Source organism: Carya illinoinensis, chromosome 12 (genome assembly GCF_018687715.1).
Source record: "Carya illinoinensis cultivar Pawnee chromosome 12, C.illinoinensisPawnee_v1, whole genome shotgun sequence".
NCBI classification, from domain to species: Eukaryota; Viridiplantae; Streptophyta; class Magnoliopsida; order Fagales; family Juglandaceae; genus Carya; species Carya illinoinensis.
In genome coordinates, this window is record NC_056763.1 from 26,597,603 (window position 1) to 26,656,217 (window position 58,615).

At 37.2% G+C, this 58,615-nt stretch overlaps 6 protein-coding genes across 13 annotated transcripts; 3 read left to right on the top strand and 3 right to left on the bottom strand.

The window, feature by feature from the left end:
- The first annotated feature begins 414 nt into the window (after positions 1-414).
- LOC122289895 (tubulin beta chain-like) lies at positions 415-2,817 on the top strand. The gene is made up of 3 exons (XM_043097281.1): positions 415-1,259; positions 1,562-1,831; positions 1,932-2,817. The coding sequence occupies exons 1-3, from the start codon at positions 866-868 to the stop codon at positions 2,594-2,596; spliced, it is 1,329 nt and encodes a 442-aa protein (XP_042953215.1). The 5' UTR covers positions 415-865; the 3' UTR covers positions 2,597-2,817.
- Positions 2,818-3,175: 358 nt separating this feature from the next.
- Positions 3,176-11,303, bottom strand: LOC122289894 (serine/threonine-protein kinase BSK7-like). Of its 6 annotated transcripts, none has more exons than XM_043097280.1 (12): positions 10,966-11,303; positions 10,702-10,862; positions 10,299-10,398; positions 9,989-10,209; positions 9,000-9,135; positions 6,929-7,062; positions 6,726-6,831; positions 5,810-5,895; positions 5,499-5,687; positions 5,003-5,155; positions 4,329-4,442; positions 3,176-3,961 (listed from the first exon to the last, which is right to left on the bottom strand). In XM_043097280.1, exons 3-12 carry the CDS (start codon positions 10,378-10,380, stop codon positions 3,716-3,718), a joined length of 1,467 nt encoding a protein of 488 aa, XP_042953214.1. In that variant the 5' UTR covers positions 10,381-10,398; positions 10,702-10,862; positions 10,966-11,303; the 3' UTR covers positions 3,176-3,715. The 6 variants fall into 6 exon arrangements, with proteins under 6 accessions (XP_042953214.1, XP_042953213.1, XP_042953210.1 ...); XM_043097279.1 differs by having other exon boundaries at positions 10,299-10,476; positions 10,966-11,302; XM_043097276.1 differs by having other exon boundaries at positions 10,299-10,494; positions 10,966-11,302.
- Positions 11,304-16,442: 5,139 nt separating this feature from the next.
- On the top strand, positions 16,443-42,174 carry LOC122289103 (lysine-specific demethylase 5C). 2 transcript variants are annotated; one of them, XM_043096045.1, is made up of 34 exons: positions 16,443-16,586; positions 16,709-18,066; positions 21,133-21,190; positions 21,622-21,744; positions 22,217-22,274; positions 22,384-22,520; positions 22,784-22,945; positions 23,046-23,132; positions 23,576-23,758; positions 24,768-24,920; positions 25,021-25,212; positions 25,296-25,361; positions 25,551-25,646; positions 25,965-26,051; positions 26,162-26,278; positions 32,665-32,872; positions 33,001-33,065; positions 33,235-33,293; positions 33,382-33,513; positions 33,610-33,769; positions 33,848-34,183; positions 34,800-34,982; positions 35,074-35,135; positions 35,810-35,888; positions 35,983-36,132; positions 36,247-36,380; positions 36,734-36,854; positions 36,930-37,003; positions 38,094-38,238; positions 38,515-38,664; positions 40,923-41,018; positions 41,110-41,205; positions 41,290-41,474; positions 41,763-42,174. In XM_043096045.1, exons 2-34 carry the CDS (start codon positions 16,736-16,738, stop codon positions 42,004-42,006), a joined length of 5,529 nt encoding a protein of 1,842 aa, XP_042951979.1. In that variant the 5' UTR covers positions 16,443-16,586; positions 16,709-16,735; the 3' UTR covers positions 42,007-42,174. The 2 variants fall into 2 exon arrangements, with proteins under 2 accessions (XP_042951979.1, XP_042951980.1); XM_043096046.1 differs by having other exon boundaries at positions 16,545-18,066; positions 22,787-22,945.
- A 3,330-nt stretch (positions 42,175-45,504) lies between these two features.
- LOC122289542 (AT-hook motif nuclear-localized protein 5-like) lies at positions 45,505-51,225 on the top strand. 2 transcript variants are annotated; one of them, XM_043096648.1, is made up of 5 exons: positions 45,505-46,678; positions 47,361-47,428; positions 48,245-48,376; positions 50,452-50,610; positions 50,703-50,845. In XM_043096648.1, exons 1-5 carry the CDS (start codon positions 46,240-46,242, stop codon positions 50,742-50,744), a joined length of 840 nt encoding a protein of 279 aa, XP_042952582.1. In that variant the 5' UTR covers positions 45,505-46,239; the 3' UTR covers positions 50,745-50,845. The 2 variants fall into 2 exon arrangements, with proteins under 2 accessions (XP_042952582.1, XP_042952579.1); XM_043096645.1 differs by having other exon boundaries at positions 45,517-46,678; positions 50,818-51,225.
- A 585-nt stretch (positions 51,226-51,810) lies between these two features.
- LOC122289543 (probable phospholipid hydroperoxide glutathione peroxidase) lies at positions 51,811-54,270 on the bottom strand. Its single transcript, XM_043096649.1, has 6 exons — positions 54,075-54,270; positions 53,327-53,403; positions 53,011-53,072; positions 52,644-52,762; positions 52,256-52,423; positions 51,811-52,118 (listed from the first exon to the last, which is right to left on the bottom strand). The coding sequence occupies exons 1-6, from the start codon at positions 54,120-54,122 to the stop codon at positions 52,083-52,085; spliced, it is 510 nt and encodes a 169-aa protein (XP_042952583.1). The 5' UTR covers positions 54,123-54,270; the 3' UTR covers positions 51,811-52,082.
- Positions 54,271-54,333: 63 nt separating this feature from the next.
- On the bottom strand, positions 54,334-56,550 carry LOC122289541 (xyloglucan-specific galacturonosyltransferase 1). Its single transcript, XM_043096644.1, is given in 1 exon segment — positions 54,334-56,550. A coding segment is annotated over 1 exon segment (1,806 nt). The 3' UTR covers positions 54,334-54,744.
- Positions 56,551-58,615: the final 2,065 nt, after the last annotated feature.

Below are 58,615 nucleotides of genomic sequence, written 5' to 3' on the forward strand. Positions count from 1 at the left end.
ACTGCCAAAGTCTAGTGTTTTTAATGTTTCTTAATGGTTTGTGAATCATTTTAAAACATCAACTGTGAACTCCTGAATGATAATTTGCCTTCATGTACATGACGCTAGAAAGAGAAGAAAATCATTTGTGTTGAGATTTCTCTCAACTATGGTAACCAGCCATCCCAATCATTTCTCGATTAAATATGACCAAATCTTGTTTCTAGGTTGTTCACCATAACTAGATAATACAGAAGTAATACATAACATTTAGAATCCTTTCAACAGCTTAAAGATGTAATGAAACTTGTTTACTGTTGTTGTTAAAGAAAACCCCACCATTCTGCAACAGGGATCAAGTAGATGCCAAAATAAATAAATTTATACTCAATGAACGGGTAAAAACTAGAGCTCTGAGTGTAGTTAAATACATTTGATTACAAATAGCATGATATCTAATCGTCGAGGAAAATCAGATTCGTAAAGAGGTTGAGAACCAAATTATGGAATCTTAATGACAGATGGGAAATCAAATGAGAGGATGGCTTGGTGATTTTCAGCTGGAATGAGGCCAGAGGGACTAGTAAGCACCCTGTGCTTACCTTCCAATATCCAGCTCAGAACTCCTGTTGGAGTTAGACATGACATCCTCCAAACAAAGCCAAATGAAATGATTAATTGAACCTTATTCTTTTTTATTTTCTTTCTGAGGGAGAGACAGAAATATCATTGTCCAGCTTCAAAGTCCTATCTCTCATTTATTTCCTCCTAACTCCCCCTCTTAAGCTCTATAAATTTCTCTCTCATTTCTTAGCGTTTATACAAAAATCTTCATAAAAGAACCCTCATTTACCCATTTCATATAAGCTCACGATCCCATCGAAAAATGAGAGAGATTCTCCACGTTCAAGCAGGCCAATGTGGCAACCAAATTGGTGCCAAATTCTGGGAGGTTATGTGTGATGAACATGGCATTGATGCCACAGGAAATTATTTTGGTAATTCTCACCTTCAGCTGGAGAGGGTGAACGTTTACTACAATGAAGCAAGTGGCGGTCGCTATGTTCCTAGAGCCGTGTTAATGGACCTTGAACCGGGTACCATGGACAGCTTGCGGACAGGTCCCTATGGGAAACTATTTAGACCTGATAACTTTGTTTTCGGTCAAAGTGGCGCTGGAAACAATTGGGCTAAAGGGCATTACACTGAGGGAGCTGAATTGATTGATTCTGTTCTTGATGTTGTTCGCAGAGAGGCTGAGAACTGTGATTGCTTACAAGGTATTCTAGCTGTCATTTCTTCATTTCCAAGCCTGATAAAATGATAAATTCTAACATTCCAAAAACTGAATTTTAAAAATTAATGCAATCACTAAAACTCCATTGTTACATGTAAGCAGGTTCTGTTAATACATAAATGTTACATGCAGAAGCAAAAAATGTACATTTACTGTTAACAGTGTCATTGGAATGTGCCGTGCAAACCATAAGCTCCAAAGTTTTTGTACCAAATTCCGGATGTGGGAAGTGAGGTAGAGTATATGGCAATGCTAATCTTCCTGGATTGTATCTGTGCCTGACAGGGTTCCAGATTTGCCATTCACTGGGAGGAGGGACAGGGTCGGGGATGGGAACACTTCTGATATCAAAGATCAGGGAAGAATATCCTGATAGGATGATGCTGACTTTCTCAGTGTTCCCGTCGCCCAAGGTCTCTGATACTGTGGTTGAGCCCTACAATGCAACCCTCTCTGTGCACCAGCTTGTTGAAAATGCTGATGAGTGTATGGTCCTTGACAATGAAGCTCTCTATGATATTTGTTTCCGAACCCTCAAGCTCACAAATCCAAGCTGTAAGTACAAACTTACTGTTATTTCTATACGCGTATTTGTTAATTACCCTAAGCAATACCATGATGTTAACTATCTATTGTGTACATATTTGTGTCCCAGTTGGTGATCTCAACCATCTGATCTCAACAACCATGAGTGGAGTAACATGTTGCCTCCGTTTCCCTGGCCAACTCAATTCTGATCTTCGCAAACTAGCCGTCAACTTGATCCCCTTCCCACGCCTCCACTTCTTCATGGTTGGTTTTGCACCCTTAACCTCCCATGGCTCCCAACAATACCGTGCACTCACTATCCCTGAACTCACTCAGCAAATGTGGGATGCCAAAAACATGATGTGTGCTGCTGATCCACGCCACGGCAGGTACCTAACAGCCTCAGCTATGTTCCGTGGCAAAATGAGCACCAAGGAAGTTGATGAGCAGATGATTAATGTACAAAACAAGAACTCCTCCTACTTTGTTGAGTGGATACCCAATAACGTTAAATCAAGTGTTTGTGACATTCCACCAACTGGGTTAACCATGTCTTCAACGTTCATGGGAAATTCCACGTCGATTCAAGAAATGTTTAGGCGTGTTTCAGAACAATTCACGGTCATGTTTAGGCGAAAGGCATTCTTGCATTGGTACACTGGGGAGGGGATGGATGAGATGGAGTTTACAGAGGCTGAAAGTAACATGAATGATTTGGTTTCAGAGTATCAACAATATCAAGAGGCAGCTGCAGAGGAGGAGTATGATGAGGAAGCGACGGTGGAAAATTAAGGGCCATGTACTCTTTTGGGTCATGACCGCATGGTCATGACTTGTGTTTTAGAATGCTGTGTTTGTGCTGTGGTTGTGAAGAAGGGTTCATTATTGATGAGATCGGCTTTTACCTGTTCATGTTTTTTAATTTATGATTGGCATAATTTATGTAACCCTGAATTGTGAAGAGACCAAAAAGAGAAAAAAATCATGTAATGAGAGTATGAGGTTTGGAAGAATGTAAATATTTTCATCCTATTTTTATTTATACGCTCACATCTGTTTCTTCAAATTATGGAAGTTTACGAGGAAAAGGAAAAGATAAAGAGAGATCAATGTGGCCAAGCCCTCTCGATCATAATGCAGAGAAGTAAAATCAGATAATGAAAACAGTTCACATCCCTGAATGATTTTTGTCCTCTTTTTTGTCTTTTTTATTAAATTTTGTAGCAATTACAAAATCTCGTTAAAATAAGAGGAATTGGAATATAGAGCTCAAGTATAACTTCTTACAAAAGATTGTTCATATTTTCTCTTGCATTGGCACTGTTCCCATAAATTCATAGATTTCAACACCGCATATAACTCAAATATTAATTAGACATCAACTCCACAATAGGGCAATAAATTTTATTGAAAAGGAAAAAAATTATAGAATACAAAAACAGGTGTTTAGACAACGTGAGCAGCCATAACCAATTGGGCTGTACATAAATTACAAGCATTATGCATCTCCTATTCACCCTTTGAATCCAAATCAATAGTTGAATCCTTTACAAGCATATGATTTGTTTCATATCATCTTAATTATTTCCCAAAGTTCGTTGTATTTTAAAAGTCAGAAACGTAAATGAGCCAAGTTGTGATTACAAAAAGCATGGAAGGCCAATAACCCCTAGCAAACTCACTAAACCAACTGATCCAATAATGTGGCAAACGAAGGTTCCAAGATGCTGGTGACGAACCAGACATGCAAACAATTGATAGGAACCATTTCTCTCCTTCCAACCTTAATGTCTGCTTCAGGTTGTTAAAATCTTCTGTCATTGTCCAGAAAGTAAAATGTTCGTGTCTGCTCTCTGGTGCTCGTCTTCAAGAAAAGTGATTCAACAGACATAAAAGAGACTTTCATTAACGTCAAGCAGTTGCATTCTTTTTAGTTTCTAGGACAGAACCCTCTTTGAGCGCTACTTGTGCTTCATTCTCCCTTTTCAGTGCAAAAAGAGCAGTAGCTTGTAAATAGGAGGCAAAATGCCAGTCGGGAGATATTACTTGGGCTTGCATTGCATCATTAAGAGCTTCCTGTGTCTTATCACTCATAAGATAGCATAGACTACGGCGTGCAAAAACAGTCGGGGAAAGCATGGCTCCAGCTTCAATGAACTGCAATTAAATGAAACAAATTGTCAAGCAAATGCTATAAATTCTCCAATCATATATGATGCACAATTGCAGAGACCTTGTTCGTTGTACATCACAAAAATCTGCCAGACATTTTAGGACACAACTTTCTGGTGGACTGCCCAGAAATACATTTGCATAGACAAGCCCCGATAAATGATGCTGGTTTTTTGTTTTTTTTTCAAAGTCAAACAGAAGAAAAGAAATTTATGTTTTACTTTGTCCATCCTGTTCATACCCTATGAAAATAGATACAAGTTTGGTCTGCAAGCAATAAGACTGCCATTTGTAGACATTCACTCAGGAAAATAAGCAATTCAAAGCAGCAGTTAATCATTTGAATTTTGACCTGAGTGTAGCATTCAATTGCAGCCCTGAGATCTTTACGCCGAAAAGCAACATCAGCCTTCTTTTTTGAGTTCAATGTTTCCTCCATCTGGTTGGTCCACATCTGGAATGAGAGCTGTCACAGAGATGGTATGAAAGTAATCAGCAGACCATATACCACGCACAACTTTCATTTATGTCCATAAATGGTTGACGGAGAAAGTGTGGGTGTATTTAAATTCAACAAACCACAAATACACATGGACTAATGCTCAATTTCTATGTTTTAACTAAGCAAGAAAGTACTTGCCATTGAAAACAATCATGAGGAGAATTATCACTGCTGATTCAGTGCAGCTAAGCAATGTGACAATTAAGTATTAAGTTTACCACCAACTCTTGACACCAAAATCACAGCTAAATGGTCAAGAGTGTGTACAGTCAAAAGTAATAAAGATACAACTTAAAACCAGAGTGGTGTATTAATATCTTAAATTGTAAAAATATTAGACAGCAGAGATGAAAATCAGACTCAACACCTAACAGAAATTGCATTTTTTTATAAGTAGAATTTCCAAAATATTGCCATGTTTCAAGAACAAAAGTTTTTTCCTGATTATGTACACAAGTATTAAAAGCCCAAATGATTTGTAAAGATCATTCAGTAATCCCTGCTGGTGTTATAAAAAAACAAACCTCAGTTGTAGCACCTTCATCGTCCTTATACCCAATCTTTTCCAAGATCTCATGTATGGCGGTCAAATCCATTCTTTGGCAAGCTTCACCAAGTGGCGATAGAGGGAAAGATTCAGCAACATGGGGTATGCCCATCAATACATGAGATGGGACCTGCAGACCAATTTCCAAAAGTTCATTAGAGCTAATGAAATAACGCCCATCACCATTCAACAAATAATAAAAATAATGAATTATAATCAGAGCTACATAGCGGGAAACATTCTGACATCCTTGGCACAGTCTTTATCAGAATATTCTCATCCAAATGGTCGCTCTGTCTTTAGTTTTTGAAGTTCAAAAGGGTTTATCCAGAAGGAAAAAAAAAAAATCTAAAAGGATTTAAGTAAAAGATGGGTTGTCAAAGGTACCATATTTGATATAATAAGATCTGTAAGTGTTCACAGTTGCAGAAAGAATAATATGTGCAAATTCCTAAAAACAAAAGACAGCCAACCTCAGAGTCCTTCTGAAGAGGAATCAAAGCAGCAACTAAGGACTTTGGATTTGGACGCTCACGGGGCTCATACTGCAAACATCTTGAAGCTAAACGTACCAATTCAGTCCTCTCATCATTTGAAAATTGGCATTCCAAACAAGAATCAGTAAGTGTTTGAAGATTCCTATCCCGTATTAGGTCAAGTGCCTGGGAAGTATGCCAGGGACAAAACTTACAACATTAGTCATTAACATTTTTATACAGGAAAAAGCTATCAGAAGGCGCAGAGTTTGTTGTATAAAAACATACTTGTCTGGGAGAAGACTTACCTGACTCGGAGGTATATGCTTTCCACTGAGAAGATCAAGCAAAAGAGTGCCAAAGCTATACGTTACACTTTCAGGTGTAACTCTTCCTACAGAAAAAGATGTGTATGAATTACTACTGGTACACATAAAGTTTTTTTTTTACAAGTAAAAAGATATATATTAAATCATAAAGAGGGCAAGGCCCGATTACACGGGGTATACAAAGAGCCTAGCTACAGTCTAAGAGCTGCGAAGGGCAGCGTGAAGTTCAGTAAAGGTAGAGCCATTCAGTACAATAGAGGATGCCATAATACTAGGGTGTGGTAGAAGAAATCCCTAAACCCTTCCGGTGAACGCTCCTTATCCTCAAAGCAACGACTATTCCTTTCGTTCCAGGTGCACCACATTAAACAAAGTGGCACCATTTTCCAAATGTCTGCAATCTGCCCCTTTCCCCGAACACCTCTCCAACATGCCAACAAATCAATCACCTTTCTTGGCATTACCCATGCCAAGCCTAGTCTTGTGAAGATGTACACATAAAGTTTAGAGGAGACAATGATCATGAAATCTATAAGAATGTGAATGGAAGTACATGAAGATGGAGAAACCAACTATTAATGTAGCTTAAAAAAAAAAAAAAAGTAGTCGCAACATAACAAAATTCCATATAAATAACAGCAATATAGTAAGAAGTCACCAAGTGCCTTCACCTTTGACCATATGATGGTTGTGTATGCATATAGGGATAAAGGTCTCTCTCCCCCCTAAGTTTATATGCATGCCCGTGTACTTCAGCTAATAACTCAAGTAGCAAGTTCAAAACGTCATAAGAGTTCATAACCAAGCCATACTGATCCATACTGATCCTATAACCCAAATGATGAATAAAAAGGATCATCATGTTTACATTCGTCTTGTTTGAGATGGTAAGTACCTGTCCGCAAATACTCGGGAGGAGTAAATGCCAGGTTTGTACTGTAACTTTTCCCATCTCTGCTGTTTTTCATCAAACCAAAGCATGAAAGTCTCGGGTTGCCATCCTGAGAAATAATACCAATTATGAGAATGATTATTTTAAACCCCAACTTAAAAAATAAAAATAAGTGGATTGAGTTCTAAGATAAAACAGATACTGACATCATCAAACACGATTCTATAAGCATTCAGATCATGATAAAGAGCACGTCCTTTGCTGGTACAATATTCTAGAGCTTGTGCAAGATGCAAAGCAACCCTTAATCGCATTGCCCATTTCATAGGTTGTGTTTCCCCTGAATCATGTAGTTAAATTTCAATATTAATTTCCAAAGAATTCACCTTCCAACTGAAAATGCAAGCAATGGAAAAAATAGCATGCTTACAAAGAAGCATAATCAGATTTTACCACACAGCTCCAAAAGAAATAAAGGACGAGACAGCATTATAATTTCTTTAATTAGAATTCCATTCCTGATTAGGTGTTTCTCTTGCAGGCATCATATGTACTAGGGCTATGCCTTTTGCATTTTGCATAAGATTTTTTATTAATACAAAAAAAATATTGAATATCTTGAATTAAAACTGGACATCTAGGGGACAAATCCAGCAAAAGTCCTTCCACCTTTCTCTTGAGCTCCTTCATACAAAACATTATTATTATATAAGCATGCTCCTTTATACAAAAGATAGTAATGATTATTTCTGTAAACCCCTAGGGGTTGGCTCAAGTGGTAAAGGCCTTGACCTAAGGGGCATGCTCCCCCAGGTCTAAGATTCAAATCTTCTTGGGTGCAAACAATTTCTAGGGGCCATTGGACTAGGAGATTTTCCCCTTCAATTAGCCGAGGTACACTTATGGGAAACGTTAAAATGTGAAGGAACAAAATGGCATTGGGGGGCAAATGTATCTGTCAAAGGAAAACATCACCATCTCCCCTCTCAGGTGTCGAGCTCTCGGATTCTATCGTGTTCAAATAGAGACTGATTCTCAATTGGTGGCTAATTGGATTACTAAGGACAATTGTCCTATCTGGTATCTAGAAGATTTATGGGATGAATTACAGGATTACCTTAATAGTCTTGAGTATACTGTGAATCATATTTATTGTGAAGGAAATGTTGTAGCTGATTTTCTAGCTAAGTGTGGGGCTAAGGGTTTGAACTCCTATTGGTATGATATCCATACTTTGCCTAGCCCGTTGAGGGGTCTCCTTCGCATGGACAGATTGGGTATGCCCTATCTAAGGGTCTCGTAAGGTATTCCTTTTGGTATGTTCTTGTTCATGTTTCTTTTTCCTTTCGATATGTGTGAGCTGTTTTGCAGGTTGGCTTCTTTTGGTTGTTTTCCTTTTGGTCTTGTCTGTTGTTGGGTTCTCTGGTTAGGTTTTGGTTTTTTTGATTCCTGGGATTTGGTCTTTATGCTTATTTGTAACCCCCAGGTATCGGGTTGTAACCATGGTTTTCCTCCACCATAAGTGAGGATCATTAATAAAATTGGGAATGGATCACTCCTGGACAGGTGACCTCGACTCTTTCTTAAAAAAAAAAAAAAAAAAAATATCCCCTCTCACACCTTCCACGTGTTAAGATATAAAATAAATAATAAAATCTACATCTTCCAATCAGCTTAAACTTTTAGGACAAGTGGTGATTTCATATAGTATCAAAGCAAAGGTCCTGAATTCGAACCCTTACTCTACATTCTATCCCATTTAATTAAATATTCTACATGTTAGGCTATCCATTGAGGGGGAGTCTGGCCCACATGTAAGGATGAGTGTTAAAATATAAAATAAATAATAAAATCTACCTCTTCCTATCAGTTTAAACTTTTGGGACAAGTGATGATTCACATCATTCTCACACTCCCACCCCCACCTGGCACGCACGCACGCACATAAGGGGAAAAAAAGAGGAAAGGGCCCATTTAATATCATCCACCCACCATTAAGCTGTGGTTTTTTACCAAATCACTCAAACCAACAATTAGACAAGAGTTATCCATCTTCATATTCATAAGTAGTTGCAAGATAGAATTAAATATTTATATATTTTTATAAGTAATAAAATTAGGAAATCAAGATGTCTAAGCTTGGGTACAAATTAAATATTTATTTTTAAATGTTTCAACTCATGAGTAGTGGGTTTGGTTATTACTGGATCATGTAGAATTTCATATAGTGTAGACTCATGCAACAACATCAAAGAAAAGTTAGTTCAACAAACTTACAATGAAATAAGTGCTTTGCTAACGTATCATTGGGCATGTATTCTGCAACAAGTAACCTCTCATCACCTTCAAAGCAACAACCAAGTAGATTTGCCAGCCTATTGTTCCGGAGCTGACCGACAGTCTTGGCTTCTTCCTGAATTAGTAAAAGTTTAAAGTTTATGAGCTCAATATGGGAACAAAAGTAGAATAATGCATTGGTCACAAATTATATATTGGACTGAACACAAGTATTTCTCAAGATAATGAGCAGAATGGTTACAACAAAAAATATTCCATACACACAAATGAATTGGAGTTTAAACTGGACTAGTAAGTCACTGGGCCATGAGTTTACTTTTTCATAGGTATTTCACTCCAAAAAAATAATGGACATAAGGGTGTTGCACACTCGTGATAACCTCGAAATTCCAAATGATGTGATTCTTATAATCACGATATATAACAAGAGCAGCACCATAAATGCAAGAATCAAAACCAATAGCAGTCACGATAATAATTAATTGATGGAAGAGGTGGCAGCTCTTGAATTGCCAAGGACTAATTTAACCATCAGAAGAGAGGCTTATATTTTTTCGAGGTGCCGTTCAGGATACATGAGTTGTGCTTGATATGCATACAGAATAAATCCATTAAAATATAAGGGGTGACCAAGCATGCCCCAACTGAAATAATAAAGGTAGAGCATTGCCGTTTCTTCTTAAATTTAAAAAGTCAAAAAAAAAAAAAGTGCAAACGTATGAAGGAGAAAAATAGACAGTCCCATGATAAATAATTTGTCGACAATGTCAAGAACCAAGTCAAGATCACTGATTTTTTTTTTTTTAAAAAAAAAAAGGGCAATATCCAATCTCTTCTGAACTGTGAGTAAACACAATTCCAACAAAAACAAGGAGAAAAACGTGAGCGTGTAAAAGGATTAGGACAAAATTTTGCCCGCATCAAACTTGGGATCAGAATTATAGGCTGTTTGCACATATTTTACTTACCAAAAATTGCCGGGCATCAGGCCAAGCTGATCTATTAAACCTTTTGACGGCAATCTGCATTTGATTTTCAAGCTTCCCTTTGTAGACCACATTTGGAGCCTTTTCTCCATGTTCAGAAACTATATTCTCCACCGAAAACCCAGATGTAGCGTCTCTAAGTTGATCGATAGTGTATTCAATAAATGCGGGCACATCACCAACTTCACTCTTCCCCTCATTTTCTGCAAGCAAACATGCACTGGTATTTCTCTCTTGCTACAAATGTAATTTGACAACAAAAATAAAAAAACAAAAACACATTTCCACTTACCAATGCTGTGGGTCTCAGCTACTGGCCCGTCATGTTCTGATCCAAAACAACAAACCGAGAGCTTGGAACACCCACAACCCATCCCAATTCCAGAATTTAGCTGCAAACACAATTAAGTCCTGAAGCTTCAATTTTTACCCAAATTCGTACACCTCGATGCTTCAAGGACTCCATCCAGCTTGACATGTAAACCCAACTTCGAGATTTCAAAAGTCCCGTCTCAAAATCTGACTCAAAGTTAACTTCAAAGCTTTCAAAAGCTTAAAATAGAAACCCAATACTAATACTAACACTGAACTCAAAAATAATTTCAAAATTAAAGATTCTAAAGCGCCCAAAATCATAAAAAAAGCAGTACAAGACCGAATATCTAACATTAGAGCTAAAGAAAACATATCCTTACTGCGATTGAAGTCAACTTAGTGTGACCTTAGCTTCCCAGAATTCCCAATCCCCAGATGTAAACCGAGCCGAAACCCTGCTCTGCGAAGCTCCAAAAGCTCCTTGTTCACATCAAGCGCAGCAACCCAGTACTTAAAAGAACACTAAACTGAAGCGTGCGTCCTAGAGCCAATCAAAGAGCACCTTTTAAAAATCAAGGATCACAACAATTTAAAAAAGAAAACACGAAAAGAAGTACAATACGGAATTGCATTTGAATCCCCACCAAAAATAAAAATCAAGATTGGAGGTTTGAGAAGCCAGAGTGAACCACCAACCGATTCGCCGTTCTCGATTCGGTCAAATACTCAAAAGGCATGCAGAGCGAGCCCAGATTTTTCCATTTTTTTATTTATTTTGTGGAAAAGAGGTACACAAAACAATTGGTTTTGGAAAGCGAGCGATCTTGGGCTTACTTTGGTGCTTCCTTTTTCCCGTGAATCATAAATTAGAAAGCTTTTAATATTCGAATTGGAAATGTTTTAATAACAAGAATATTCATTTCTACGTATGAATTCGCTCTGTGGGCGTCTCTCTCTGTACATAATACTTCTTTCTCCTATTGGATGTCGGAACTCAACTTTCTCTCCCCCTTTTTTGTGGGCGTGTCTGTGACACCTGTGTCCCGAAGTCCGAGTGTTTTTTTTTTTTTTTTTTTCCTGTTTTGTTTTACTGCCCTATTTATTTTTTCTGTTTCCACCGACATGATTCTCTTTTAGTTTTTAATTACAAATAATAATATTATGAATAATTATTAAACACTCATAAATATCTTTAAGTATTAAATATCAGAATAATTGATATAGTTTAAACTTTTAAATAGATTGATTATTATGCATTGTTTTTTATGAGTTCATACTGATTTTAAATCATTTTATTGATAAATTATTCATAATTACTAACTATATTATTTCTATAAGTTATATAAAAATGGAAGTTTGATTCACTTACTTGATTAATCTTTCTCCTCTTGTATATATAAAGGTTGGAGTGGGTCTGCCCTTGTTCTGGTAACAATCTTATCTTTTGCTTGAAATTGAATTATGTCTAAGTTAACGATTTGTACTCTCCTCCTTATCTGATCTTGTTTGATAGATTGAGGAGTTTTTGAATCTCGAAGGGGAGGCTCAGATGTTGCTCAAAATTTATCATGGGCTCTTCCTTTTAGGCATGAGAGTTTGAGACCTTTGGAGGAAAGTTTGGCATCTCCATGTGTCATGTGAAGATTAAGAACAAAGTATAAGATAATTAAAATAAATAGTAAGTCAACTCAAGTCGAAGTGACACCAACCATACATTATTTGTAACCTAAGCAGGTTTCAATGAAATAAGTCTAGACATCTCGAGACTCAAGCAACTTATCTAAGCCGCCCCAAGCGAATTGGGTGTAACCTAGGCCGAGGTGTTGCTTAGGTTGCAACTAAAAAATCCTTAGGGTGACATGCCTCTATTCAATCCAAGATTGTTTGAGGATGACTTGGTGTTTTTACATTTTTAGATTTCACATATGGCACTAAATCATTGATGTTGATGTGGCGTGGTTAATGGGTTATTAATAAAAGAATCAACATGATCAAAATAAAAGTAAAAATAGTAACAAGTTTAATATTAAAATATTGGAATATATTTTGTAAAGTCAAATTTTATAAACTATTTTAATATTTAATATCGTTTATTACGTGAACCTTAGTCCAATAACATTAAAATTATTCATATAAATACTCATTTTTAATAACGCTACATTTTAATATGATATGAATACCACATTTATGTGTTTGCTACCTAATATCACATTGTTCACATCCATCTCTACCCACCGATAAGTTAGTCTTATATTTGTTTACCTTTTTGTTTGCTTATATAGAGGAAAATAGAAAATAAAATTATTCCCTTAGTTTATATTGCTGCGTGCTATATATTTTGACGTGCCGTTTAGGGACCATATATATTTAGCGATAATGTCTCTATAATGTTAAATACAGTCTTAAATTTATGGTATAACTCAAATTGGCTTAATATAAGTTATGATAAAGTTTTATTTGAAAAATTGTTTTAGGGTCTGTCTATAGTTTATATATTTTGTTTGTCTGTTTCAATAGCATTATTCTTAAATATGATTATAAAAATAATCAAATAAATTACTCTTCATAAAATGAAACCAATAAGGGGAAAATTTACAAAAATTTCAACTCCATTTACAGTGTGGTAAATTTATTTTAATAAAATTTTTATGTATAATAATTTTTAGACACTCTTTACACGCTCCACCAATATTGATTGGCTGCATCACGTTTTTTTAATATGAAATAATTACTTTAATCAATCACATTATTGAAATATATAAAGAATATGTAAAAGTGACTGTATGTAGCATAACATTTTTTTTTTTTTATTGCTTACAATGATCAAATCTCCTCCTTATGTTATTGCCCCTTTTGTTAAGAGGGTAATAATTCAAAGCCTTGACAAAAAAAAAAAAAAAAGCAAGATTAATCATTCAAAGCTGAGATTCTTTTAATTTTAAAGTCAATGGTGAAATTGTAAATTATATAGTTCTTAATAATCATTTTCCCAACCAATTAGTAACTCCTTATTTACCAAATTGATATACTATAATCAATACCTTTGATTGTAGAAACAAAGAGCATACTTTATAGAATTGTGGCATGATTACTCCTTTGTTTGTCCCCACATTGTCAAGCTGTTCAAGTATATTTTGACTAATTTGTCTTTCCCCAACAAATCAATTGTCCATAAATGCCATTTATTTACGATTATTGATATAAATAATTTAAGAGTGATGTTATATTCTATCATAATGTGAAGGTATCACGCATTCATTTTATAAATATTTAAGTTTATTATTAAAAAAATAATTTATTTATGTAGATTTTAAATTGATCTATTTTTTTTAAATGAATTGTGTAAGATTTACACACTCTAAGATTACAAATATCATTCATCATAATTTAAATATTCTAAAAATGTAATCTCACTTCTAGATTTTAAAATCAATTAAGAGTGAATCTCGACATTTATAAATAATTAGGTCACTATCTGCCAAATTCATACGGGCAGTAATGAATATGATACAATATCTATTTTATACATTTATTTATTATTTATTTTAGATTTTAGAAATATTTAAATATTTTCAGTATATTTGTTTAATAATAATGGTTATATCACATCCATAGATGCCATGAGTCCAACATTAATTAATGTGAGATGAGGAAGGTCTGCATCACCCAAACCTATGTTTTTGAAAAATACTGATGGTCTACCAATAGATGATCGATTTTTTTTTTTAAACATTAAGAAATATTTTTTAATATTTAAGAAAAAAATTAAAATAAAAAAATCAATTCAATACATTTATTAACATTATAAAAAAAAATAAAAAAGCACCTATCGGTGCAAATTTGCCTTTAAAAAGGAAGAAATACTTTTTGCAGTCGGCTGAAAAAAAGTGAATTAATACGGGACCTACATGAAAAAAAATTATTTTTTTATAACTTTTTTTTATTCATGTAGATCCCCTTAAATATAAAAAAAAAATTTTTTATAATTTTTTTGTATTCATTCCATACACCCGACTGTACGTCAACTGTATTTACTGACTGTATGTAGTAAAGCCCTTAAAAAAGAAGACCAATGTATGGCATATCTGGTGTCTTTTTCCTTACAAGACCGTAACTTCTGTAAGCTATCACACTTGCACTGACCTAATTAAATGTTTAAATGACAAAGAACATTTGTATTTTGTCATTTGTCCGACATAGGCAAAAAAATAATACTATAATTATTATTTTTGTTATATATAGGGCCTAGGGGTAATAATAAAATATAATTATTATATTAAATAATAAAATATAAATATATTTATATTATAATTATTATTCTCATCGATCTCTTAGCCCATTTTACACCTCTTAGCTCATTTTACACCCCTTACGTTGGTAATTAGACCCACTAACAAAAAGAGATGGGTGGGATAGTAATTTGAGAAAAAAGATAAAGGAGAAGAGGAAGGAGACAAAAAGTGTAATGGTATTGATGGAGAGAGAGATAGAAAATAGAAAGCTGAATGAGAGAGAGAGCTTGGGGAGAGAGATAGAGAGGCTGCAGAGAGAGATAGGTTGATCAGAGAGAGCTTGAGGAGAGAGGGAGGGTTTGATAAGAGAGCTTTGGAAGATAGGTGGAAGAGAAATATAGATTGAGGAGAGAGATGGGTAATGGGTTGACGATGGTATGACTTTTTTTTTTTTTTTTATAAACTTTTTTTAGGACATTTATAAAAAAAAAAGTCATATCATATTAAATGTGGAGTGTACTTATATAAAAAAAATGTAGGGATGTAGAGGTGAATAGTAGTGATGAATAACATCTCTATTTAATATGATAATTCTATGTATTCTTGATATAATTTTGTTTTTTTAATAAAACATATTGCATTCATTTTTTTATAAGTAATATTGCATTGGTTAATAATGGGTATTATAATTTTGACTTGAAATATACATTTTAAGATAACTATAATATTAATAGTATTTCAGTACAAAATTGTGATTGACATAGTCTAGTTCTTGCCACAAATCTCTATAAATTACCGTTTGAAAAACAACACGACTTTATAAAAAATAGAGTTAATAAATCTCATATTCTGTCTAAGATGGAGTAGAGAACACAATCTATGGACAAAAAGTCAAAGAGACACATTTTATGGATACAAATCTAAGCGATTGTATTATTTTTTATTTTTATTTTTTTAAAATAAAATATATAACAAAAATTAAAGATACATAGAATAAAAATAAATTACATCTTAAAAAGATATAGATCTGTATTTTTAATTTAAAAAAATATAAATAAAATGAATGTGATGGCGCGTGAGAGCCACCCACTACCCTAGGAGTATAACAGTTAATTAGATCTGAAATAATCAGTGATTTTGAATTTAGAAAAGTCGGTTGTGGTGGCACAAGAGCACCCTTAACGGTAGTACGTGAATTTTACACGCTCATTTTAGATAATGTACGTGGCTCATGCGTAACGTTATTTGGTAAAAAATTTTATCTGTCTAAAGAATTAAAAAAAATCTTAATAATATTAATCCTCAGATTAAAAAAAAAAAAACAAAGAAAAAGATTAGGACGGGGAATGTTGAAAGAGGGAGTAGGGAGGACGGGGGATGGGGGAGGAGGTTGCCCGGTTTGATTTGAGGGTAGTTTATAAAGAAGAGGAGTTTCTCTCTCTAAACTAGGGCCGGCTGGTGTACGTAGGGGATATTCATTTTGGTATAATTAATATAAATGTAATTAAAGAGTCGAACCGATCGCTTGGACAACAAGATATACGCGCAATCATCCGTCCGTTCCTTGTACTCTTTTTCACGAACTGCATCATACTATCAATAGGGTTCTTGACACGTGTAAACTAAATTCAGAAATGAAAAGTTGGTGGCCGTGGTCCACGGTTTTATCACACCTGGCGATGTGAATATACCGCACTCGCTGTCAGTGAGCGTGCGTAAGACTAATCAATCGTGACCATTCATGAAGATCTTTGCAATGCGCCACGCAGCCTACACTGTCCGACCAGAGCGCGTGGGTTTTGGGACCAGTCGTCGCCCCCTACGCACGGCGAAAGCGACCAAAAGGCGATGAACGCAGTATCGACGAAACTTACGGCCCATTGAAAAAGAGACCCAAGAAGAGCATTGCCACTTTCGTAAATTAGAGAAGCTTTAGGCCTTAATAACTAACCCTCAAATATCCACTACTAATCACGGCCGCATTGTTTTCAACCGAATAAACTCACTCCCCCACAGTTTCCCAGAAAGCTAAGGTACGGTGCAAACCCTAGAAAAATCTCTGTTTTTCTTTTCAATACAAAACATACTGCTATTTATGGGGCATATTTCTATTGCTGTACTTCGTTGTATGAATAGATAAATGATGTATGTATAGGTTTTTTATGTGTGTCCGGCGGAGTCAATGGGGAAAGGGAGACCAAGGGCTGTGGAGAAGGGGGTGCTAGGGCATAATTGTAGTGTTTCATCTTCTGGGTCATTGAATATACCATCTGGGCCCGTGTATTACCCAACTCAGGATGAATTTAGAGACCCTTTGGAGTATATATATAAGATCAGGCCAGAGGCTGAGCCTTATGGGATTTGTAAGATAGTTCCACCAGAGAGTTGGAAACCCCCGTTTGCATTGAATTGTGATTCATTTACCTTTCCCACAAAAACCCAAGCCATTCACCAATTGCAGGCGCGGCCGGCTGCAAGTGATTCCAAGACATTTGAGTTGGAGTACAATAGGTTTTTAGAGGATCATAGCGGGAAAAAGTTGAGGAAGAAGGTGGTTTTCGAGGGGGAGGAGTTGGATTTGTGTAAATTGTTTAATGCCGTGAAGCGGTATGGTGGGTACAATAAGGTTGTGAAGGAGAAGAAATGGGGGGAAGTTTCACGATTTGTGAGGTCAACTAGGAAGATTTCAGAGTGTGCGAAGCACGTGTTGAGTCAGTTGTATCGAGAGCATTTATATGATTATGAGAAATATTACAATCGGTTGAATCAGAAGGCAAGTGGTGGTTATAAGAGAGCATTGCATGATGAGGGGACGAGTGAGCAGGAGGCTGAATCGTTTGGCTCAAAAAGAAGACGGAGGAGTAATGGCGGTGATAAGGTAAAGGTTTGTAAGGTGAAGGAGGAAGAGCATGATCAGATTTGTGAACAATGCAGAAGTGGTTTGCATGGGGAAGTGATGCTTCTGTGTGATAGGTGTAACAAGGGGTGGCATATATACTGTCTTTCCCCACCTTTAAAGCAGGTTCCGCTAGGGAATTGGTATTGCTTGGAGTGCTTGAATTCTGACAAGGATTGCTTTGGTTTTGTGCCTGGAAAACAATACACATTGGAAGCTTTCAGGCGTGTGGCTGATCGTGCTAAGAAGAGATGGTTTGGGTCAGGACCTGCTTCACTGGTGCAAATTGAGAAAAAGTTCTGGGAAATTGTGGAGGGGATGGTGGGCGAGGTTGAAGTTATCTATGGCAGTGACTTGGATACTTCTATATATGGGAGTGGCTTTCCACGTGCAAATGACCAGAGACCACAAATAGTTGAGGCTAAGCTTTGGGATGAATACTGTGATACTCCTTGGAATATTAATAACTTGCCTAAGTTGAGTGGATCAATGCTTCGAGCTGTTCATCAAAACATTACTGGTGTTATGGTGCCCTGGCTGTATATTGGGATGCTATTCTCAGCTTTTTGTTGGCATTTTGAAGATCACTGTTTTTACTCAATGAATTATCTACACTGGTATGTATCTTATTGTACCTTATGCACCGTTCCTTTATCTATTTCAATTTATTTTCATAATTATTTAACTATGGTTCATTTTCTTCACAGTTTCTGTTATATATTCTATTTGACTCTTGTATGCATCCAGTGTACTTGGCTACACCTATTGATATTAATAAATTTGAGAACTGGTATACCTGTTTTTGACATTTTTTATTTTTAAATGAGTAATCGAAAATTATATGGATAAAAACAGAAGGCATAGCCCAAGTACGCAGGACGTATATAAGAGAAATGCTTGATTAGAAATAGAAAAAAGATGATAGGAAATCATGAAAACTTAGTCCATTAAAGTCTATAGCAATTGCCCAAAGGATCAGAGTGTTGAAGAAGAAAGTTTAAGCTCATCCAATGTCTGCTTGCAGTCTTCAAAATTGCTATTGTTTCTTTCCCTCCAAGTGCACTACAATATTTCTGTTTTTGACAATGAAAGGATTTATTCAGATGCATGATTGGATGACACAGGAAGTTGCTTGTTGGTAGCATTAAGTTTGGAAGGAAAAATTTACTACATAGAGCAAGATGAAATGCAAACAAAATATTAGGGATTTAAAATTTCAACCAGAATAGACGTCTAAATTCGTTAAGATAGATTTGAAGCACTTACTGGGCATTTTCTTAAAGGTTTACTCAATTGAAAAAAAAAAGCTAATTAAACAATGGTGATTCTTTGATTACTCGTAAAAAACTTTTTAAAGGATACTCAGGTTTAGTTTTAGATTTGTTGACTTATCAAAAGACACTTTTACCCAAGTTAAACAAAACAAATGGGTCATTTCACATTGCCGGTCCCATTTAAATGGGGTATTGGGAGGTGTGTTATGGATTCAGGTTTGTCTTCCATCATTTTTACCTGGAGAATTTGCTTTCAAGACGTGAATCCACATGTGTGCTTGGCAGCCTGAGTCTTTTGCTTAATGTCCCCTGCAAATTAAGCAAAATGATCAGGTTAAATTTTTTTAATAAGTAGGAAAATATTTTATTGATATTGAAGTAGGCATAGCCCAAGTACACAGGAAGTATACATGAGATTACACCTACTTGGGAACTAGACAGATTAAAAATTGTTGACTGATATTAGTTGCTGGAGTCTGTCTCTATTGGTTCAGCTCTCGGATATTTTATGTTCGTCTCAGTTTTCATTGAACTTAATTTGGCTTTGTGGAATTTGAGTGTACTGTATTATTTTTCATTTTGAGAAGAAGTTGCGCGAGGAAAAGAAAATAATGGAGGCATTTCATCAGGTGTAATATTTAGTTCAAATCCACCTTCTTTGTGTTTGAAAAGATTGCTGCTGGGGTTGGTGTTCTTGGAGAAATCCAAGGCAGTTTAGAATTTGTGCATTCCGTTCCAATCAAATTTAGGATTCATGAATTTTGCTCTAATGAGGTTGGGAAAAAGCATCCATGCATCAACGAGGCTGACTTACCATGCCTTTTGCATTATTAACCCCTAGGGATTGGCTCAAGAGGTAAAGGCCTTGGTCTTGGTGGTATGCTCCCTCCAGGTTTAAGGTTTGAATCCACTCGAGTGCAAACAATTTCTAGGGGCTATCTGATTGGGAGGACTTCCCCTTGAATTACCCAAGGTGCACTTGCAGAAAACTCCTTGCTGAGGGCCTGTGCACCCCCGGGATTAGTCGGGATTTTGTTCTTGGACACCCGGTGTTCAGAAAAAAAGAATCTATGATTTCTTTTAAAAAAGGTTTATTAGGAAAGTGGTTTGTGGAGATTTCAATCGGAAGAGGTTCATTGTGGAGAATGGTAGTGGGGGGGAAGTATGGATGTGATTTGGGAGGTTGGAGTTCTAAGGAGGGGAGGGGGAATTATGAAGTGAGTCTATGGAAGTTTATTAGAAAGGGGTGGAAGGTGTTTGCAACACACAACAATTTTGAGGTTGGTGAGGGTACAAGAATCAGTTTCTGGTTTGATGAATGGTGTGGAGAGAGAGCTTTATTTTCTGCATTTCCAAGCGTTTTCATATTAGCTGGAAATCAACAGGTTGCTGTTTCAGATGTGCTGTGTCGAGCTAATGGCATAGTGCATTGGAATCTGTCCTTTTCCAGAAATGTGCAGGACTGGGAAGTGGAGGAGTTAGTAGGTTTTTACAGTTTTCTTTACTCCACAAAGATAGAAGGAAATGGGAGAGATAAAATGCTGTGGAAACATTCAGGAAACAAAAAATTTTCTGTCAAATCCTTTTACAAGGTGTTGCAAGACCATCAGTCTATTATGTTCCCATGGAAGAGTATATGGAGAGTTCTGGTGCCACCTAAAGTAGCATTTTTTTTCCTGGACTGCAGCTTTAGGTAAGATTTTGATGGCTGACAATTTAAGGAAAAGCGGGCTGATTGAGGTGGAGTGGTGCTACCTGTGTAAGAATGGTGGAACGACCGATCATATTTTTCTGCATTGTGAAGTGGCGAGGGAGCTTTGGGATGGCATTATTAGTAGGGCCGGGATGATTTGGGTCATGCCCAAGAGCATGGTGGATCTTTTAGCATGTTGGAAGAGGCATCGCCAAAGCTCACAACTGGCTGTGATGTGGAGGATGATTCCTTTGTGTTTACCGTGGTGCCTTTGGTTGGAAAGAAATGAGAGATGCTTCAACAACAAGGAGAGAACAGTAGGGGAAATCTGGAACTTTTTTGTACTTTCTTTGGTCCAATGGTTTTCTGCTATTGTACTAAAGGGAGGGAATGTTCATGAGTTTTTGATTTCTTTTCAGCTTGCTAGAGTGTAATTAGGTGTCTCTTTTGTATACTTCCTGTGTACCTGGGCTTTACCTAGTTGCATTCGATCAATAATGTTTATTATTTATCAAAATTTTTTTTTTGTTTCACACTTTTTTCTGCCAGGCGAGTCATTAAATAGACATTTGTGTTACTGAGTAGATTATTCTATTATTAGTGTATATACATTTATTGAACAAATACAGAACACAAAATCTTTTGTGGTTTGGATTGATTTCTGCCTCTTTTATTTAGTTGTACATGAGAGATGCTCACTTCTATTGTTGTCTTAGGGGAGAGCCAAAATGTTGGTACAGCGTTCCTGGTAGGGAAGCCAATGCTTTTGAGAAGGTAGTTCTCGGATTCCTTTGGAATAATTGTGTATTTATCTTTTTCATTTCAAATTCATTTGCATCCCTCGGCTGGATATCCTTCCCCCCTTTTCCTTTTTTTACAATATCTTTGTTGTCTAATCTTATTAAAAAAAATTTGTATTCAAGATAGTTTGTACTAATCATGTTTGAAAAGAAATTGTGATATATATATATCTATATATATTAGTTCTTTTGGGATACTATAAAAAAACATATTAGTTCTTTTGGGATGTGTGATGCTGTGCTTGCAGAAGTAGGTTAATTCAATACCTTGATAATTATCTGGCATTGTCTCTATTATGCTGGTCAGCTCCAACTAGTGTTATAATGTGTTGTCCAATCCATTTCTTCTTATCTAGAACTTTTCAAGAAAACTTGCTTGTGACCAACAATCCCACTTTCGTATAGGTCATGCGGAAGAGTCTTCCTGATCTTTTTGATGCACAACCAGATCTACTCTTCCAGCTTGTCACCATGTTGAATCCATCTGTCTTGCAAGAAAATGGAGTTCCTGTCTATAGCATACTGCAGGTTTGATGTGAAATCTTATTGTCATTTGTTATTTTCGACTGCCCTCTTCCTTTGTTGTTAACAAATTAGTAAATAAGTTATAAAAAAACTGGTAAATTAGTTCAATGATTTGATGGATGTCTCATAATTTTGCAAAAGATTATTTATGAGAAATATACAATAGAATATTTAAGTAGTTTTAAGTGTAGTTGAGTTTTAATTGCTGGGGGAAATGGTGAAGGGTCGCTTTTCAAACTTAGAAGAAATAAGAGACTGTAGGGTCCTTGTTCCTTTTTTATGCACTAAGTTGTGCGTATGAGTACAATTGAATATACGGGAATAGGTTTCATGTCCAAATTGCTGTATCGACATTTAATTTTTGTAGAGCATTTCCTTGTGATATTTTTTTTATGGTACTTTATTTTAGGTGGCTATTGGTGAATTTGTCTGTATCCTTGAAATTGTTTGATATGATTTTCTTGCTGCATGTCAGGAGCCTGGTAATTTTGTCATCACCTTCCCTAGATCATACCATGGAGGTTTCAATCTTGGTATGCTTCCGTTTTAGATTTACTAGCTAGTGGTGATTATGTGAAGAAATTATTAATTCATAATGAATCATTTGTTCCATATAAAAATTTGGCCTATTGTTTTTTTCAGGTTTAAATTGTGCGGAGGCCGTCAATTTTGCTCCTGCTGATTGGCTGCCTTATGGTTGTATTGGAGCAGATCTGTATAAGCAGTATCGCAAAGCTGCTGTTCTGTCTCATGAAGAGCTTCTTTGTGTCGTAGCAAAGGTTACAAGTTTTAACCTGCAGCATATTTTCTACTCAATTTTAGTCTCTAGAGTTGAATTTTTTTATTTATTTGATAAGTTAGTCTCTAGAGTTGAATTTACCTGGTACTGTTCTTTTTTATTTTTTTTTTCCCTCACCTGTTATCATATGTAACCACTGGTGGTGTATTTTTTTTCTTTTTGCGCACTGCTTATTTATTTGGATCATGGAGTTACTCCAGTAACTTGCCTATTTTTTCTACTTGACTATTGTTTTGTTTTTAGCAGAATGATTGCAACAGTAGAGTATCACCTTATCTGAAGAGAGAATTGCTTAAAATACATGCTAATGAGAAAAGTTGGAGAGAGCGACTGTGGAAAAATGGAATTATAAGATCATCTCCCATGTCCCCTCGGAAATGCCTTGAATATGTTGGCACTGAAGAGGTATTAGTATATTGCATACATGCACATATTGGTCTACATTTTTTGCGGTTGTTTCAAGATACACATAGTGGTGCTCAATATCTCCTGGTGGATCTTGTAGGATCCAACATGCATTATATGCAAGCAGTATCTCTATCTTTCTGCTGTTGTTTGCCGCTGTAGGCCATCTGCCTTTGTGTGTCTGGAGGTATGTGAAATTCTTAATTTCTTTCTTTAAAACGTTCTATGCCAATTGTAGTTAGACATTGGAGGTTTAACTTGCCAATCAAAGAGTGAGATAGAGATGCATTTTAAGCTAAAGCATATTGGTAAGACACTAGGACTTGTCTTATAATTGCTCCACTTGTGTCTTGTCTAAGGTTGAGTTGGAGTGCTCACCAATTGATTGGAACATTTTTAACCTTACTTTTTTGGAACATGTTCATTTTACCATGTTTTTTAATTGTAGTCTTATATTTTAATAGGTTCTTGATTTTCAAGAACCTCTGATTTTTTTAGACCAGATAGTTTTGGTCTTGTTCCCCTTGTATGTTTCTTGTAGCCATTTGTTTGGAGCCTTCTTTTAATCGCTTTTTAATTGGGATTCCTATTATGTCAATTCAATTGACTGATTGTCTCTGCCTCATGCAGCACTGGGAACGCCTTTGTGAATGCAAATCTAGTAAACTGCGTCTTCTTTATCGTCATACACTTGTAGAATTGTATGGCCTTGTGCTTATGGTTGATAAGCATTGTTGTGAAGAGACTACACAAAGTAGGAATATGCGAAGGCAAATATCAAGTTCCAGTGAACAAAATGCTTTGACAAAAAAGGTTTAGTTTTTGACATTCTACTAGGTTATCATGAATTTCATTTGCTATCCTTCTGGTTAGTTTTCTTAATTACACTGTTTATAACGCATGCTACTCTAGTGCTATTTCTCATTGTGCATTTGGCTCTGGATCATTGATAATACGTTCTCTGAACTAGTCTTCTTTGTTTTTTTTTTTCCTTTGATTATTTCCATTTATTTCTTCGTATAAATAGTGTGATTTATTTAGACATAATTGGAAAATTTCCAAGATACATCTGTTCTTCTTGTATAAGTGGAATCTGTTTGTGATATGGATGCTCGGTGTATGAGATGAGATGAGAAATCTATGAATAATAGTGAAATGGTTTGTGAATAGTAGTGAAATGGTTTGAGTTAAGATGTTTTATTGGGTTTTCGGAGAGGAGAGAGAAAAAGTTGAGTAAAAATATTATAACATTAAAATACTATTAGAATATAGTTTTTTCACTACTAAAAAAATAAGAATATAGTTTTTGGTATTATTTTTATTTTGGAATTTGAAAAAGTTGAATTGTTTTTTGTGCTTTGTTTGGAAGTTTGGAAAAGTTGTAATGATTAGGTAATTATTAGATAAAAAAGTTCAAGATTTGAAATTGAAAAGTATTTGTGTTTGAGTGATGCTTGAGAAGGAAATGAGATGAGAAATTTTGAGATGAGATAAAACCATCTCTATTCCCAAACAACCCCTTATACTTCCTAATGAATTTTGCAGCATTAAGAAGTATAAGATTGGTTTTGGTCTAAGGTTGAGCCTTGGGTGTAAACAATTTCTCGGGATCACATCCCATTAGTGTAAAGCCAATGATTTACTTGATCCGTGTGATGTGAGCGTGTTACATGGGTCTTGGCTTCAACCAAGTAAAAGATATATTGTGTTTGCATGGTCTCTGGAGGTCCCTTGTCATGTGATGTATACCATCAAGCATATCGGGATTCATGAGTAGGGAGCATTATGTGACTATTGTTCTTTGGGACGATTTTGGATGTAGGTGAAAGGTGGCCATGTTACTCTGGATCAGCTTGCAGCCCAATGGCTTTTGCGAGCATCGAAGATTTCTCGGAATTCATTTTCAAGTGAAGCCTATGTTGCTGTGTTGAAGGAAGCTGAACAGTTTCTTTGGGCTGGTTCTGAAATGGATTCTGTGAGCTTTTTTGCCTGCCTTTTTTGTACTCATTTTGTTGCTCAAAAAATTGGACTTTACAACAATAAGTTTTTAAGCAAAAAAATCTTTCTTTGGACAGGTGCGGGACACTGCAAAGAATCTGATTGAAGCGCGGAAGTGGGCAGAAGGCATAAGAGATTGTCTGTCTAAAGTTGAAAACCGGTCATGTCATTCTGGTGGTGATCTAGATAAAGTTCACTTTGAATATGTTAATGAGTTGCTGAGTTTCAATCCTGTTCCCTGTAATGAGCCCGGGCATCTCAAGTTGAAGGTTATTATGGTTAAATGAATGAATGTTGTTTCTGCTGTGTGGTTGCCCTATGGCTGGGAACTGAAGTCGTCGTTTGCTTTCAGGAACATGCAGAAGAGGCAAGGCTGTTGGTTCAGGAAATTGATCATGCTCTATCAACATGCTCAACAGTATTTCCATATACAATAAACTATATTTTCATTGAATTTATATTATTTTTAACATTATGCTGGAAGTAATTGTCTTCTTGCAGCTTGTGGCACTAATTTTAATTTTTTACTATTGCTAATTGCACTAATCAGTTATACTGTAATGTTTTCCTTTTCTCCATTTGTTTTGACTGATATTTGTTACTGCAGATTTCTGAGTTGGAATTTTTGTACTCCAGAGCTTGTGGCCTACCAATATATGTGAAAGAGAGTGAGAAGTTATCCCTGAAAATTTCTTCAGTAAAGGTATATCCTGTTGACCCTTGGAACCTACTTTGGGGTGGGGTGGATTTTTATGTTCTTAAATTTTCTGCTTTGATTAATTGGACTTTTTCCTCAAGAAGTTATAAGCTATAAACCATGTTCTGTTGTACGGTAAAAGGCTTTTCTTCTATCACTCTGTTTCTATTTTGCCGCACAAAATTCATTGTAAGCATTCTTTAAAAATAGATTCCCATGTGGCTAAAGCCATGATATGCTAAATAAAGTTACTGTCTTTTGGATTTATTTTCTCCCGTGGTTTATCTTTATTTCTAATCTGGTTTTCTTACTGAGACACATTAGGTCTTGATAGAAAGCATAAGAAAATGCATCTCTGAGAAACATCCTGCAGCAATTGAGCTTGATATCCTTTACAAGTTAAAGTCAGAGGTGATTTGGATTTCTATTTTTTTGCATTCATGATATCTTGTTTTTGTCAATTTTAATGGCTATTTCTATATGTATCAAGCTTTTAATTAGTTGAATTCAATGTTCAACAGATTTTGGACCTTCAAGTTCAAGTCCCAGAGATGGTAATGCTTTTGGATCTATTAAGGCAAGCTGAATTATGTCGTGATCAGTGTGGGGAGATGTTGAAAAGTCCCATTAATCTAAAGGTTAGCTTTGTGAGTTTTCTGTTTTCACTTGTGGTGGTTTTAAGGCCTCATTTGGATAGCTATCTCAACCCATCTAATCCTATCTCATCTCATTTCCTTTCCAAACATCACTCAAACACACACACTTTTCAATTTCAAATCTTCAACTTTTTCATCTAATCATTACCTAATCATTACAATTTTATCAAACTTCTAAACAAAACACAAAAACAATTTAACCTTTTTAAATCTCAAAACAAAAATAATATTAAAAAAATAATATTGTAACAATATTTGAATTTTATAATATTTTATTCAAAATTTTCTCTCCTTTCCCAAAACCCAATTAAACATCTTAACTTTTTTTTTGATAGGTAATAAGAGATTTTATTCCAAGTAAATAGACAGTTCAAGTACACACGAAGTATATAAGAGAATACACCTAAGTACAAGCTAAAGCAAAACAGTACTAAAATAAAGCATTACAAATATTCATATTCCTCACAAGATTGTTTACCCAAAAATTATCCCTAAATTCCCCTATTGTGCGTTCACAATCTTCGAAACACCTCCCATTTCTCTCAAGCCATAAACAGCAAAACAAACATGAAGGAATCATCCTCCACTCAGCTGCACTGCCTCCACATCCCGCTGCACCTTGCCAGCTAGCCAAGAAATCCACCACATGAAAAGGCATCACCCAAGCAATGCCTACCCTTGCAAATAACTCATTCCACAAGGTTGTCACCATCTTGCAATGAAGAAACAAGTGGTTAGCAGATTCGCCATTTTTTTTACACATGAAGCACTAATCCATCACATATAAACCCATTTTCCTCAAATTATCAGTCGTTAAAATTTTCTCAAGCGACACCAACCAGCAAAAAAATGCAACTTGACTAGGCACTCTAGCTCTCCAAATGCATTTCCAGGGGTATGTTATATTACCAATGACTATTTAACACCTTGTAATAGGATTTAACAGTGAATCTGGACTTATTATCGTGTATCCACTACATCCTATCCTCCCTGATCTGATCAATATTCGAATCATAAAATTTTACATAGAAATCAGCAGCTTCACTCACTTCCCAGTCCTGTAGATCTCTAGTAAATTTCACATTCCATCTTAATTCAAACCATTTAACTACAATACACAAACCATTTAACTACTATTCACATATTTCTCATCTCATCTTAACGTCCAAACGAGGCCTTTGTTTATCAAGCTTTTTTTTTTTTTTGAGAAAAGTATGAAGTATATTGATGAAAGAATAGGCAAAAGCCACGTTCAGTACAAAGAATGTCCTAACTACGTAGGAGCAATAGAAATACGGAAACCATGTAAATTTTGGCCATTAAAATTAACAGCAATAGCCCAAGTGCAAAGATCTAAAAAAGAAAGCTTCCAGCTCCTCCATCGATCTCTCTGTCCTTGAACGTCTTTTCATTGCGCTCTTATCACACATCACATAATGCATATCGGAATCATCTTCCATATCGCTTTAATTTGGGTGTTGCCTCTTAGAACTGTCCAGCTATCTAGGACCGCCACTACTGTTTCCAGCATAACCCAACCCAAGTCTAGTCTACAAAAAACCTCGTTCCATAGCCCTCAAGCTACCTCACAGTGTAGTAGAAGATGGTCCATAGATTCACCCCCCCTTCTTGCACATACAACACCAATCTATGATGATCACTCTTCGTTTTCTCAAATTGTCCGTTGTGAGGATCTTGCCCGAGGAAACGGTCCACACAAAGAAAGCCGCTTTGAGAGGCACCTTGTGTTTCCAAAGCCTTTTCCATGGAAACTGAGAAGGATGCTCGTGTTAATCCCCCATACTTGTTCTCAATCACCAACTTTCAAAGAGCTTCTGGTTCTCTATGGTATCTCTATAACCACTTTCCAAGTAATGCCCAATTAAAGATTCTCAAATTTCTAATGCCCATTCCACCATTTGAAAGAGGCCTACACACTTGCTCCCACCTGACTAGATGAAACTTGAACTCATCACATATTACACCCCACAAGAAGTTCCTTTGTAGTTTCTTGATACGAAGTGCCACCCTTGTTGGAATAGGAAACAGAGACAAGAAATATGTCGGTAGGTTAGATAGAGTACTTTTTATGAGCATAGTCCTACCCCCTTTTGGCAGGTACATTCTCTTTCAACCTGCTAATCGACGCTCTACTCTCTCAACCATTGTTTCCCAAAGAGCAGCTGCTTTCAAGGGAGCCCCCAACCGAAGGCCAAGATAAGTCATAGGGAGTGAGGCAGTCTTACACCCTAGAGTATTAGCCAACTGTCTTAATCACTGAATACCTCCAATAGGCACCATCTCAGATTTGTCCAGGTTCACTTTCAAACCTAAAGCTACCTCAAAGCAAAGTAGGAGTGCCTTCAATACTCGAACCTGGAATTGATCCACCTCACAGAAGATAAAGAGTGTCATCTGCAAACAATCAATGGGAAATGTTAATACGACCCCATCCCGGGGATCCAATTGGGTAACCAGTCATAGGCCTGTTTGCAACCAGGACTGAGATCATTTTGCTCAAAGCCTCTATCACGACGACAACAAGTAGCGGGGACAACGGATCTACTTGTCTTAGACCTCGTTTGCTATTAAAAAAACCAGTTGGGCTTCCGTTTATTAGGACTGAAAATTTCACCGTAGATATACACCAATGGATCCAAGAACGCTATCTCTCCCCAAAACCACACTTTCCCATAATGTCAATAAGAAAGTCCCAGTTAACATGGTCATACGCCTTCTCCATGTCTAACTTGTATATAATCTTTGGATAGCCAGCTTTAAATCTACTGTCCAAACATTCGTTAGCAATAAGCACTGCATCTAAAATCCGTCTATCCTTTTCAAAGGCATTTTGGGGCTTTGAGATTATCTTTCCCACGGCCTCACTTAGGCGATTCGCGAGTACCTTGGAAAGAATGTTATAAACCCTATTTACTAGGCTAATGGGTCAGAACTCCTTAATATCCTCCGCCCCAACCCTTTTCGGTATCAAAGCTAGAAAAGTGGCGTTTAAGCTTTTCTCAAACTTTCCAAATGAATAGAACTCATGAAACACCTTCATAAGGTCATCCTTTAATACCTCTCAACATGTTTGGAAGAAGCCCATAGAGAATCCATAAGGACCCGTAGCCTTTTTTTTAGCCATTTTCTTTACCACTTCTAGCACCTCCACCTCTCCAAACAGCCTCTCCAAACAGTTGGCATCCATAGGCCCAATGGAGTCAAAAGCCAGCCCCTCTAGCTTAGGCCTCCAACCCTTCTGCTCAGAAAGAAGCTGTTCAAAAAAACCAACCACATGATTGTTAATCACCTGCTCATCCTTACAATTTGCCTCATCAGTCTTCAGCATCTCATTGTTGTTGGATCTCCTATGAGAATTAGCTACCTTGTGAAAAAACTTAGTGCTACGGTCCCCTTCCTTCAACCATGACGCTCTAGACTTCTGTCTCCAAGAGATCTCTTCTAGTAGGATGATCTGCTCGAGCTTTGCACCCAACACTAACTTTTGGGCTAATTCCTTTGGGTTCAAAGGCCTTGGCTCTTGTAGCCTTTCTAGCTCATGGATCTCCCCCGATATTACCAAAAGATTGCATATTCCAAAGTTTTAAATCTTGCTTTAGAGCTTTCAGTTTTCTGGCAAATATGAAACTAGGAGTTCCCTGTATTTGGTAAGAAGACCACCAATGTCCTACCCTATCCACAAATCCTTCTGATTTCAGCCACATGTTTTCAAACTTAAAATGCAGATGCCTTCTTTGAATCCCTCCACAATCCAACATGAGGGGCCAATGGTCTGAATACAAGTGAGGCAATCTCTTTTGCCATACCTCTGGATGATGAACTTCCCACTCCTGGGAAATTAAAAATCTATCTAATCGAGACCATGTCTGATTATTGGCCCAAGTATATATACCCCCCACCAGAGGTAAGTCCCCTAGGTTCAACTCAAAAATGCATTTTGAGAAATCGGACATTGTTGGGCGCATTCTTCTATTTCCATAACAATCACTTGGGAATCTTGTTACATTAAAATCACCACCAATGCACCATGGGAGATCCCACTAGCTATGTAACCCAGCTAATTCATCCCACAGTAATCTTCGATTGTTGTCTGAATTAGGGCCATATACACCTGCAACGGCCCACAAATAGCCATTGATCACACTCCTAAAGGAACATGCTATTGAGAACAACCCTATAACCTTCTCTCTTTTCTCCACCACCCGTTGGTCCCACATCACAAACACTCCTCTTGAGGCCCCATTAGCTGCCAAATGCACCCAAACGACGTGTACACAGCTCCATATACTTTGTATTATTTTTGTAGTAATAACTTTCAAATTTGTCTCCTGTAAACAAATAATGTCCACCTTCCACCCATGCAGTAAGTTTCTTATTTAAAGACGCTTACTGGCATCATTTAGACCACAGACATTCCACAAGAGAATTTTAGGTTTCATTTATTGGAAAAGGCCAGCCCCTTCCCTTTAGACCTATCCCTGCTCGAGCAACCTTTAGAATTCATGGACCATGCTAGCCTATTGAGTTCTTGTTGTTTCTTTGAAACAGTTTTCCTTTGTTGTTGGTGACCCACTTCAATGGTGGTAAGTAATGCCATGAATTGCTCCTCATAACCTTCACACTTCAATCCCACCATATCCTTAATACCATTCTCCGTTTGGAACACCCAATCTGAGACACTGGATGGGTTTGGATACAAACAGTTTAGAGGGATTGGATTCTACACCCTAAACTCCCTCTATCCCTCCATGTTCACTTCTCCAATCAGAAAACCAACTTCCCCTCCATGGTCACTAATCTCCTGAAATAGCCTTTGTGAACTCTCCTCATCGGATAGGAAAAGATCCTCACTGACTGAATCATCTGTTTTCCCTTCATTGCTATTTCCCACCACCACGACATCACTGTTCACCACTGGGGATCTCTTTGGGCCACCGTCCTCTTCCCCTTGCCTCGTTGCAGGTTCTGTTCACTCCTCGAGGGGGTAGAAACACTCGGTGGTGGTGGGAGCACCACCAATGGTTCTGTCGACAAGCTCTGGTTGGTCTTCCGCTCCAAAATTCCTTCTAGAAGCTTCGTCGGCGTCATCTATTGGTCGGACAGCAAGTTTTGTTGCCGTCGCGACGAGGACTCAGGCGGAGGAGAACCCCCTCCTACTCTGAGCCTGCGACCCAATCCTTTCCTCTCTGCCTGTGCCCTCCATTCCTATCGACCTGATCCTTTCCTCTTGTGCTGGGGCCTAGATCCAGCCCAGCCCGCTGGCCTAAAGTCCTTTGCGTAGTTACGGGCCATGGGCTTATTCTTTGGCCCATATCCAACCCAGTCCAAAGAACTATTTTCCTTCCCTGAGTAATTACGGGCCATGGGCTTATTCTTTGGCCCATATCCAACCCAGTCCAAAGAACTATTTTCCTTCCCTGAGTAATTACGGGCCATGGGCTTACTTAGCCCAACTTCAGAGCCCGAAGCCCTTGGTCTTTGAAAGGCCTACTTACTTCCCCTAAAACTCACAATTTCATCCCCTGCTTAATAGCCTCGACCACCTTCTTCACTTTAGCCACCTCCCCTTGCAACTTCTCCATTTGGACTTGCAAGTCACGTACCAAACACAGCATCTCCCTCATGTCTCCTCCACCTTCTCTCCCCCTAGACTGACCTCGAGGGGCTTGATGTGAAGCTCCGGTGTCATATCTCCCGTTGAAACCATGCATCCCTGACGGCGATAAAGCTTCTTTGTACGACTTTGGCTTATCTCCCCATGGTTGCTTTAGAGCATCACCAAACGTGCCATGGCTACTTCTTACTGCCTGTAAAACCTCCCTCAACGCCTCACACATTCTACTCCATCCACGACCCCCCTCCTCTTCTAGAATATAAATGAGCTATTTCGTCCCCCATCACCGTAAACAGCCACCTCCATGAAACAACCTCTGCTATTCGAGCATATCTATATGATGAAGCTCCGGTAACCCTCCCTCGTAGACAAATAAAAATCTTTTCTTTCATCTGTCACACACCTCTCCAATGCTCCCCCTAACCATTGTGCAGTTTCCAGTCCAAGCAATAACTCTTACTTGAACCGCCCTCTCTCAGTAATGCGGATCAAACCACCCTCTCTCACGACAGAAAATAACTTAGTTTCAATCACTAGCTCCTGAGCGAAGCCCATCTCAACCACCGTTGACATAATAGACAAACTAACTAACGACCATCCTCGACGGCGAAAACTAAACTAAGAAAAAAAATTTCGCACTTGTACGGAGAGAGTTTTCTCTCTCTAGTTGCCTATTGCATTTGATTGTTTATCAAACTCAAGGCATACATCTTTAACGAATAATTTTTTGCAGAATCTCGAATTGCTTCTTCAAGAGTTGAATGGCTGTACTGTTAACATACCAGAGCTGAAGCTTTTGACGCAATATCACATTGATGCTGTTACATGGATCTCCCGTTTTAATGATGTTTGTTTGAACATTAATGAACGGGAGGATCATCACAATGTAGTTGATGAGTTAAGTAGCATTCTCGAAGATGGGGCATCTTTAAGAATCCAAGGTTTGCTTGTTGACACATGCAATTTTTCTTTTTATTATTTTTTGATATCGGATACTTTTGGACATCCTTATTATAGTTATCATTCCTGTTGTTGTACATTGTTCTAATGGTAGGTTTGTGTTGAACAGTTGATGAATTGCCTCTAGTCGAGGTTGAGTTAAAGAAGGCCTGTTGCAGGGAAAGGGCTCTTAAGGTAGTTTGATGCTGTTAAAGCTTTTGCCTGTTTGATCGTGTGTGTGTTTCAAGATTATGTTTGCTAATTGATTTTGGTACACTGGGTTGCTTTGGTGCTTGTTCTGCATGGATTTTTTTTAGAAATTCACTGGTGAACTATAGTCATTTATGTGATATTTTGATAACAGGCACGCTGTACAAAAATGTCTCTGGACTTCATTCAGCAACTGATGGTGGAGGCTGCAGTGTATGTTTCTTGCCTCAATTCTACTCACAGACATATGCTAAAGGCTTTTCGATAAGCTTCTCCTTTCAACCTTTAATTTTATTTTCAGGATTCAGATTGAGAAAGAGAGATTATTTGTTGATATGAATGGAGTACTTGCTGCTGCCATGCATTGGGAGGAAAGAGCGAAAGATATTCTTGCCCATGCAGCTCTAATGCGTGAATTTGAAGATGTCATGATGTATTGGGGATGCTTTGCCTGTTCCTTTTTTGACTTTTTAACTTTTATGGCTTGTTTTGCTTTCCAGTAACAACAGTATACTTTGAACTTCTATAGGGCTTCGGAAGAAATATATGCAATTCTACCCTCTCTTAATGATGTCAAAGATGCAGTATTAATAGCCAAGTCCTGGTTAAAGAAGTCAGAGCCCTTTTTAATGGTTGCTATGTCTGCTGCTCCTGCCTCAAGTTCTTTGTTTGAAGTTGAGGCCTTGAAGGTTCTTGCTCTCTCCTATACATGGCTGCCTTGCTTGAATTTGGACCATTTGTATGATAATATGCTTCATATTTCTCAGGAGTTGGTTTCTCAGTCAAAGCTTTTGAAGATTTCTTTGGAAGAAAGCAGGGTGCTAGAAACGGTTTTGAGGAATTGCAAGGAGTGGGAGCACGATGCATGTTCTGCTCTGCAAGATGCTATGTGCATATTCGATTTGAGTGATATGGGCGATGGAATGGGCAAATGCCTTATTTTGAAAATAGAATCTGTAGTTTCTAAAATTGAATCTGTCATAAAAAGTGGATCATCTCTTCATTTTGACTTTTGTGAGATTCCTGACCTTCAAGGTGCACATTCTACCCTGCAATGGTGCAAGAAGGTGCTTTCTTTCTGCTCTGGTGCTCCTGCTTTTGAGGTGATATTTCTTAAACTAATTAACATGGCCATATAGTATGCTGATGATTTTTAATCATGCATGTGCTTCTTGTTATCTTTTCTCTGAACCTTGATGGGTACAATGAAGCGTGAGCTTATTTTCATATGTACCTTATTTTTGTTTTAGCTGAGTGATTGGGAAAGTTTAGCAAGTATATAAAAACTAATGTCGTTTATTTGTTTCTTCAAGCAGTAATAATGAAGAAAGTCTTACTCATAAAAAAATAATGAAGAAATTCTAAATACGTGTTTACATTGTGAGGCTAATAGGTTTGCTTTAGTATTGCCACCTTCCTGGTTTTCTTAATCAAGCATTGGCTTTTAATGCATAAATGTACTTGATTTGCCATTTCTTTTGCACATTGATAAAGTTTTCTTGAGATAGAATAGTTGTGACTTGATCACCTTTTATTTTGGTTTGTTATAAGCTGTTCTTGTTTGTCTGCAATAACTAAAGCATGTATTTTTTTTTTTTTTTGGAAATTCCAATTGTATTGGGAGTTAGGCTTAGTAGAATTGTACTAAATATCTCTTCTTTACTGTTTTACCGAGTGATGCATTTTGATGAAGGGTTTTCTTCACATTTTATGCTTTAGGATGTCGAGAGCTTGATGAAGGTTGCAGAGCAACTTCCCCATAAATGTGCCTCTGGTCCCTTGTGTAGCTCATTGATTGATGGGGTTAAATGGCTAAAGAAGGCCTTAGAGGCCATTGCTGCGCCACACAATTTCAAAAGATGCAAGCTGAGTGATGCTGAAGAAGTTCTTGCTGACTCTCAGGTACATTTTTTTGTTCATGGTGTTGCCTCTTTATATCAGTTGAAGTCAATTTTTTTTATGTAGATCTTACTTTTAAGATTTCTATTCTCAGTGTATTAAAGTCTCCTTTCCGGTGATGGTTGGTCAACTTCAAAATTCTATTCAGAAACACAAGTGAGTGAATTGATTGTCTCATCCAATTGTCTTTTATTTGTTGTTTCTACCTTTTTCTGCCTGAAATTTATCACTCGGGTTTGCAGCAGAAATATTGATTTCTATACCTTCACACGCAGTGTAAATTTCAAGATTTTTTCCATATATATATGTATATAATATGTGTGTGTATAAAGCCTTTTCATTTATTTGATAAGTGTATATAAGCCTTTTCCTATATGTTAATATATTCTTTCATAATTTTTTTTTATGCTGTAAAAGGTTCAAGTGTTAGTGAAACCGCTACTGTAATACCCTGAATTGTGTATAGGAAGATGGAGAATGGTATCCCACATTGTTTGGGAGGGAGACATTCGAGCCCTTCATAATGATTATAAGGGACTCTAATTATAACTTTGACTAGTCTTTTCTGAGTATAGACCTAGATGTGGTTTGGGCTTTCCTCCGCATTTGTGTTTTTAATCAATTCTTTAATTACTTATAAAAAAATTCTTTAATATTGGTGAACAATTTGGGTTCATACAACACCCATCCCCGCAATACATATGCAGCATGTAGCTTTCTTAATTTATAAAATTAATTGAGGTTGGGGAATATATCTAATATATTTCTTTCAATTATTTGTTACTTTTGTGGTACTTGATATGCTTATCATATTTTAACTGTGAATGTAGGCTGTGGCAAGAACAGGTGCTTCAGTTTTTCAATCGTAAGTCTGAGGATCGATCTTGGTGTTTAATATTACAGCTCAAGGTATGCTTGGTTTATGCATGTATTTGGCAAATATTATGAATCTGTATTAAAGACCAACTTGTGTACTTGGCAAATATTATGTGATCATCTGCAGGAGGTTGGAAATTCTGTTGCTTTCAGTTGCACCGAACTTGATTTGGTCTTATCTAAAGTTGAAAAGATTGAGAAGTGGATGAAACACTGCATATATGTTGTAGGAACTTCAATTGGAGATGAGAAATCTCTGCTTGATGCTTTATGGAAGGTTTTAATCTTTATTTGTTATTCTTTTTCTTATTCAATTATGAGGGTTTGGTGAAAATTTTGATTGTTTGGATACATGTCTGTTTGATATATTTCCAATTTTTTTATTGCTCAGATTAAAAAGGATCTAGATAGATCTTTGTACATATATGAAACATCACGTGCCTGCAAAGCAAGAAATTTATGTATCTTCTGCTCCAGTGATGCTGAGGATCTGGTGCTTCTTACTTGTTCAATATGCAAGGACTGGTAAGGTATTTGCTGCCTGGTCAATATTTCACTTCTTTAGCGTGTTTATCATGGTCAAGACACCCTGATCAATAACCTATTTGTTGCAAAGTAGGTGATTTCAATTTTCATTCTCAAATTTATCCACTAATAACTTGAGCTATATTTTGGCAATTTTGTGTTACAAGACTCGACATTTTCCAGTACTTTTTTTTTCATGGTCAAGATTCATTCCTGTCTTTTTTCGCTTGGCAACTGAATAATGTGATAAGGATTGATGTTTAATTGTTGTTCCATGTATCTTAACCTTTTGTCCCTGCTTTTGTTTTTATGTTCTGTTATCATGATGTTTTGTTTATATTTTATATGAACAGCTATCATTTGCGGTGCCTAGGACCAATGGCAACAGATTCAAATCTTGTAGAAGTGTATAGATGCCCCTATTGCCAATTTTTGCTGGTTGGATCAATTTGTCAAAATAAAGGCGGCCCTCTGGTATGCATTTATTTATTTGAAGTGTCTTTGTTAAGAAGCTCTTATAGTCCATCTCATATCTTGTGTGTGGTACAGAAATTTGGAGGGAAGCATCCTGACTTACAAATGCTCATTGAACTTCTACATGATGCTGAAGATTTCTTTGTATGGTAATAAGCTGCAACATTGAAGTACCTCTGATGAAAACTCCTTATTTATATGTTCTTTGATTACTATATTTCTTTGATTGTTTTATTTCCTTGATTAAACAATTGGCAAAAACCCCTAGGGGTTGGCTCAAGTGGTAAAGGCCTTGGGCTTGGGGGTATTCTCCCCCCGGGTCTAAAGTTCAAATCCCCTTGAGTGTAAACAATCTCTAGGGGCATTGGACTGGGGGATTTTCCCCTTAAATTACCCGAGGTGCACTTGTGGGAAACTTCTTGTTGAGAGTTTGTGCACCCCCGGGATTAGTCGGGACGCTGTTCCTGGACACTCAGTGCCAATAAAAAAAAAACAATTGGCAAAACTATGGCTTATATTTTATTGTTTTATTTTCTTGATTAGATGCTGAGCATGCATGGTAGAAATTTTCTCTACTCCTTCGATGTGAAATTAAACCTATCACTATTTCTATTTCCCTGCCCCAAATTATGTAGAGATTAACAGTCTTGGAGCTTAAGATTTGTGGCAGTGGTAGGAAAATAGCAAAAAAATTATCAGGAGGTTCCAGATGCAAGATGCTCTCTGTATAAACTGACTCAGTTCTAGCTTTTTTGATTAAAGACTTCAGAAAAGTGCAGAGGGCTTGAAAGCTTGGGTTGTGTAAATTTAGGACGGTGGGTCGGTGAATGATGTTCTTGTAGTCGATCAAACTGCCAGCGTGGCAGTTTCTCCTGCCATACAGGTCATGAATTTTTTATACTTTCAAGGTACTGCAAAACTGAGAAGGTTTATTAGCAATCAAGAACTAGCTTGAGAATATATCCTGTAAAGTTGGGTGTCTTCATCTTCAACTGATAATATATCAATCAAGGTTGGCTTGGCTGGTTCATCTTATATTATGCTTTTTATTTATTTTTTGGGTCTCTGTTCTTATTTGACTCATGGATTGGCTGGATATGTTGTATTTTCTTCAGTTGGGAGAGAAATAAAAAAGTAGTTGAAGTCATTTTACCTCAAGCTGATTGGGTTGCACTTGTCTAATTGTGATGGGATTTTTTTTTTTTGATAAGTTCAAATTTTGACCGGTAATGTTTACAGGATTGAGGAAAGGGATGCATTGAAACAACTTGTGGATCAAGCTCTGGCATGCAGATCTTGCTTGACAGAATTAGTTGATTTTTCTTTGGCTTATTGTGATAAAGATCTCAGCATTGTCTCTGAAAAGCTAACTATTGCCATGAAGGTACTTGTTGAGACTGGACCACTTACTGTTAGTATGTTACAGTGTGCTGTAGAAGCATGTGGATGTAGTGTTGGACTCCATTATTGACTCTCTCTGTGTGAATTTCGTATATTTCCTTAGTGGGTATTGATTTTAACTTTTTTTTTTGCTAGATATATTGATGGTTAGCATAAAATGCATATAGCTGCAGTTCTGACAATATGATCATTTTTTAGAAAACTAGTATTTTTGCCACAAATTTGTATATTCTTCCTGATTGGAAGTAGCTTTGTACAGGCCATTGAAGTTGCGGGTCTCTATGATCAGCTGGGTAATTGCAACCTTGATCTGGCATTAGCAAGATTCTCATGGAGCTCTAAAGGCAGCATACTATTACAGAGTTTACATAAGCCCACAGTCCAACAGATTCAGCAGCATTTGCAAGAGGTATGTTTTATGGATCATTGATGATTATCTACTAGGCTCCTACGAGTATGTTTTATGGACTTGGAGTATTTGTTTCAGAATTCTGCTTTCTCCTGAGTGATATTTTATAATAGTGGGGTGGTTGGTATGGGGATAGCATCTGTCAAGATTGTCAAGTGATATTCAACACTTCTTTTTTACCCATTCTGTTTTTTGATAGGTGAACGATTATATTGTATTAATTAGAATAGGCTTAGCTCAGGTATAAGGGGTATACAAGAGTTAACACCTTTTTAAGAGGAACGGAGAGAAATAAGAAAATCATGAAAGTCTAGGCTGTTAAAATATACAGCTTTGGCCCAAAGAAACAGTGTTCTTTGGTAACTCTGAAATGGTGGTTGGTATGTGGATAGCATCTGTCAAGATTGTCAAGTGATATTCAACACTTCTTTTTTACCCATTCTGTTTTTTGACAGGTGAACGATTATATTGTATTAATTAGAATAGGCTTAGCTCAGGTACAAGGGGTATACAAGAGTTAACACCTTTTTAAGAGGAACGGAGAGAAATAAGAAAATCATGAAAGTCTAGGCCGTTAAAATACACAGCTTTGGCCCAAAGAAACAGGGTTCTTTGGTAACTCTGAAATGAAAAGGAATGAAAAAGACATGGTAAAGCCATTCCATTAGCACCCAGTATGTATTAATGCCCATATTCTACCTACAAGTTTCTTCTTGTGTTTCGTCTCTGGTTCTATGGAGGAACAAGAAACTCTTGTTATAAAGGAAAGGAAAAACAAATGAAACTTATAGAGCATGGAGTAGGAGGCCTGGCTAGCGCTGTAGTCATATAATAGATTTAGGTTTGTGAGGACTGGTTTTAAGTAGGGGTGGCAATATGTCACACGACCCGTTAACCCAACACGAACATGACACGATAATAGCGGGTTAGGGTTTAACCTTAATGGGTTCGGGTCAAAACGGGTTGACCCGTTAAGACACGATTGCTTAACGGGTTGATAACGGGTTAACCCGTTTTGACCCGTTATGACACGTTAAGAAAGTTAAAGTTACAATTATACCCTTATATCTAAAAATTAAATTGTTAGAATTTCAATTTCAATATTTTTATTATTTGGATTGTAGTTTTGGACTTATAATTAGTTTTATAATTTTTATAGATATTGTAATTTTAACATTTATATAAAATTATGCTAAATTTAATCAGGTTAAAAAGGTTAATTTCGGGTCTATTCAACTCATTTACATAAATAGTTTAAAATGAGTTGTATTGTGTCGTATTAACTTATTTCGTAATATTTTCTTAATTTATTTTTTTACTTATAAAAAAAACATATTTCGTAATATTTATTAATGGGTCAAAACGGGTTGACACGACACGACCCGTTATGTTAATGGGTCGTGTTAGGGTTTGAGATTTTGACACGATAAGTTTAACGGGTCGGGTTATGGTTGACCTATATGACCCGTTAACACGATTTGACACGACACGAACACGACTCGTTAACACGATTTGACACTCCTAGTTTTAAGCTTCATGAGGTGGCACTGGTGCAGATCCAGTTTGAGCCTACAGGCAGTTTAGTATAGGCAGTCAATCGTAGCAAATCTTTAGTCACTCTTAGTTCGTACATAGCTCTCAGTAATCCTTGAGCATTTCATCATGCAGATGCTCTAGCTATTTCTACAAGAGGTTATTGATTTGATGTGGTATTAGTTGGGGTTTTGGGCATTCTATGTGGTAAACAGAATTAGTTAGATGACGATCTGAGAGAATGAAATTTGGTAAACAATTTTTTGGTAAATAATAATTCATCCTCTAGTAAAAGGCAGAAAAAAGGTGCAACTCAGTACATAAGAAACTTGGTAGAAGAAGATAAAGATAAAAATCCTCTATACAAAAGAAACACCTAGCTAGAAGAAGATACACAGACAAGAAGAAATTTGGTAAACACACTTTGTATGTACTTCTTTGTTGAGAGGACTGCTCTTTATTATTGGCTTAGAGAAAAATGGTTGCCGTTTATCTGTCGGTTCTTTCCTTCCCTTCCACAAGGGGTGCTTACCATCCAATTTCATCTGTTCTATATTGGCCCTAGTCATATTTTTAGAATTCACTCCAGTACTGATTACTCCTACCTTACTCAAAAGAACAAAAATGAACCTGAAGAGCAAGAGTCTCTTCCTCAAAAATGTGCCTTGTTAGAGAGGGTTTATAATGCATCATAGATGATAAACTCAATTAATAACGTGTGGCAGGGTCTGGCTATGAACATTCCACCTGAAGATCACTATAGGCAAAGACTGACAGAAGTGAAGTGCATCGGCTTACAGTGGGCAGAACATGCCAAGAAGGTCTAGAAATTGTTGATTCATCTCTCTCTCTCTCTCTCTCTCTCTCTCTCTCACGCACACGCATTCACTGGCTCTTTTATTTTATGCACAGGTTGCGGCAGATTCTGGGGATCTCAGCTTAGATAAAGTTTTTGAACTTATTGCGGAAGGTGAAAGTTTGCCTGTTTGTGTGGAGAAGGAGATTAAGGTAACGATTTTTTTTAGATATATATATATATATAAATAGTTGTCCTGGCTTTTCGTTGATGAGCTAGTGTTGGGTGGAGTGCAGTTACTAAGAGCTCGAAGTATGCTTTATTGCATTTGTCGAAAGCCTTATGATCAGAGAGCAATGATTGCTTGTGATGTCTGTGATGAGTGGTACCATTTTGATTGCATTAAATTACGTTCCACACCAAAGGTCTACACCTGTCCTGCATGCAAGCCTCAGAGAGGAGAATCGGTGGACCATGATAGGTAAGGTTTAAGTCACAATTCCTTCCAGGAAAATCGCAACCACATCAGCATATCTTGTATTTTTGCTGTTTGCTTGAGAATATTTTGGTCTTTGTGTGAGAGTCAATACACAAAATACAGAGATTATAACGCTGTTTGGCTTTTGGCTTCCAAAGAAGCATTTCTTATCACGTTATAAATTCTCTTCAAATGATTAGAGCTGAGGAAACGATGGGGGCGACTAAATCTTGCCAGACGGTGTTTAATTCTGTTCGTGTACTAATCATTTCCTTCTTAATGCCTTGACAGATCAATACGTGCCAAATTGGCTGTGCCTAAGACACCCTTTCCGGAAAACACAGGTTCAATAAAGAAGCCGAGAAAAGCTGAGTCTAGCCTAAGGCAAAAGATCCTTCCAATTACAGATCAAAACAACAGTTTGAGCATTGGGAATGAACATTTATGGTGGAGAACTCGGAAGCCTTTCAGAAGAGCATCTAAAAAACGTGCTGAGCTCAGTAGTCTTTGTCCATTTTTCCATATTCAACAATAGAAAGGGACATTGATAGCTATCCATCATTCAATTCATTCAATTGATTCTTATGGTTTCAGAATTATCTGTTTTCAGCCCCTTGAGAAATAATGAGGAAACTCTCTTATTTGTACATGCATATGAGCATGAGAAAAATTTTGAGCAGGCCCTACAATTTGATATTATAAATCTCTCTCTCTCTCTCTCTCTCTCTCTCTCTCTCTCTCTCTCTCACGCACACGCTACATTGGATCTTGGAGTAATCTGTGATTACAGAGTACAAGGGCTACAATTGCTCATTCATCAGACTTCAGCCTTTTTCAATGGACAAAGACCCAGTAAACATTGCTTACTCGATACCTTTTGAGACATGCAAATCTCTTGGAAACTATTGTTTTAAAGAGTTTTCTGACAGCCCAACGCACAATCCAAAAAATAGGACTTCCAAACATCTTTTACCAAAATCTAAGAGTAAAGGGTTTTGCGCTATGAACACCTCCAAACTTCATTGCTAGATGCCTACACCCAACCCACTTCACACAAATTCAAAGCTATTCCATGAACGTAACCCCATTCATAAATGCACAAAATTTACACGAGTGAATTACTCTGACGTCGTATACTCAGTCACTGTAACAGAATTGCTGGAAAAGGGTGACGTTGAGAAGGGGCAGCTACGAGAAAGTCTACTCTGTGGGGGATGGATGTCTTTGAAAATGGAGCCTCTTTCGTTGGATCAGGTGCTGCATGGTGGGACACGGCCACACCCACTCAAACCGAGAAATAAGTTTTCGGAGTTCCAGATGGATGCCGGGTCTCTCTGTGTGTCTTACGAGGTCATTGTCAAAATCATCGGCTGGGGTGGTTTACGATGCACTCACTCTACCATCGTACGTTGAGAATATATGACACATCAACTTTATGGATGTGCTGATCTCAAAGAATAAAGTTATCTTTTTTTTTTTGCCTAATAAGCATTTATCAAAGTAAACATATCAACATATATCAGTGGGGTGGGGTTTCCAACAATTCTCTTTTACAACAATTGCAATGTAAAAGTGGAAAATAAATCAGGTTTGGAACGGGACTAAAAGACAAGCCTCCACCCATTCTCCACAAAGAAGACATCCGACATAGTCTTAAGTGATGGGTTTTTTCTTTTTTTCTTTTTATTTTATTTTTTAAAATTCGTTGTGCGAACTGTCGGTGTACAAATTTATTGGCAAAGGACACGTTCTCGGGTCATTTACATTATAAAATTTTATTTATAAAAACTAAAATTAAAATTAAATTACCGACCAATCAAATTATACTAGGCTTGAAAATATAAATGTTCTGTTTTTAGTACAAGCTTGCATTTAAAGCACAAACATGAATGGTTTTAACTAAGAATGTCTAGATTTCTATAATGAGTTCAGAAAAGACACCAATCCGAGATGTATGGTATGGTAGAGCAGGCTGTCGTTCTCTTGAGTCTTGACAGTTCCCATCACTAGCGTATACTAAACGTGGTATATGCATGACAGCTTACTTCTTGTTGGAGACCTATCATTACATTGAAGTGGAAATTCTTGACTTTTGGTAAAAGGCCCGGTTGGGTTGCATATGCCATATAAATATTTATTTTAATTCTAAAAAAAATTAAAACTTAATTTAACGACGATAATTGATGTGATATATCTTCTATTATTTAGCGTATCAATAAACATGCTTGATTTTTTTTTTGTTTTTTGTTACTATCTATATATGTTATGTTGTGTGGATTTGTTGGCCAAAACTACGCTAGATTAATCCGAGCCTAAATTTTCGAAGTCTATGTTTGGTAGGTGAAGTAGTTTGAGATCATCTGAAACCATTTTTTACTTTTTATTACTATTCACAGATCATGTAAAATCAATTCAACATCCTAATATAGCGTTTAGCTAACCCCTTTTGACCCTAAAAAAGTTATTTTTCCGTAAGCATGTGCACTTCCACTCAATTCAAAATTTAGATTCAATGAAATTTGAATCTCATTTATGTGACCAAACATACAATTTTCAAAAGTCTTGGATTTGGTCTCTACTGTTCCTTGAAAATTTCATGACAATAAGAAACTATATTTAAAAAGTTTTAGGACTGACATGAGCTCTATTTTTTTTTTTTTAATTATTGTTTTTATCTTACGGCAGTATATTTTGGGCAAGATGTTTGATGAGACGTCAATTTATATTATTTAATCAATCACTCTGTCAAAGTCTTAATTTGTTTGAAAAATTGAAATATTAACAAAAAGGTGTTTCAGATACCATGAGAAGGTTTTAGACAGAAATGTCTTTGATGAAAAACCACACCAGCTTTATTATATAGAAATCTTTACAAGTAAGAAAAGATAGAATCACTAACAATAGCTGTACATGCTATACATGGAACAATGTTTGTACATTCTATATTTAGAACAAATCAAATCCTACACCTCTGTACAACGTTTATCATGATCTGTATTGTCATATTCAACTCCTTGCATGCTTGTCTTGATTTTCTCCTTGATGTTTGTCTTGATTGTTTTTAGAGAATGAGCATTTGTTATCGCCAACAGTTTCCTTTCCATCTAAGGGGAGAAAAATATACCGTGTTGCCATGCAAGGGATGGGACCAGGGCCATGTGAGCAAGGCACCAATGTTGCAACCATCCAAAGGAGCTCGCAAAGCGGCCATGCCATCCCCAATGGGTGGAGGTCGATTATCTCTGACCTATCCACTTCTGCATGGTGAATTTAAACCAAAAAAAGTGTTATTGAACAAATAAATTATATAAAAATGAACTTGTAAAATGATAAAATTTTATCTTATTTATTAAATTTATTTTTATTATAAAATAAATTTATAATCGTACCAAACTTACGTTAATTTATAAATAATAGGGTTCTTTTTACGTACACGCACGATTTTCCAACAAGTTTCCAACAACCTCCTATTATTTTATATTTGAAAACCACTTTTGAAGTTTTAAATTGTGATTTAACGTACAAACTATACGTAAATTAAAAAAAATCTGATCTTGACGTGGACTAACTTGCTGTTTACTATAGCACTGAAAAAAATGAGTGATTTGATATAAAAAATACTTAAACGCCAATTGGAATATCAGAGTTCCCGCAAATACCAGAATTCTATTCTTTATTTGACTTTTGATTTTGTTTATTTGCGTCCATTTTACTTTGAAGTTTGAACGCTCAATGTTTCCCACGACTTTGTACATCGTAGAGATGACGGTAAACCCAAACCGGCCGAGGTGCCATCGAGAGAGCTTCTTTGTGAGAGAGAGAGAGAGAGGATGGGGCCAACTGTAGTGAGTAATGGCAAACAGACAAGGACATCCAAGTTCGGTACTTTTTGGTAGGCCACCACTCTGTCTCTCCAATACCATTAATCACTTTACTTCTTATGGTCAGAGATACGGACCCCACTCCCCAAAGACTTGAATAGTTGCATACAATAGAGAGAGAAAAAAAAGGTGTTTAATCTTCTACTATTTCACAGTCTTACTTCCCACACTGACACAAACACACCCACAAAATCCCTTTAATTCAAAAGTTCATATTTAAAATCAATTTTTTTTCCTCCCTCAACCTCCCCTCCTTGTCTTTTTCTCTTTTCTTTTCCTCCTCTGCATTGTCCTGTCAAAACCCTATATTTCATTTCATATCTAGGGTTTTTATTTTCCTGGCGTGTTGAGTCATGATCCAGGACCCGCCAGCTTGTTGGGTATGAGTTCTTGTAGCTCTGTGAGCATTTGATTTTCCTACATTTTTTCTTCACAAGTTCGGCTTCTGGTTTCTGGGGTGTAACTGTTTCAACTTATACCATCACTTTCTTTCTGTTTTCTGAGAGTAAAGATCGAAAATTGCTCGGCGCTTACACTTACCCCATTTCAAGAAAAACCCTTGTAAAACTCATTTGGAAAAAAATTAGAATCTACAATTGGTTCTAATTTGAAGATTTAGGGTTGGTTGGGTTCTGTTTCCCTTTCTTATTTTTCGTTCCTCTTTTAAGGCAAAGCTCTAAAATTTATGTTGTTTTTATAACCTTTTCACCATTCGGAGAAAAACCCTCGTAAAGTCCCCTGCTTTGAGACATCTATTTATGCGTTTATTCCGGGTTGTAATTTAGGAATCTCAAGTTTATTTAAGGGTTTCAGATTTAAAGGGGTTTAAAGCCACAATCTTTAGTCAGCAAAATATAAGCGTGTTTAACGCACCAATCAGTAAATGCATGGATGGGAGAGAAGCCATGGCCTTGTCTAGTGGGTCAGCTTCTTATTACATACATAGAGGTGGAGTTGGTGGCGTGTCTGAAACGCAGTCTGGAGTGTTACAAGCACCACCTGGGTTCAGAGCCGTGTTGAATCAGGGTATTCCAGCTCAGTCCAACGTCCGGGGCAGCTCGGTTGGACAGGCATTTTCAGTGGAGCGGCCACATGCCAATTTCACTCATGGCATTAGCATAGGAGTCTCTCCTGGAGTTCATTCAGGTGAGCCTGTAAAGAAGAAAAGAGGGAGGCCCAGGAAATACGGTCCTGATGGTTCAGTCTCTCTGCGACTGTCTTCTATGTCTGCTTCTCCTAATACACCAGGTTCAAACTCGCTGACCCAGAAGCGGGCTAGGGGGCGGCCACCTGGGAGTGGGAGAAAGCAGCAACTAGCCACTCTTGGTATATCTATTTTTCTCGAATGTTAAATTAAGTATGTTGTCACCATCCTGACTGTAGGTGAACCAAAATGATTCTACTATAATCATGTACCGGCGTGGCGGTGAAAAAAAATTGATTTTCATTATTTGTATTGTGATAATGATTATTTATCATGCACCTTCTTCACTGCCAAATCATTACCTGCACAGTGATACTCTTTTATGTGCCTATTTGATTATTCTGTGTCCCTTTTTTTAAAAAAAAAAGGGAAGAGGGAAAGAAATGTTGGGTGTTAAGGGGTGATGGCTATTGTAGTTTTGCCTTGAATGCCTTTGTATATGAAAGAAGTGCGGTATTTGTCATTGTTTTCAATAAATTCCATGGTATCTACGATAATTTGATTAAGAGATATTTTTGAAAATTTTTATTAGCACGTGCCAGATTTTTTTTATTTTTTATTTTTTTTTCAATTTAAATTGTAAATAATATAATTTTTTTTTTTTTTCCTAAACTTTGCCTAGAATTTTTGTAAGTGAATAGCTGTTGCACAAAGAAGAGGTCCTGGTCTTGACTTGAGGCTTCCTTTCTTGGGATTCCTTAATACAACTGAAAACATGACTTGTAATAGATAATTTTTAGATGTGCTTTTTGCATGTACTTTGAGGTCTGGATTATTTTTCAATTTGTTCTATTTGTTTGCTAGGTGAATGGATGAACAGTTCAGCTGGAGTGGCTTTTGCACCACATGTTATCACCATTGGTGTTGGGGAGGTATGTTATGTCCACAATTTCTTAGACATCTAAAATATGCCACAAATGTCGAGTTTACCAATTTCCTTCCTAACGACCTTAGGAGGCTGAGGTATTTACATCCATAAGACTGTTTTCTTTGTCTGGGTTGATTAGATATATTCAATTTTAATATATATTTTCCTCAACATACTTGCCCTGCCTTTGTGCCCATCACATTGGGTCCACTATGGATCCTCAACCACTGACTGGGATTAAAAAAAATGAAATGGAATGATTCCATGGATGAGAATGGAAAGGTTTTACTAGCCCTGAAATAATTTCCTTCTATAACTTGGTAGAAGATTGAGATTCATATTGTTTTTCTGTGGGTGGTAATAGATTCCGAGGTTCTTCTTTTACATATGATATTCTGGAATGAAGGTGATATTATGATTAATAAAATGTGATTCTTAATTTGTTGTGACGTAAAAGCTGTATTGATCTGTTCATAATAGATTCATTAGAGATGGGGTGATTACACAGGTGCATAGATGGCAATAGAACATATATATTTTTTTAACATATCCTTTCTAAGGATACCTTAGAATGTATAGATGAGGAAGAAAGTTATGTATACATGCAAATGAATACTGATCTGCCTCACTGAGACATTTACATGTGTTTCCAAGTCCTGTTTAATGTTTGTATGAATGTCGAAGTTATGGTTTTGTGGCAAATAAACATGCCATAATTATTTCTCAGAGGCATGTTAAATCTGATATTTAATTATTAGGGTAATTATCTCATCTTTTTCTTTGCAGGACAGTTTGTTTTCATAAGTATTTTTCTTTGCAGGACATTGTTGCAAAAATATTATCATTTTCACAACAGAGGCCGAGGGCTGTGTGCATCTTGTCAGGCAGTGGTGCAGTTTCTTCAGTAACGCTACGTCAACCTGCATCCACTGGTGTCAGTGTCAGATATGAGGTTGAAGCATTCGACTGATTGACTCTCTCTCTCTCTCTCTCTCTCTCTCTCTCTCCATCCCCACAGACACATGCATTGACAAAACTAAGTATTTTATCATTATGATATCTTGAGGATTTTAGTTCTTAGACTGGGATAAGATTATCAGAAGTGCTGTTTCTTTGTTCAAAGCATTTTGTGCAGAGCCATATAAGAGCTCACATATACAGTATTATTTTATTTGTATTATATTTCCAATTGCACACTGTTCCGTGCCCTCATAATTTGTCTTTCTTGATATATGGAAATAATTCTTTTAAAAAATGGCTATATCTAGAGTGTAAATGTTGTAGGTCGCAGCAGTTATGTCTATTTGTTAATTAAGAAAGATAAAGTAGCAGTGTATTCATTATATACCTACTATAGCAGCAATAGGGTCCAGTCCGAACTAGTCATTTTGAGCTAAGAATTGAGAATTACGTTCAGGTGTTGGTGTGTGCATATGATATGAGCTGTTTTGTATGGATGTTTGGTTAAAGAATGTGAACCTCTTACTTGCGGCTTGGTCTTGTAAACTGTGCTTTTAAGCTCCAAGGGCGAGGAGATGCAGTAGCTGGTAGAATGAGGAAATGGGTTAAGGGTGGTCAAGGGTTAATCAGAAAAAATGGGGTCCCTTGTATTTGGGCTATGACTATTGTTTTTAATTAATAAAACTTGTCAATTACTTATAAAAAGGGGTTGAGGCTCAAAGTAATTTTTTGAGTATTTCGGGATGTTTTGGGATTAGTGTATTTTGGGTTGTATTTCACGGGCTTTTTGGGTCATTAGGGGCTCTTTAATATGGGCAAGGTGTTTTCTTGTATACGTTCAATGTACTTGGTTATTCCTTTTGATATATATAATATTTTTACTTATAAAAAAAATACTTATAAAAAGGGGTTATTGACTATGGTAGCATTCAAATAACTGTGGTTTTTGCTTTGAATGCATGAACTTCCTGATATGAAAAAAATAGTGTTAATGGTTAGAGTAGATACATTGAGTATTTGGTCTGCATTTTTTAGTATTGTTGACTGTGATACTGTGAAATAGAGGATGCCTATGCAAGGGCCAGGGTGGTAATAGAAGCATGATGGTTGTTCTCTATTATTAGGTGTTTCTCTTGTATGCTTGGTGTGTATTTGGGCTATGCCTTTTGTGTTTAAAAAGAAAATTTCAAGTGCTTGCACACACCCACATATTTCTATATCAGAATGGTGGTTCTGAAATATGGAGCTCATGCTAAAGTGATGCTGCTATTGGTAGGAAAAAAGGTGGTGGGTTCAAGTTCAAAAATGTTTCTCTACTGGTATTTGTTACAGTTCTGATGAAATTAGGCGTTTGGACATCATGCCTTCTTATTAAGTCACAGAGATGGTTACAAGAGATCTTGATCCGTGGTAATGAATAAGATCAATGGTTTTGATTGCTGCTTTTGATGAGCATAGTGAACCTCAGAAATAGAGGAGGGGTAGTAACATGTTTTCAATGGCAGTGGTCATGGTGAACTGTACAAGTTGTGCTGGACTTGGGGTTAATTTAGTGAGTAAAGAGTTAAGGCATGAATGGGTGCTCGTTTGATAATCGAAGGGGTTGACACTGGCCAGTTCTGTTGAAACTCAGAATGTGTCTGCTTCAAAACACGAACTGAAGCAAATATGCATAATGGTGAACTGACTGGTGCTATTTATGAAAAAGAGAGGAAGATAGCATGCATATTAAGGTTGGATTAGACTGTGCCAACCCAATCGTGTCCTTCAGCTTTTAAATTTGAGCATTAAGCAAGGCCATTTTCAAAAAAGGGTTAAGGCAATGTAATATGTGCTGAGCATTTTAGTGGAGTTCAGTTGTTTTGTGCACCATTGCCCATAGAGTTCTGTACAGAGGAGCTATAATGTGATAGTTATCAATTCTGATATGGTGAATGATGAGGTTTCCTACTTTTTATTTTTGACCGTACTACTGTGCAGATACTTCTCATAAGTTAAGCAGGTTTTTGTCTTTCTTCGCTTTTCTTTTTTAACACAGAAAAATTGTTTTGTTTTTCACTTTTGTAGGGCCATTTCCAGATACTATGCTTGTCTGGTTCTTACTTGGTTGCTGAAGATGGTGGCCCACGCAATCGGACAGGTGGTATAAGTGTTTCCATTTCCAGTCCTGATGGTCTTGTTATTGGTGGTGCCGTTGCAATGCTTATTGCAGCAACCCCAGTTCAGGTATTTTCTGGATTTCCCTGACGTGTATTATATGTTTCAAGTCCTGATGATGATGTCATTTTTCATGCATGTTCGTGTGTATGTGGGAACAGATGTGTACAAGTGGCCTGAAATTTGAGAGCATGTACAAATAATGCCTGGTGGTTTGGTGGGTGGGTTCCCATATGTTTATTAGGATGCCTAATGTGCATGCTAAATATGTTACAGGTGGTAGTGTGCAGTTTTGTGTATGGTGATTCTAAGACCAAGACCAAACAAGTGGCTGATCCCAATCAGGGCTCGGAGGCTCAGCGCCGCGATAAGTTAGCCACACCAACTAGTGCCCTGCCTACTCAAAATTATGCTCCCTCTGCGACAGGCATGTGGCCCAGTTCTCGCCCAGTTGAAATGCGAAACCAGCATACTGGTATTGACTTGACGCGTGGATGAACATTTGTTGCAACAGACACATGGCAAATTTTGTATATATGTGTTGTTGTACATGAACTGAATCTGAGAGAATATGTAAAACTTGTTTGCCGGACTGTAGGGTGACGGGTTTGTGCTAACATGTTCTGTAACAAAGGCATCATTTCAAGATTCTCAGGAAGCAATCTTACTGATAAATTGATTATATTTGCAGGGGTGTTACAATTTTTGCGAGGACTCCTAGGAAAGCCTACGGGTCCTACGAGGAAATTCGGTTAAAACAAAATGTCATGTATGACTGGGCAAATGATTGCAGAAAGGATCTTTTTTATTTTTGGCCCTTGATAGGAAAGCAATAAAGAAACCTTTTGGACAAGTTATTTTCTCGGTCAAGGTTTTCTCTAGTTTGGTTATTTCTTTACTGATTGGTACCAGGTGTTTAGGAAAGGTGTCCTTACTAATCTGGGAGAGTACAGGCTCTCGATGTGGAGCTTTTAGCAAGTGCATTTTGGATAATTCAAGGAAAAAACTCCCTTTCCCATGGCCCCTGGTTATGTTTTTATGAAATCTCTGACCAAAATATTTATCATTCAAGAAATCAAATGGTTATGAGGTTTGATCGATCAAATTGGGTTGATGCTAAAATTCAACAATTGCCGTCTTTGGGAGCAAATAACTTCTTCACTTTTCATTCAGCACCTAACAAGCTTTGGAGATGTGACTGCAATGCGTAGAAAGAGCATGATAGCATTAAGAAGTATGGCCTTGTAAAGGATCGAGTAGGGCTCTGAATAAAAGCTTAAAGAGGATTGTTTGATAATTTAACTGAATTTGGATCCTCTACAAATGGTTCAAACTTGGGTTTGTTAATAACTAAACGGTCTGCCTTTTCTGTTTTTTGAGAGGCATGCAACTTCTTCTTCACAGCATGAGTCATACAATGACATTATTGAAATATACACAGGTGCGCATACACCACCTCATCTCTCAGATCCAACAATGCTGGATGACGAGGTATGAAAGGAAAGCTAAAAAGTTCCGATGCCCATGCTCAAGCCACATCACTATTCATCCACTCCCAACATTTTCTTGATGTCAAGCTGCAGTAATGTTCAAAGTTGGAAGAATTACATAAACTTTAACTAATTAAACGATGATCTGTTGTTATAAAGGAGCAAACTAAGCGAATTGTACTCAAGAGAATCGCGGCATCATTAATGGTGAAACTGGATTTTACCTCAAGGCTAAGAGGAGAAGTTGTGGGATAATAACGATGAACAGCTTGCCCATCCTTGTCAACCAAAAACTTGGCAAAGTTCCATTGGATATCATCCCCAAATATTCCCCATTTGCCTGCCTTCAAGAACTTGTACACTGGAGCAGCATTCGCACCATTCACTTCAATCTAAAACAAGTAAGAGCACCATGTCATCTTATAGGACAGAGACGAGAAGGATTCATGTAAATTGCTTCAAATGCCTTAAGAGTTCAAAGAATTATAGTTGCTAATTATGGTAAGATTTAGATTTAAACTGTGGTATATACTTCCAGCTAAGACAAGTGCCTGTGTGCATATCGCACTGTGAGCAACTATAAGTAGGAAAACATGGACTTGCAGGTCCTACCTTATCAAATATAGGATACTCAGCCTTAAAGCGAGTGCAAGCAAACTCTACGATTTGCTCATTGTTCCCCGGCTCCTGAGCTCCAAACTCATTGCAGGGGAATGCCAAAATCTCCAATCCTTGACCAAGGAAGAAGCAAGTTAAGTACATGAATTTCTATTTCTACCTTTCATGAGTTTCTAGCATTTTTCCTTTCTAGTTAGGTGGATATCTTGTATACTTCCCGTGTAACGGTAATAAAATCTTATACACAAAAAAAAGCATGGGTGTAATATGATTCCACTAAAAGAAAACTTCAAATAAATAATCTAACCAATAAATAGAACAAATCAAAACATATGAGAAAATAGATGAAAAATGGGCAAACCTTGATCTTTGTATTTCCCATACAACTGACTCAGCTCATTGTAGTTAGAATTAGTCAAGCCACTGCATAAAAAATGAACATTAAAAACTATAAATCAATTGTTGCGGCTTAAACAGTAAGAGGGCGCAGCGGATAGAGCCACAATCATTCTTTATCGATGTCCCTAGCTCGAGCATAATTCAAATATTGGCTGATTTTCTTTTTCAAATCGGAATATCACCATCCAATGCAAATCAAGAGAACCTTTACGCACTGAAAATGACAGTGACAAAAGCAATTTAAAAAGAAAAAGAAAATATGAGAAGCTGTAGCATACCATTTGGATGCAACATTGACGATCAAGAGGACCTTCCCCTTATACTGGCTGAGATCAACGTCGTTTCCCTTAACATCCTGCAAGCACGAAAGCTAACTGAGATGGAGAGTTGGTTCCAATTTATGAAGATGGATAATATGCACATAAAAGACAAACTGATCTTAAGGACGATAATTCACCCAAAGAAAAGCTTGAGTGCTCCTTAGGACGACTAGGCTCCTGACTTAAAGATACAGCGATAAGATACCTATCTTTCGTCCCTTCTTATTTTTTTTTTGGCTAAGCAATTTTTCTAGGGACATAATCCCTGGTAGTTGGGGAGGTTTGAACCCCCAACATGGATCCAATGGTCCTAAGGACCAGGGGTGGTTCCATTCAGTCAGGTATAGATTTGTTAGTTTAATTACTGCTGACCAAAGAATATCCTACCTAAAATCACAACTTTATACTTTTGTTCAGGTGAATTTTCCACCCCTACGATTATTCTCTTCCTTCGTTTTCTCAGCATCCAAACACACGATCACTTTGGCAGTAAGGCACGAACCGAATTTCACTATGAAAGTATGAATCCCATTAATTTCTGATCACTCAATTAGCTTATTTTACTCGATGCAAAGATAGAACCGAACCCATTTCCTACCGAACAAAATATCACAGGCCCATATTAAAATCCACCGAAAGGAAAACCACAGAAACAAGAAAAGCATACCCGAAGTTGACAAAGGAAAACATATCCCGACACACTAACCTTGACGGTGAAGTCATGGAGCGAGTTACTCTGGGATTGGCTAGCCATTGCTCAAACCGATCTCGCAAATTACACAAAACACAAATCTGGAGAACCCTTAATTGAATTGCGGGGGACCAAAGAAATAGGCGAAACAGTTGAAAAGCACAAACGGATTTGCTTGGAACGGGATAAGATTCCCTCTACCGAGACGACAAGAAAACGGGTCCCAAGATTTTTTTTTTAAGGAAGAGAAAGCGACTCATGGCTTTGCTGAGTCAACTTCGAGAGTTATTGATGCAGACCAGCTTTACCCTCGAACAGTGGACTGTCTAAGCAAGGACAGAGTGCTTCAGACGCGGCTATAAGGGAGTAAAGTAGAAAACGATGCACTTCACAAAGGGTACAGAACTACAGACACAGCGTATATCCACAATCAAGAATTGCCACAATATTAAGCCAAGAAATTCTAATACGAGCGTTAAAAAACAGTCTTCCCCACCAACCTCCCAAGAAATAAATTTAGAATATCTTCATCTTTCTTAAAAAAATTAAAAGCGTACAATGGGTGAAATGTTGTTGGAATCTGTAATGAAACAAACATGAAACTTGCCCCACTATGCTTTGCATATAAAATTGGGAAGAAATCAGTAACCAAAATAAAGAATCATTGCAGCCCCTATTGTACAATTTATTCCATTCTGTTTACCCTCTCCAGCAGATTATTCATAGCTATGGAAAACGCATCCTGAAACTTATCAAGCTGTGAATGTGGATCCCTGTACAACAATCCGGGTAGCAATTCGTATACTATAAAGCTCCTGATATCCTCCCTTTCCCTCGGAGAAATCTTCATCAGCCTCTCCGCCACGTTCAACTTCCTTTGCCTCACCTCTTCTTGGTCTATGAACACAGAATATTTACCATGGTCCGGAGATAAATGCCATGGATACTGGTAGTAAGCTGTGAAAGGACAGAAGAATACAGGAATGCAACCAGACAATAAAGAATCAAACACTGATTTTCTTGTTGGGCTATCCCCAGGAGGCTGCAGGCAGAACTCAGACTCCATGAAAAGCTCAATGACTAACTCAGGCTGATCACATGCCCCTGAACTGCAATTCAAAAACCGGCACACTTCATCGCCGGCAGAGTTGCATTGGCTGATTAATATCGACCTGATGTTGTCTGGTTGATCAGGGCGTGCTGCCCCAGCAAAGCTCAGAAGGCTTCTACGAGGTGAAGTGAGTATTTTCAATTGCCAGGAGATAATGTCATCATCTGAACGAGGATGGAAGTAGGTTGGGTGTGGAATTCCAACATCGTTTACATGCCATGGTTGGCGTTCGATCAAGAGCTTTATGGGATTTTGCATTTGATCAAGCTCTAAGAATCTAGTCCCCCATGGGGAATTAGCGTTTCTCCTGAAATCCCATGAAATCTTCCCCAACACAAAAACATGATCCTTACCAGAATTCCGAGCCCAAGGTCGCTGCTTTTCCATCCATGTTATGAGTTCTAATGACAAGGAATCCTTGACATCATTAGAGGCATTTTTGAAATGCCATCTTAGAATATCTAAACCGCCATAGAAAGGGACATAAAAGAGCTTGGCTTCATTCTCGTTGTAAACCCTGCATGGATGTTTCAAAACCCTCGAATGAAACATTGGCTCCAACCTGTACTGATGAGTCTGATACCATCCTTCCCCAAGTTTTGGTATTGGCGGGCCCAATGCATCATTTTCGAAATACTTGCAGAAATCCATCCATGGAAACATGTCACCGCACTGACCCACCAAGTCCTTGTTGAACTTTGATGGCAAATCATAAACATATATTCCCCGCCCATCACACGCCGGGTGATTCTTCTCTGACCTCCAGGATCGATGCAGCTGCAACTGTTCCTCAACGACCTTCTTAGCGTTTGCAATTTCCAGATCTCTGGATTGGTCTACTCCTCTAATAACTGGATAGTGTTCGTTCTAAGCAATGTCCAGAACCTTCACAGCATTTACAACCTCGTCTTTATCTTTGTCGACTCTGTTTTCAGAAGTTGGATTTGGATCATCCAAAGCAACATTGTCCACCTCCACAGCATCTACAGCCTCAACTTTTCCGTCTTTATCAACTTTGTTTTCAAAAACAGGTTTTGGGTCGTCCTGAACAACGTTGACAATCTCTTTTATGCCGCCATTAATACTACTAGGGCCAATGTCAGTATTGTTGATTACCGGAATTGGGATATCAAAGTTTGGCTGCGTTCCTGCAGAGAGGCAATAGAGGTTGTTGAGCTTCCGGGATGAGACGCAAACATGAACAACATTCCCTAACATAATAGTGGTGGAGGAAGACCATAGGTAGATTAGAATCAGTAGGAAGATAGCAGCAGGAATTCGATAGAGAAAGTTGATCAGAATCGAGTAACAGAAGCAGATTTCTTTTGCTGTTACTTTTTTGGATGGTTTTGATTTCTTCTGCGACATATTAACTGCCATTTCTTTCTGGGTAGGATCAATGTTTGTTCTTGATTTTGTATTCTTTTCTGGCTTTGTAGTTGGGGAGGAGATTGCATTGTCTAAGACAATAATTTTGAACATGGAAGCACGTATTATGATGGTATAACTCATATCGTGTGCACGTTGGATAGTTTAGAATACGTACATTGCCATTGACCTTCTGCACGTCCGAGACTATATTTGTTTTTTTGAATTGTCAACATTAAAGTATGTTTATGGGTTGCATTGTTGTGTTAGTTGACATGCTGTTAATTGAACCTCTCTTATATTCTGGAGAAAGAATCGAAATATAAATTAAATTCTTGTTGGAACTTTGAAAAGATTCTTTTTATCTTCTTTGCCTAGTAGCTTTCCATTAGAACATACGGGGAAAAAATAATTAAAAAAAAAAAGTGGAAAGGGACCAAACTAATGAGGGCTCCAGGTTATTTTTCTTGGAGTTGGATTACTGAGAAAATAAATGAAAGATATGAGCAAAACAACAAAGTATTATTTATTCTACATTGCAGCTAGAATGGCAAGATACAAATCATTCATTGTCCCTCAGTACCTCATGTTGCGCCTCTGGCCTGTCCAAAATCACACAAGACGATATTTAAATGGTTCAGCAAATTGTCTATCCACTGGAGCCTCTTTTATTGAATTTGTACGAGATTTATAAAAAAACTCTACAAATCTCTCTCACTCTCTCACGTCCTTCTTTCCTCTCTGTTTTCCCACTCTCGTATTTGCCCACCTGAGCTCTCCTATTTATAGGAGAGAGTAGCCTACAACTTATGATTTCGGTGCAGCTACTTCTGACTTTGCTGGAGAGAATTGGGTGGGTGGCCTAATAGAGCTAAGAAAGAAAACGGTGCCTATTACAACAAAACAAAGAACGGTGCAAAGGTTGGTTTTACACTGCATGTGGTTTTCAACAATCACCCCCTCCACCTAAGTGTGCCATACCAGGCTGCTTGCAAACTGTTTCATTCTTCAAATGAACGCACATCATTCTTTGATATGAGAGACTTCTGCTATCGAATACGCTCCAATGCACCCGAGGGTGCTCAGCAGTGTGCAATACTGATCAAGTTCAAACAGTGTTGAAACTTGATCCCTATGACAACTTTTGTTAACATATCTGCTGGATTATCTTCAGTGCCAATCTTCTGAAGTTTGATGTCCTCTTATTCTAATATTTCACGTACAAAGTGAAATCGAACATCTATATATTTTTGGTTCGAGAGTGATACTGTGACGCCCCCAAATTCCGTTTGGGATCGGACGGACATTTGAAGCGTCGAGACATGCAACACAAGGTTACCTGCCCCCGTTCATAACATATAAGATGCAATATTCCTAACATGCATCTAACAATATGCAATATTCGCAGCGGATAAATTTTTTCTTTAGCAATACTATGCACCAAATTGAAAATATCCCAAATGCTTAAAACATACTTCATACATAAAAATCCATTGAACAACTAAGATCACAACACTAGTCCAAAATGGTTATGATCCAAAAAGTAGTAGAGATGCAACTCAATCGTACAAGTAGTAATTTACGTTAATTACTATATCAACATTTATGTCGCACCGTCACTTAGTCAACCGTGTCTAGTTGATCAGCTCCTGATTCTCCTTCAGGTCCTGTAACAAGATCTACCATTCGGGGGGAATGGTAGTTGGGACTACCAAAGTGAGATTTGATTACAAATCTCAGCAAGTTAACAAAAAACTTCCATACAGACTAATGATACATGTATGACAGTAAAAGCATAAATGCATAATCAAATTCATAAGTAATTAAAGCATAACTTAGCATACAACATAGCATAATTGACATAGCTTAAATTGAATCATGAACTGAACTTGACTTGACATGAACTTGATCTGAAACTTGACTTAGCATGAACTTGCTCTGAAACTTGAATTAACATGAAAAATACATACTCCATAGTTGTTGTGGCCCCATGTATTCTACACAAACTTGACTTAACATTAAAAATACATACTCCACAGTTGTTGTGGCCCCATGTATTCTACATAAACTTAACTTA

Bases quoted from the DNA above. Each gene is read 5' to 3' on its own strand.
- LOC122289542 (XM_043096645.1), top strand. From the start codon at position 46,240: ATGGATGGGAGAGAAGCCATGGCCTTGTCTAGTGGGTCAGCTTCTTAT. The intron at 46,679-47,360 runs GTATATCTATTT...TTTGTTTGCTAG, and splicing joins GCAGCAACTAGCCACTCTTG to GTGAATGGATGAACAGTTCA. The intron at 47,429-48,244 runs GTATGTTATGTC...TTTTCTTTGCAG, and splicing joins TCACCATTGGTGTTGGGGAG to GACATTGTTGCAAAAATATT.
- LOC122289894 (XM_043097280.1), bottom strand. From the start codon at position 10,380: ATGGGTTGTGGGTGTTCCAAGCTCTCGGTTTGTTGTTTTGGATCAGAA. The intron at 9,136-9,988 runs GTAAGTAAAATA...TTACTAATTCAG, and splicing joins CTGATGCCCGGCAATTTTTG to GAAGAAGCCAAGACTGTCGG. The intron at 5,688-5,809 runs GTAAGTCTTCTC...CATACTTCCCAG, and splicing joins AGCATATACCTCCGAGTCAG to GCACTTGACCTAATACGGGA.
- LOC122289895 (XM_043097281.1), top strand. From the start codon at position 866: ATGAGAGAGATTCTCCACGTTCAAGCAGGCCAATGTGGCAACCAAATT. The intron at 1,260-1,561 runs GTATTCTAGCTG...TGTGCCTGACAG, and splicing joins GAACTGTGATTGCTTACAAG to GGTTCCAGATTTGCCATTCA. The intron at 1,832-1,931 runs GTAAGTACAAAC...TTTGTGTCCCAG, and splicing joins CAAGCTCACAAATCCAAGCT to TTGGTGATCTCAACCATCTG.
- LOC122289103 (XM_043096045.1), top strand. From the start codon at position 16,736: ATGGGGAAAGGGAGACCAAGGGCTGTGGAGAAGGGGGTGCTAGGGCAT. The intron at 23,133-23,575 runs GTATGTGAAATT...TGCCTCATGCAG, and splicing joins CTGCCTTTGTGTGTCTGGAG to CACTGGGAACGCCTTTGTGA. The intron at 32,873-33,000 runs GTTTGCTTGTTG...TGTGTTGAACAG, and splicing joins GGCATCTTTAAGAATCCAAG to TTGATGAATTGCCTCTAGTC.
- LOC122289543 (XM_043096649.1), bottom strand. From the start codon at position 54,122: ATGGCTAGCCAATCCCAGAGTAACTCGCTCCATGACTTCACCGTCAAG. The intron at 52,763-53,010 runs GTTTGCCCATTT...TCCTTGGTCAAG, and splicing joins TGGGAAATACAAAGATCAAG to GATTGGAGATTTTGGCATTC. The intron at 52,119-52,255 runs GTAAAATCCAGT...ACATTACTGCAG, and splicing joins CTTCTCCTCTTAGCCTTGAG to CTTGACATCAAGAAAATGTT.